Source organism: Culex quinquefasciatus, chromosome 2, assembly GCF_015732765.1.
Source record: "Culex quinquefasciatus strain JHB chromosome 2, VPISU_Cqui_1.0_pri_paternal, whole genome shotgun sequence".
Lineage (NCBI taxonomy): Eukaryota > Metazoa > Arthropoda > Insecta > Diptera > Culicidae > Culex > Culex quinquefasciatus.
Window position 1 is genome coordinate 15,988,841 of NC_051862.1, and position 72,089 is coordinate 16,060,929.

Genomic DNA, 72,089 nt, shown 5'->3' on the forward strand with positions numbered 1-72,089 from the left:
CCCAAAACGGTCCAAGTGGCTGCTTCCCAAGGTTTCTTCCCGTCGTCAGTCAGAGTGGCCAAACGCTATTTCTGGAACGCAACCGGGTTCTGCCCGGAGCCTCTCAATCCCAGGAAAATAATTTATTATTGATAAATGATTTGCTGTTTTTTTAGGGGTTCGTCTACACCAGGCAGGCCAGGTCGCCAGAGCTGGAACCAATCCAATTTCTTCTGCCTGCCTGCCTGCCATCAATTCTCCACACGCAATCACTCATTTGGCGATTGTAGTTGATCAAATTGATACCAATCTAGATTGATTTAGAGGAGTTCAATTTCGGGAGACCCCGACGCCGGAGCGCCAGATCGTGAGGAAGATCACGGCAGAGCGCTGCAACGTGTTGATGATCTTCGAACCAAGCCCCCGAGGGGATGGGTCTGGCCAGCGGGGTCTAATCAGGCCCGGGGATGATGGAATTCTGCCTTCCAGCGAGCGAACGAGTCGATCTTGGAACGAAATTAATAAATGAAATTTCGTTTCGGGGATGACATGGTGAGATGGGAGTTTCGGCGAGATTCTGGGACACGTGCAGGGAATCCACCTAGTTGGATGATGAAATTTTACAGTAGATTGACCTAAACTCAACTAGGACGTTGGAAGCATTACTTGGATGTCGGAGAGGCAAAGCTGGTTTAAATAACGATCGCAAAACATTTCCTCAATTTCAATAAATCCACCCAGTCCATTCCACGGTCCAGAATTCCCCAAACCAACCAATCAGCGACCTCACGTTAACGTCACTTCCAGTTAGTGGCCGCAGCTCGTCAAATCAGTCGGAATTTTCTGCGCGCCATTTCTCCCTGCGACGGTGGCCCAACTATGTAAATCATCCACGCAAAATTTCACCGAAAAATGAGCGATTGGAAACCGGAGATTTATGGCCTTCACCGTGAGTTTGACCACTTTTTGAAAATTTAGGTTAATAAACCAATAGAAATCGAAACCTGGCGTTGGCAGATGAATTGGCACTTTCAGTTCCAATCCTCGATGATGAGTCATTAGATATTGAACTCTTCTTGGCTGATACCAGTCCACTTTCGTTCAAATTTTGATGGCGCTATTAGTTCTCAAATCGATCTCTCCCCGTGTGAGACGTTCCATTTATGACTTTATTAATTTACGAGTTCGGAATGCATCCTTTGAATTATAACTTTTTTCTTAACGATTTTTCTGTCCCCCACCCATAAACACGTCCTTTTCCTGAAGGCGCGGGTCTCCCAGACAGGAACAAATTAAGTGAGGAGAGGTGAAAATCAAGAATTTTATGATAGAACTGTTGATTGGCTTTTATGCGCGCTCCATTTGGGCTGACTTTCGACGGTGGAGAGATTTTACGACGGTCCCGTCGCGATGACTCGATGATAGGTGAGTGATTCATTAGGGAACTTCTAATCGGTTCGATGATCTTTCCGATGTCTGGGAATAGTGCGTCGTAAAAAGGGAGGGCACATCATAACTCATTTCGGTAACCTAAGGCAATTAGTCTGTAAATGTACGATTTATAATGCTAGATTAATTTTAAAAATATCAAAAATGAGTCATTTCGACGTCGTCGTGCTATCTTGTCGCACCCGCCATTTTGACGTTCCGAGAAAAACGCGTTTTAATGTTTGACCTTGAATATACAACAACGAGAGCACGCAATGTAAACAATAACAAACACGTTTTGTTTGGCTGACCATTCTATGCATTTTCCCAAAGTTTGGTTGAAGTTGGTTGCTGGAGTCCCGAGTTATAATTACAAATGTTTACGGTAGTCTAGCTTGTACGTGCGACAAACGCATCCTGACTTTCCTGGCCTGAAATCCCTTTGGCCTTTTGTCGCACTTACATCAATTTTCATGGAGTGACAAGATAGCACGACAAGATTGAAACTACTTTCATATGTAAAGTGACAAAAATGCACGGAGTTTTTTCGGTTTTTGTTGAATATCTCAGGATTGAAATCGAATTTTGGGGATCTGTGAAGGTCAAAAGGTGAGGCATTGTGAGCTGCACAATATGGCGTTCTTAACTCAATTTGGCCTAAAATGCACGTACGACAAGTTAGCACGATGGCGACGATTTTCTGACATCAAATTGTTCTTGTTGCTTTAAAAATGTTTTTTTTTTGCATTTCCGTTGTGAAAAAAATATAGTACTGAAATAGTAGTTTATGCAACAAGTTGCAAAAAGAAGCTTTGTTCACGAGTCGTACACTCACCAACGAGGTTTAACAAGTTAGATAAATACGACAAGTGCTATCAAAATCTAGTTTTGCAATGCATTTTACACCAATTCAGTTTAGTTTTCAGAAAATAAGGTAAAATTTAACGAAAACTTGAAATTTTAACTAAAATTCAAATGATTTTTTTTAAATAACCCAAACTTGCTCAAAAATTATTCTTAACTCAGGGCAATGGATTTTAACTTGATTTCAATAGATTGCACTTAAATTTCAATTTAAATTTTGTAATGTTTAAAAAAAAAATTGTTTATTCTCTCTGATTTTACGAATTGAATTAAAAAGAGCGAGGAGGGGACATACACTTTGAAAAAAGTGGGTAACCACCCAGTTGTTTTTTTTTAAGTTTGTTTTTCAATTTGTATTTTTTGAATTCCGTTTTTTTATTAGTGAAATTAAATTGTTTACGAATTTTAAAATTTAAAAGCTGAGTTTTTATTTAGGTTACTTCCATTAACAATTCTATCAGAATTTAAGATTATCGAGTGCGAACTGTACTTATTTTTTTAATTCATTAAATATTAATTTAAAATTTTGGAATATTTGTTTATTTTTGAATTTTGAATTATAAAATACATTTTTTTAATTGAAGATTTAATATTTTAATTTTTTTAATACTTTTTTAATGTTTAAAGTTTTGTCTTTTTTTATTTATGCTTTGGTTATTTGATTAAATTTCCTGTTTCCATTTTTTTAATCTTATTTGAAATTCTTGTTTTTATTGTAATTGTTTTGAATAATTATTATTATGAATAAATTTTTATTTCAAAAGTTTAAATTATAGGAATATTTTGTATATTTTTTTTAATTCTTTATTTTTGAATTTCTAAATTTCTTTAGTATTTGATTTTTTAATATGCATATTTCCTAATAAAGAAATCTTAATTTCTAAAATTTTAAATTCCTTGGCTTAAAATATATGGATTTTTTTTCCGATATCTGTATTTTTTTATTCAATTTTTGTTTTGATTGTTGTAATTTTAAAATTATTTTTTTCAAAATATGAAATACTTTTTGATGTTTTTTTTGAGTTTTTGAAATTTTTGGATTTAAAACTATCACAGTTTATGCAAACATTTTTTTTTTTTAATTTTGAATTTCTTTAAGTTTTTTTTGTCTTCAATTTTTTTTAAATTTATAAATACTTGAAATACTTAATTTAGAATTTTCAAAAAAATATTACTTTGATTTTTGAATTTTTGATTTTTTAAATATTTGTATCTATCAGAAGGTCCATTAGCGTAAAAGAGGTTTTGAGTGACTCACCACACATAACCTTCGGACGCCTAGAAATGAGTAGAAACTTGCAACAGAGCCCACAAAAGACCCGGGGGTCGTTAAAGTGGATTGCTTTGCTTTTTATCTATCAGAAATTCTAATTATTGAGTACGAACTGTATTTACTTTCTTTGTCTCTGAAATTTGTATTTTAAATTTTGGAGTATTGATTTTTATTTTTTTAAGGCCGTTGCAATTATTTTTTGAAGTTTATGTCCCTTGACTCTGATCGGGGTCGAGGGGGTAGGCAAACAATAAAAAAATATAAAAATTTAAATTACAAGCTATGGTCTCAACATTTGAATGAAAAAAAGTGTATTAAGATGCATTTTACATCTGCCCAGTTGTTTTGCAATCATTAGTGTTTAAAATATGCATGTATTGAAGAGATTTTTTTTCGCAAAAAAAAAAAACTTTTTGCGGTGCTGTACATTGGATTTTCACAAAAAATGAAAATATTTTTTATCGATCCTAGACATGCTTAATATGATTTTGAATGCAGGAAAATGCATTTCTAATTGTTTTCAGTTGGTTGGACTACTACTTCCTTTGAAATTTTGAAGTTTTTTGAAAAAATATTTTTTTTGCCCCCTGATTTTTTGGACCGATTTTGAAGGGGGGGCGTTATAAACTTAGAAAAATATTTGCAACGGCCTAAATATGAATTTTAAATAATCAAATGAATCAATTCCTTCAGTTTTGAATTTAATTGTTTACTATCTGGATACTTTTTTTTAATTTTTATCAAAGTTTCATTGAAAATTATTATTTTAAGAACCAAAAGATTAAAAAAATTTGATAATTGAAATTACATGGTGGTTGCAACAACTTGATGAAAAAGGGCGAATCTACGATTGTAAACCAGCAGTCTATCCCCCTCTTACTTGACGTGAACTGTCGCTTGAGCAAAAGGGATAGACTGATTGTTTACAATCGCAGATTCGCCCTATTGAACTGTTGCTGCGGAGTTATCATAATCTGTAGGTATTTACAAAATGGAAAAATCTAGAAAAAAAAACTTTTTGAGTTTCTGTACTTTCGAATTTTACAAAAAATCCTAACATTTTTAAACGAGTAAAAACATGATTATCGTTGAAAATATATTTCTATTTTTTTTCAACGTATATTTCCTTTGAAATCTCGAAGTTTTTTTTGAAAATATTTTGTTTTGTCCCCTGATTTTTCGAGCCGATTTTGAAAGCTTTTAAAAATTTGATGAAAACGACTTCTTGAGATTTTATGAACAATTATCTACCAGGGAGAAGTGCAGTGCTTCTGGGGACGCGCAGTCCGGTTTTTTCGCGATAATTTTCGTCTCTTTTGTGTCGTTATCTGTGTGCATGGGGCGATTGGTCATAATAATTGAATAATGCCTTCAGAAGTGCAGTGCTTCTGGGGACGCGCAGTCCGGTTTTTTCGCGATAATTTTCGTCGTAAATGATCGTTAAAATTTATTCCAACTTTCAGTTTTAGTATTAACTCATCAAACTATCGATTTTATGAAGAGTAAAGCGTCATTTATTTACCATTTTTGAAATTTGCTCGCGTTATCTAAATTGTAAAAACAGTAAAATTATACTGATAAGTCCAGCCCATAGCACTACTGCTCGGCTGGCACGCGTTCGATAAAAATAAAACACTTTAAATAATCAATTATCTATCTTTCCGCAGCCGGCTGCCTAAGATTTAAAAATTTCAACCGATAAACAAAATGCTCATGGTCACATCACTGCCACTCGTGAATCCTGACCTCATACCCATCTACTAACCCCCTCAAAACTCATGTGATACTTTGTCGGAGAAGCAGTCGATTGGGCGGTCTCTATCACTCAAGTATCGGACTAACATTCCCATCCACTTCCCCGTGACTCTACCACTGGTCGTGGCCGGCGCCGGTATTGATCAGCATGATAGGGGCCTTTGAGAAGTTGCGAAGCGAGGAAAGATAGCACCCACTCATCTTCCACGGCTCGTGGATGTAACTTCTGGAGGTCCTGGTCAATAACGGAGTAGCAACTGCGGGTGGGCACCTATGCTTATGCTTATGCTTTTATGAACAACAAGCTTAACCCGGCAAACTTTGTTCTGCCTTTTTTCCATTTTTATTTGCTTTGTTTAACTTTTTTTATTTCCGTTTTTGGCTTGTTCCTTTCTTCATGTTTCTGCAAGTATTTTTTTTTCATTATTTTGTTTTTTTATATTTTTTATTTTACCTTGGCTTTCTTTCTGCTTCTTTCTTTTTTTTTCATTGTTTTGCTTCTCTCTTTAATTTTTCTGTAATTTTTTTGTCTTATAATTTTTTTAGTTTCCTTTTTTTTTGCACAATATTTACCTTTTCTTTCTTTTTTCTAATTTTTTCGTCTTTTTTTCATTTTTTCCTGGCCTTTATATTTGTGGTTTTTTTCTAACCATTTGTCAATTTTTTATGTACTTTTTACTTGTTAGTATAGGGCTATCCTTTGCACTATATATTATCTGTAATTTTTTTCTCTTAGGTTATTTTAGCTTCTTTTTTTTTGCATTATATTTACCTTTTCATTCGCCTTTTCTTTCTTATGTTTCGTCTTTTTCTTATTTGTTACTCTTTATTCCTTTTTCCATACTTTTTCAGGCTGAAATATATTAAGATTTATTTTTGTTTTTATTTACATTTTGGTAACAAACCGGGTTCGATTCCCGCCTTATCCACTGAGCTTTATCGGATGGTGAAGTAAAACGTCGGTCCCGGTTTCTCCTGTCTCGTCAGAGGCGCTGGAGCAGAAATCCCACGTTAGAGGAAGGCCATGCCCCGGGGGGCGTAGTGCCAATAGTTTCGTTTTTTTTTTCGGTAACAAACCATTTGTACATTTTTTAATGTACTTTTTACTTATTAGTATAGGGCTGTCCTATACACTATATTTTTTGTTTCGTTATTTGGCGCATAAATAAATAATGATTTTGGCTTTCCCACTCTTGAACATCCCACATATAGCTGTCCGTGGGAAAAGCAAGGGTACTCTAAATTTATTCCACATACATCCAAAGATTGTCCTTGCGATTTGTTTATTGTCATAGCGAATGCTAAGCGAACTGGAAACTGCATTCTTTTAAATTCAAATGGCATATCACTCGATATCAATGGTATTCTCGGTATTATAACATCCTCTTGTTTGAATTTTCCATTTAGGATTGTTGCCATTATTATATTTTGCTTCATTTGTTTGACTACCAACCTTGTCCCATTGCATAGTTTAGGTGTGTTTAGATTTCTAAGCATTATTATAACTGATCCTTCTTTCAGCTTTAGTTTATGTTTTGGTAATCCAGGCAAATCCAATGCATTCAGGAATTCTGTTGGATAATCCGTCGCTTCGTCAGGATTTGTTACGCTGTCTATGGACTTATAAGATTTTAGTTCTCCTGGTATTTTTTTTAATATTTCGTCATTCATTCCATCTACATCTGTGTTTTTTGCTGCCAATATTGCTCTTGCACTTAGCCAATCTTGGTTTTTGTAATTGCTTTCTATGTTTGGAAACACATTTTTAATTAGTTCCTCTTTCGTTCTTGACATATTACAAAAATTCTCTGGAAAGTTTATCATGCTTGTGGTTTTGTCTTCTATTACTTCTCCATTGCCTATTTTCAACAATTGTTTTGAAAATATCTCTGCTGATTGGTCATTTTGCATTGCTACGCGCATATTTGTTGTTAGCTTGAGTTTTTTAACATTTCTCCACAAATAAGAATATTTTAGGCATGCGTTCAATACGTCAGCGACTGTTGATCTTGGTATAACTGGTAATGTTTGTCTGAAATCTCCTGACAGTAGAATCAATGCTCCTCCAAATATTCTTTGGTTGTTTCTTAAATCTCGCATAGTTCGATCTAATGCTTCCAATGCTTTTTTGTTCGACATTGTACACTCATCCCATATTATTATTTCGCTTTTTTGCAACACTTTCGCCATTGCTGAATTTTTTGAAATATTGCATGTTGGTTCTTCTATTACTTGTAGATTCAATGGCAATTTAAATGCAGAGTGTGCTGTTCTTCCTCCTTCTAGTAATGTTGCTGCTATTCCTGACGATGCTACTGCTACTGCTATTTCTGATCTTGATCGAACTGTTGCTAGCAACAATGATATTAGAAAAGTTTTTCCTGTTCCTCCTGGAGCATCTAAAAAAGTACATTCCACCTTGCTTTTGTCGAATTGCATTCATCATTGTTTCGTATACGTTTTTTTTGTTGCATGTTTAACTTTGGTACGCTTTCTCTTACTGTTTGGCTTAATGTTTCAATATCATAATCTCTTTCTCTCTCCAATTCTCTATTGAATGCTTGGTGCATTTCTCTATCTGGGGAGTTCATGCCCAAATTGTTCAAAGTATTGCCACTTATTTGCATGCACATTTCTTCAATTAATATTAGTGCTTCATTTCGCATCTCTTCGCTTAATTCTAGTTCTATATTTAAATTTGCTCTCCTTGATCTATTCAAAATATCCTCTGACATTGCGTCTTTGTACTTTTGCCATAACTCTGTTGGGTTTGATGGAAAACATGTTGAAACGATTATTGCAAACAATGTTCGTACTTGATTTGGTGTTGCTGTTTCTATTGCTTCTTCCATGGTTGCATCCCAGTGATTATCGTTTTCTAACAATTTTAGTTTTGACATGCTTCTCGAAACGTTCTGCATACTTCCCCATCCACTGTTCGTAAGTTTTCAAATGATGTTGGTCCTCTTACATTTACCAATAATAGCCTTGCATAGAAACACTCTTCTTTGTTTGGATGTACTGTGTATATTCTCCCAAGTGCATCTGTAGAATATACTTCTGTGCTTCCTTCTACTACTTTCCCCTTCTTCCTCTGTTGAAATGTTTTAGTTGTTGCATTCCATGTATAATAGCGTGGCATTTCGAAGTATAAAAGCGTTCTGGCAAATTGATCAATCTTGCATATGTCAAAAAAACTTGTTAATGTTGTTGCTGGTGGACGCTCTGATCTTTGTACTGCGTTTTCTTCTGTAAAATATACTCGTTGTCCATTTTCCAAATGTACTGCTAAATGCACAACTGTTGGGTGCCGTTCGTGAATTGGGAATGACATTATTCTCCATATTGCTTCATTGCAGCTAATGTATCTACCCAACTGATATCTTGTCACTTCGTCATTAGCATCTGGTGCTGATACTCCAAATACTGCCATGTCACTTCCTTTGTTCACGTATTTGCACACGTACTTAATTGATTTGATTGAATTGCAGTATTCTACATTGCAATGCGTTTTGAATGTTTTTGAGAGTAATGGTGAATATGGAACTATCCAACTGTTATCGACTTCTACATCATTTCCTTTTACTTTCACTCTAAATGATTTACCGTGATCTTCTGGTGATCTGCGCCTGTACAACGGGTATCCATCGTTTCCAGTGATTGTTTCTGCTATCATTTGTCGTGGATATCTTTTTGTACACTTATTACCGGACATGCATGGTGATTCTTGGTTGTGTTGACCACATGGACCGTGTACCATATTTTTTGTTACTATTTCATACAGTTCTGCATCTCTTTCTTGATCTGGTATCTCTGCACTTATTATTTGATCTATTTGTTCCGGTCTTATTTTATCTGTTAGCCAAATTAATGTGTGTGAATGTGGTAGTCCTCGTTTCTGCCATTCAATTGAATACATCCAACATTTTACTTCTCCAAATACGTTTTTTTTTGTTATTATGTTTATCAGAGATTTTTGTTTTTGTCGAAATACCCTTGCTGTTATGTCGTGACGATCACTCGATGTTTGTCCATTTTTTAATTGATTTGTTAATTCTTTCCATTTTGGGTTGCATGTGAACGTTATGAATAAGTCTGGACGACCATAATTTCTCACATAGGTCATGGCATCTTGCGCATATTCATTCATGTGTCGAGGACTTCCGACATAAGACGATGGAAGTATTGTCATTCGCCCAATATTGTTAACATCACCTTCTGTTCTTATTGCATCTCTCATATGGATATACTCTTCTGACCTTAGTTTAGCTTGATTGAATCTGATATAGTTAAGACGTTCTGTCTCTATCTTCACATACATATCGACTACAAATTGTTGAAATAGTCTTCGGTATTGTAGCAAGTGGTTTTCTTCATTTTGCCTTATCATCAGTCGATATGCATAATAATTCATCGAGCTCACCTTTTTGTTTGTTTCTTCACCTGTTTATTTTATCTTTTTATTTTTTTGCATTGTTTCAATTCTATAACTTACCATTAATAGGGTTTATCATCTTAATTTGAATATGATAACCATCTTCTCCACGGCAAAACATAAGAGGGTACTGCAATGCGTCGTATGAGCGATGTGTCTCATTTACTCTTTGAAGTTGACCCTCGTTCCGTCTCCTCAATACAATATCTCTTGATTCTACATGCTCTCCTACTATAACTACCGCAATTTCATCGATGGTTGGTGCGTTATATTGTCTTTCATGACTTCCTGTTGGTCTTTTATCTGCTCTTATTACTATTTGGTGGTTATCTGTTGGCATATTTTCTAATGATGTTTTGAATATCCTTATCAATTCATTGTTTTGGTGAAGAAGTTCTTGCATTTCTCCAATTATCTGTCTTTTTACTGCTCGGTTTATTGCACAACGTTGATCAATCTCTGTATCTTCATTTCCCACAAAATATATTTGTAAGAATTTATGGTCATTGTTTTCTGCTGGCAACAATGATCCTGTTCTATGGTGTATCTGTCCTTGTATCTGGTTATTATATTTCAATTTTATTTTTATTTTTTTTAATTTTTTTTAATTTTTACCTTAAACGTTGGATTATATCCTCTTTCTTCAATTATATTTGCTCCAAAGGATGTCATCTGGAAACAGCTATTATATTTTTGTACATTTGTTAAGAAATGGTTTGATTCTGGCAATTCTCCGTAAAGTAGTGATCGTAGCGGTTCTGGTGGTGTATTTAATTCTGGCAATTTTATTTTTCCACTTGCACAACATAATCCTGGCGTTTCTGTTCTATATTTTAGCGCACTACAATATTGGCACACATTATCCATCTCTCCAATCGTGACGCTTGGCAGTTCGCTGTAGTCTATTGTGCAATCATATTGGAATGCTGCTTTTTTTAGTTGCACATTTCTTGTTCTCCGGTTGATTTGAATATAAATATATGGTTCCTCATTTTCAACATTTATTAATTGATTGTACGCATTAGTTTCTTCCATTACTATCTGATTTCGCCTTGCTCTACTCCGGGTCATCCTTTCTCTTTCTCTTTCATTTATTACAGCTCGTTCTTCTTGCACATGGCCTGTTCTAATATTTGATAATCTTTGGCTATTTCGGCTTCGTCTACCGAGTTGGGATCTTCTTATCTTTGGCATTTTTTCTCCTAAAAGATATTTATTTATTAACATGCTGTTTTGTCTTTGGCATTACCTTTTTTTCCTATCATTCCTACTTTTTAGTTTTTTTTGCTCTTTGGTTTTTTCACTTCCTTCTTTTTTGAATGTTTTGACGTTTTTCCTTTTTTTAATATACGGGTTGACTTGATCATATTTTAAAGATTTTGACTTTTCCTATTGCTTTTCTGAGTTCTCCGGTACCGGTTCCTGAGTGGCCAAAGTGTCTACTTATTAGCGTAAAAACCTTCCTTGGGCTTATACGAACCCAACGCAGCAAAGAGCGCTCCGATCCGACTTTCCGTTATCAACTGATGCGCGTTCGAACAAAACCGTCGAAATTTTTTATATATATAGATTATCTACCAGGCTCAGTATGGTTCCATTCCATTTCGTTTGTATTTCATCTGTATCTGTCCTATGGGGTTATTTTGGTCCCTGATCACGAATTCGAGAACTTTTTTTTCAATAACTCGTGACGGAGGGCATGACCCCTTTCATTTGCTAACATTCAAAGATATACATGTTTTTTTAATAACTTGCAGCCTGAAATGGTGATGATTTAGAAATTTGGTGCCATCCCCACCCAATTTTACTAGCCGACACCACTGGTACCAAACATCCAAAGGAAGCAGGAAACTCAATTCCACAGTATGTAACTCTCAGCTGCAAATCATACCGTTTCTTCCTACCAATGAATCCCTCCTTCATCTGATCCCATTCCCGTGATGATCGTCCAGGCAAGCCAAAGAAAGAAAGATTATCACACCGGTGAACTCAACCCGGCCCCATTCAGTCGGTCGACCACCACCGACCACGGCAAGGAATGATGAATTTGCACCGCCGATAGAGCCGTTCGTCGAAGCCATTGCTCGTTATCTTCACCTATCGCTTACTAATAGCTGAAAAATTGCACCGCCACGACTTGCAGTGAAACAAAGTACGCCGCCGCCATCTCGGAAAATTGTCGGCAAAACGGTAGCAAAAGTATTAATTATCTCCCGGTGCTGATAAGGGAGATTTTTTTCCAGTTCAAGGTGGACCATTTATTCCGGATAGAGAAGAAAGATGGCTGCAATTGGATGATTTTGCTGGGGCAGAGAGATGGAAAGATCATCTGGGCGATGATTTATTGCTGGTGATTGAGGCCGATAGAGCTGCACTACTCTGGGGAAGAAGTGCTGCATGGCTATCACCATTCCATGGTCCGTTGGGCAAAGTTGAGATCAGTATTCATTCGGTAGCTTCGCTGCGGCAGATGTCCCAAACCTTTCATAACTCATCCCTAACTACCGTTCATCGCGCTATGCATTTTGACAATTACTTCAACATCGTCACCATTCTGCCCCAAAATTCCACGATCATCGTTCCATAACAATTTGTAGACACTTTTCCGAGCCGGCCCTTATCACCCCGGCCCGATCAACAAAGGTGGCAACCAAATATGAAGAGCCATGTGGAAGGGGCAATTTACATCTTGTACCACTTTGGGTCAAACCGTCCGTTTCTTCCGGGGTTCACAACGCGCGAACCAGAACAATTGTTGTGCCCGGGCAGAGTAATTTATGATGTTGACGAGCGACCGGCGAGTGATACCTTTCGGTAGGGGACGTTGGGGCACATCGAGGAGAACTTCAAGTCACGCCGGAGTTCCACGCGAGGGAGAACCGTTTTACCTATCGGCAGCCGATCTCGATCTAGATTGTCGAACCGACTGTCCAAAAGCACAATACACCTTTGCCTTTGTTGGGTGGGAGGAAAGGGGGAACTTCTGCTGGAGAACCCTTCAAACAATTAGCTTTGGAACTGTATTTTTTTTTTCTTTTTTTTTCGGGTGAAAAACGAACTTCAGAAGTGTGTTTGTAAATCAAGATATAAATTCATAAATCTCGCACGTTGCACCATGATCTGGAAGGGGGTTAGGGGGTTTGACGTGGCAAGAATTTGAGGAATGATGAGATCGTCAAACTGGCCTATGGCATGTTGGGAAGTGTTTGAAGGCATCTGATTTGCTTGGTTAAGGTGAATGTTTACATGTTTCCAGTGAATAGAATAAGGTATGTTTTATATATTGTCAATCCTTATAACGCTATTAGAGAAACGCATGATTTATTAACAATTTATTGCAAACAATTGGTGCAAAGTCTTGCCGGTTTTTTGCCTATAGTTACGCACTGTTGAAAAATTATTACAGATTTTATCTGTGTTTTGAACAACAATGTTTTCGATTTTGAAACATTTACAGCGAAATAAATTTTGTTTTTGAAGATTTTGGAAAGATGTATTTGTTACCAGATTAGCTTTCAGGATTTCTATCCGTGAGGTTTCTTCAGACCATTCTCCATACGATTCTCGCAAGTCCATAGAATAGTGCTATAAAAAGGTTCGAAAACCTGTTTTTCGAGTAGGGATTTTCTGATCGATTTTAGGTCTTGGGAAAAATTTTAGTTTTTGATTGGGACTATTTAGTGAAAAAAGGTACATAAAAAAATCAATCCAATTCGGTTTAATTTTTATTTTAAGCTACAATGAGTCCATTAAGGAACATAAAAGAGTATTGGAGTTCCTTTCAGCTGTGTTTTACATCGTAATTCAATCGAAAGCAATAATACTTTTAAATATTGAATAGAAGACAAGAGTAAGAAAAAAAAATCTAAAAACTTACAAAAAGGAAATTAATTTTATAGATATATTTTTCAAACAAAACCTCGATTTTATCATATTTCTTTCAATCAAAAATCTTAAAATATATTTTACAAGGAGTTTAGAAAATTTCACACAGGTTTCACTTCTTAACATTGAAAGTCTGATAAATGGTTTTCAAGATAAAATCGATTCAAAATGAGGGTCAATTGGAATGAACTTGGAACATTTTTTTGAATTTTTCATTGTTTACAAGACCATTTCTTGGCAACCAAGAGTCGGATTTACAATGTTACAAAATGAAAATTGCAGAATATGTTAATATTAAAGATGGACAAGGTTGGACACTATTTTAAAAAATAAAAATAAAAACAATTTTCTTGAATTATTTACCCATAAAATGGCTATGACTTAAAAAATGTTTTCTTTATCAAAATTTCACAAATGCTTATCGATTAAGAATTAAAATTTACATCTAAAAATGTTTTTAATTATTTTTTGTTAGCATTCCCAATACTATCCAAAAACATTATTTTTTTATATCGAAACAAAAACTAAAAAAATAATCGAAGGGATTTAAATTTGTTGAAATCGAGTTTATGTAATTTGAAGTTTTTTTAAATAGCATTTTTTCAATAGTGTAACTATTTTCTTTTGCCGAAGATACCAAATCAATCCGAAAATTCATTTTTTAGATACAGACTTTCGAATGTTTTCACAGCCATTTTTTAATGGACGGCCCAAAATTTGAACAAAAGAACAAGAACATAATCATGCAAAAGTGCTGATTTGGACATAAGGAATCTATATACAAACTTTCGTTTAGGGCATCCAATTGTCCAAGTTTTTGAATTTCCCGGGAAACGAGAAAATATTTTTTCTGGGATATTTTCGGAATGGTCATAAAACCCAACCCCGCCATTAGACACGCTTCGATTTAAAAAATCGCCAAAAATCAATTTTTCAGCCAATTTTTGATCTTTAAGAAGTATTGGAAAGAAGAACTATTGAAATTTTAGAAAATGTAAGGGTTGGAAGTTTAACTTGTTTTAAGTGACTTTGCCAATGTTTTTAAAAAGGTAATTTTTTTAGGTGTCAACTTTGGGTGTGTTTTTTACTAACATTTCCTATATTTTAAGTAAAAAGAAGTATGCAGTAATTTTTTTAGTGTCCTAGACTATGCCTCTACGTATATATTTAAAATTTAAATGATAATGGTGCTATTTTATAGCAGAAAATGTGAAAAACAAGCAAAAAATTTAAAAAGTGGCTATAAAAACATGACAAAATTAGATAGGCAAAATGTAGTGATAGGAGGTGGTAGAATAGGCCAAATACTATCAAAAACAAACATAAACTAGACAAGATAAATGAAAATCAAAATACTGAAAATAAAACAAAAGAAGTAAAGTTTTTCGTAGAACATAAGTTGCTCAAAATGACCTCCTGAACAAGGGAAAAATAAAAAATTTCGAAAAAAAAATTGGGCACTAGAGGGTTAATTTTTGGAAACTTGAAGTCATAGAATAAGTTGATTTCCATGAACGGATGATAATCTTGACTACAATTTGAACAGGGACAGCCGATTTTAAGATAGCTAAAAAACATTGAAAATTAAAATATGTATTTTGCAGTGCTCAAAATTTAAAATTTACCACAGTTACTTTTTAATGTGATTCATGACCGAAAAAGGAAAACATACGGAAACTTTAAAATGACATTCAGTCAATGTAATATTATAATTTAGTTTAGAATTTGGTAAAATACCAAATATTTGAACAAATATTTTTCAAATTATCATTGCCGCCAACTGGGACAAATTGGGACTACCGTCTGAATAGAGATAGTATATTTCACAAGAATAAATTAGAAAATTGGACTTCTAATTTTTTTGAAAATATTTTTCAAAGTTTATGTCGCCCCCCCCCCCTTCAAAATTGCTCTGAAAAAATAGGGGGAAATTTTTTTTTTTTTCAAAAAACTTCAAAATTTCCATGAAAATAGAAGTCTAATCAACTGAAAACAACCTAAAATGCATTTTTCTGCATTGATAATCATATTTAGCATGTCTGGGCTTGTTTAAAAATGTTTTGAATTTTTATGAAATTCCAATGTACAGCACAGCAAAAAAATATTTTTCGCAAAAAATAAAATTTTCGTCAATACTTAGATATTTTGGAAACTAGTGATGGCAAAACAACTGGACAGGTGTATAATGCATTTTAAAACACTTTTTTCATTAAAATGTTGAAACCATGGCTCGTAATTTAAATTTTTATACATTTTTATTTTTTGCCCCCCCCCCCCCCCTCGACTTTGGTCAGAGTCGAGAAACATAAACTTCAAAAAATATTTGCAACGGCCTAGCTGAATTCCATAAAAAATATCATAACACTGTGCAAAAATTGTAGTTTCAACAGCTGTACTTATTCGTTACATTGGTCCTGATTCGTCAAAAATGTCGGTATCTAGGGAATAATGATAAAATATGAAAAGTTATTTCGGAATCAAATATATATTTCTAATAATATTTTATTTAACGTAAATAATATATATAAAGAGCAAATACACTAAAATATCAACAATATTCCTTAATAAACTAAATTTATAATTATATATGCTCATTATGGTGCCTAGAAAAAATGACCCCCTGCTCCATAAGCAAAAAACGAGCGAAATTACCCCATTGATACCCGATCCTAAAGATGATGAAAAAAATGTTTTTCGCACAAAAATGACTTTTTTAAATCGCTTATAACTTTTTAGGATCGAGTCTGACAGCTTTGGTATGGTATGCATTAAATTTTCAATAAGAATCTCACTTTTGAGAATATTTGGATGGAAGTAGCAGACCATGCCGCCCAAAATGTAAGAAAATTGGGTTTTTCAAACATTTTTTCGATTTTCCCATACAAACTCCACCTTTGAGTATCAATTAGTAAATGCTGGCCAATTTTGCTCAGAGTCATATCAGAATTTCCTGACCGAAATTGCATTATTTTTTTTTAATTTCGGTAAAACCGGGTCAAAATATTTAAAACAAATCCCGGTATTCAGGAATTCAGAGTTTCGGAAAAAATCCCAGTATTTTTACCTGAAAAATTTCTGGATAGACGCACTAGTTTCATACAAGTAAAAAAACAGTGAAAATTCGATTTGCGAAATACAAGAATTTGCACTTTTATTTCAATAGAATCATTGAAAATCAGTCCAATATCAGCATCAGAACGATTTGGATTTCATCAAATTAAAACCAAAAGATAAAACAGACATTCAGTAATAAGATTCCAGTATAATTCACTAAGCTGACGTCATTTCCAACTGAGAGGAAAGAAATACCAACGAGACGCTATTATATTAGCTTAATTCTTATCAGCAGCACTTTGTTGATGCGCGAGATATCCCGTAATCAGTGCAACACTTGTACTCCGTGAGTACGGAACAAAAGATTTCATCTCTTGAATCTGATTTTATCTGAGAAATATGTGGCAATTTTGGTTGATTACTGCGTTACAGATCGTATTGACGAGAGGCGAGGCCATCGACAGCGATTTAGTGCCACAAGGTGAGGACGAGTTGACATTGCGTAACAAATCTTGTTCAAGCTGATCTTGATTCCAGGTCCCGACATAATTCTCATCAACGGAACAAACCCCGTGGGACACTTCAAATGCTACTGGCCAAAGCACGTGAATCCCAACGTCAGCTGGAGCGATCACGACTTGCTGATTCAAACGGAGCAGCTGTACGCCACCCTCGGAGATCTTCCGTACGGAGTGTACAACCTTTGCCTGTTCTGCAGAACAGCAAAATGTCTCGGTGCGTTTCGGATGAAGCTTTCGGCTAGGGAGAGAGAAGTTCAGGAAAGTCGGATATCGTTTCTCGACGCGGACATCGGTTTGGACTGTCCGATGGTGGGTGCGGGGGAGTTTGGAGTTCAGTGGTTTACGCTTCACGTGTCCACGTTTCGTGCGCCGGACTTGAACACCTACATTCTGGCGGATAGATTTGTTAAGTTGGAGTCGGAACCACAATTTCCGGCGAGTATTCCCTTCGGGACCATCAACCAGGCGGACGGGACCTGGTCCATGTGTGGGTGGAAGGATTACCACGTTAGGTATTGCGAGACCATGTTTTTGAAGGTGTCGGTTGATTTGGAGAAGGATGAAAAGTTGGTTTTGGACGAGGTGATTCCGAGTGAGGACGAGCATTTGGGAGTGGAAATAGCAGTTATTGTTGGGATTGTTTTCGTAGCAATAGCAATTGTAATAACGATTTATAGGTGTAGGAAAGGGAATGAGACCATTTTAAAGAAGATGCTACGAACTACTACAACCATGTCATTCCCTGAGTCTGAGTGGGATATTGATCGTGAAAGACTAACCATGGAAGAACAGCTTGGGGAAGGTGCCTTTGGAAGGGTGTTTTCAGCTCAGGCTCAGGATTTGATACCTGGTGAATCAACCACCAAGGTGGCGGTGAAAATTCTCAAGGAGAACCACACGGGAAGCGATGTTAAGGATCTGCTGGACGAACTGGAGGTCATGAAGAAGGTTTGCCGTCATCCTAACATCATCAACCTGCTCGGTTGCTGCACCAAGGATGGACCTCTTTTCGTTATCGTGGAGTACGCGCGTTACGGAAATCTCAAGGATTTCCTTCGTGAGCATCGACCAAATGTGGGTGGCACCAAGCCGGAAGAATCGTACGTTCTCTCGAACGATCAACTGATCTCGTTTGCCCACCAAATCGCCCTCGGAATGGAGCATCTCTCGTCGGTGAAGTGTATCCATCGAGACTTGGCCGCTCGGAACGTTCTGGTGAGTGATGCGCTCACGATGAAGATCGCGGACTTTGGACTGGCTCGTAACAAGGACTACTACCGGAAGAGAACTTCGGGTAGGCTTCCGATCTGCTGGATGGCCCCGGAATCTCTGCAGGTTGGGTACTTTGACTCACGGAGTGACGTATGGTCTTTTGGAGTGGTGTTGTGGGAGATTATGACTATGGGAGCACACCCTTTCATGGCTATTGATACTTGGAAGCAGCTACTCGAGGATCTACAGCACGGTAAACGACTGGAACGACCTGGAGGTTGTTCGGACGACGTGTATAGGATCATGAAGGATTGCTGGGAACTTCAAGCTGAACTACGACCAACGTTCACCGATCTTGTGAAACAGTTGGATCACTTGCTGTACGGGAAAATAAACGAGATCTATGAAGGATCATTACATCCCGAACACATTATGAGTGTGGGTAATCTTAATTATCTGGAAATGATGTACAATGAAACGTTTGAAGAGTGAATAATAAAATAAATCAAAATTGTCAGTTCCAGCTAAGACTCCAAAACCCTTCAAACATAAAAAGAAAAACAAAACATGTTCCACGTTTCCCAGCCTTATCCCCCTCCGACGATATCTTTATTGGGGACGGATATTGTCACATAAACAACGCGTCACCGCGATTTCTCACGAGATTGTCCGGTCCAGACTTTGTCCGGCCGTCGAGTGTGCCACAGTTTTACGACTGTCCCGTCCCCCCCTTGTATCGGTCGTCATTGTCTCGGGCGTGTGACATCCGATCAATCGCCGATCAACGCACGACGACGACGATCGGATCGCGCAGATAAGAAATCTCTCACCGAGGCAGTAAAACACACAGTTTGATGTAGTGTTTATGACCGTTCTCTCTTTCCTTCAACTCTTTGTTCTTTCAAGACGATGGTGCTGCGTTCTCACTTCTCTCTTTTTATCAGCATGTAAAAAAAAAACGAGAAGAAGGGTAACGATCGAGAAATACCTCGTCAAATCGATAGCCTATCGCGCGAGCGCGACTTGATAATGATGATAGGTTTGGGGCCCTCCGATCATCGGTGGCGCGAGAATTATTGTGATTATCCGTAGTGTGTATTTCCTTCTCGTTCTGCCAGCTTGAGAGGGAGCGCAATCAGCGTGTGCGCAAAACTACGCTCTTCAAGAGCCGCCAAATAATCTCGCGCGCACACAGACACAAAACATCAACAATTTTAATGTGAATATAATTATCGTGTATTACGTGGAATGACTTCCCGAAAAAAAAAACGCATGGAGGAGAAGCTGTTTTGCGGTAGCTTTTTTCGGGAGCAGCGGGAGATGTACTGGACATTGCTTGGAGAACAGAACACACGCACACCCATACACTCGCTAAAACGGGATGATGATGAGACTGACGAGAGAGAGAGGCAGAGAGAGAACCCTGCTGATTTGAGCAATGTGATACCGTGTGGTTATGGGAGAAGAATACTGCTGACAAGAGTACCTAACTTGCGCCAAAGGGTTGGCGAAGACGGGCGACGATGATTGTCATTATTTTATTTATATGATTTGCTCAAGAGGGTCAATTTGGGGTGGACGTCTTGGGCAGTGACCACGATAGAAAGTGGAAAGTACTACTGAGGAGGTTCTAGCCAGGGAAGTTAAGAGGGATTTTTCCGATTACATTTTAACACCTTAACACCATAACATTTTAACATTTTAACATTTTAACATTTTAACATTTTAACATTTTAACATTTTAACATTTTAACATTTTAACATTTTAACATTTTAACATTTTAACATTTTAACATTTTAACATTTTAACATTTTAACATTTTAACATTTTAACATTTTAACATTTTAACATTTTAACATTTTAACATTTTAACATTTTAACATTTTAACATTTTAACATTTTAACATTTTAACATTTTAACATTTTAACATTTTAACATTTTAACATTTTAACATTTTAACATTTTAACATTTTAACATTTTAACATTTTAACATTTTAACATTTTAACATTTTAACATTTTAACATTTTAACATTTTAACATTTTAACATTTTAACATTTTAACATTTTAACATTTTAACATTTTAACATTTTAACATTTTAACATTTTAACATTTTAACATTTTAACATTTTAACATTTTAACATTTTAACATTTTAACATTTTAACATTTTAACATTTTAACATTTTAACATTTTAACATTTTAACATTTTAACATTTTAACATTTTAACATTTTAACATTTTAACATTTTAACATTTTAACATTTTAACATTTTAACATTTTAACATTTTAACATTTTAACATTTTAACATTTTAACATTTTAACATTTTAACATTTTAACATTTTAACATTTTAACATTTTAACATTTTAACATTTTAACATTTTAACATTTTAACATTTTGTCTTTTTGTCTTTTTGTCTTTTTGTCTTTTTGTCTTTTTGTCTTTTTGTCTTTTTGTCTTTTTGTCTTTTTGTCTTTTTGTCTTTTTGTCTTTTTGTCTTTTTGTCTTTTTGTCTTTTTGTCTTTTTGTCTTTTTGTCTTTTTGTCTTTTTGTCTTTTTGTCTTTTTGTCTTTTTGTCTTTTTGTCTTTTTGTCTTTTTGTCTTTTTGTCTTTTTGTCTTTTTGTCTTTTTGTCTTTTTGTCTTTTTGTCTTTTTGTCTTTTTGTCTTTTTGTCTTTTTGTCTTTTTGTCTTTTTGTCTTTTTGTCTTTTTGTCTTTTTGTCTTTTTGTCTTTTTGTCTTTTTGTCTTTTTGTCTTTTTGTCTTTTTGTCTTTTTGTCTTTTTGTCTTTTTGTCTTTTTGTCTTTTTGTCTTTTTGTCTTTTTGTCTTTTTGTCTTTGTTGTCTTTTTGTCTTTTTTGTCTTTTTTGTCTTTTTTGTCTTTGTTGTCTTTTTTGTCTTTTTTGTCTTTTTTGTCTTTTTTGTCTTTTTTGTCTTTGTTGTCTTTTTTGTCTTTTTTGTCTTTTTTGTCTTTTTTGTCTTTTTTGTCTTTTTTGTCTTTTTTGTCTTTTAGTTCTTAATTTTTAGTTTATTTTTGTTGTTTTTACTTAGTGGAGACAACATAAATTTTGAAAACACCTCTGTCATCTCTACTTGCTCTGAATAATAATAACAGCTCTGTTGCCTTGCTGCTCTACCTCCCAAAAGAATCAAAGTTCCACCGGGAAGCGTCACAATTACTAGCGAAATGTGCCTGCTGTGGAGTCAATGTTATCTTATAATTTTCCAACCTGGTGATAATTCGATAATTAAAGTTGTCGAGAGGCTCACACAACAGCACCAGGTTGCATGACGTGGAAATGATGTCCCATTTTTCAACTTCCTTCCCCTTAAGCAGTTTCGGAGTTTCGTGTTTCTTGCTTCTTTTTTCGGGGTGGGCACAATCAACCTGTTGCTGGCTGCGTTCTGGCCAGTTTGCGTTGTCATCGTGCTGGATGGAATCAATTTTTAAGGTCTCGCTTCGTGGACTCATGTTTACACAGGGTATTGTTGCAAATTACTTGGGAATGGTGTAATTATTCATTCTTGTGTCATTTTTCAAGTCATGATTTGGAGCACGTCGTCAAACACTTTTTTTTTGGAGAAAAACTCTGCAGCTTTTTCTGACCTTAATCCCGAAGGGCCATTTGGCCGGCACCCCCAGCCGTGAGCAGACTAATTTCCTCGGCCGTCGGATGCAACGGTTAAATATTGATTTATGCATCATCCAGTGCAGTGGCGTGGAGAAAGAAGCACAACACAACAACGCTTCATCTTTTTTTTTTCCGGGCCACGACGCAGACGTTTTTCGCGAAACCTTTCACTCTGCCTTAACCTTACGGGGAGGAGGGGTGTCGGGGCCGGAAGACGAGCCAACACAGTTTTCCCGCTGCTCCAGCCCTGATAAAAACATAAATCATGATGCACTTTTCACATATTCACATATGCGGGGTCTCTCTCTCGACGATTGCCTCGTCAAAGTGGCACACTTATGCTGGCTGGGCGAAGAGTCGGTTAAGGTTGAGGTTGTTGTAAAACTTTCTTCAAAAAGTTGGGACTATGCTGGGAAGGAGTTGATTATATTGTTACTGGTTTGGTGTTGAGGCTGAGTTGATGATCTTACGGAGCAGAACTTGATTTTTTTTTGTTTTTTTTTACTTTTGTCAAGTTGTAACAAATAATACCAACATCAGAGTCAATGCATCGTTTTACCAACAGTTTCAATGACCTCTTATGCTGCCAGGCCAGATTATGATTTATGGCGTGAATAACATATATTTTTAAATGAGAAATTGGCGCTTCACCAGCATCGTCATCATCACTTTTCCCCCGCAGCGCAGAGTGCAAAGTGAGAATATGCCATCCATGGGTCCATATGTTCCTCCTTGCACTGTTAATTGCAACCTTTTGAACCCATTCCGAGGAGGGGAGACCTCAACCAACAGAGTGGTCAGTTATCGCCGCTTCACTATCTTGTAGTAACAAAGAACCCAGGCCAGATAAGAGCACCAAATCGGCACTCCAAGCGTGAAACCACCTGGGCAAAAGTAGAAAAAAAAAGAACAAAAAATGCCTCACCATCTGCCGAAAGGCAATAAAAATTAATGAATAGTTCTATGGCTTACATTTTCGGGTAAAACCCACGTGCCACAATTTTGGCTCATTTTGGGCTCGGAAAAGGCACTCGCGCAAAACCCTCGAAAGAAAAAAAAAACAAACCAACAGAAAAGAACGATAAACCAACAAAAGTACACCTTATCCCATTAACAGTGAATTAATTCCGATATATCATTAGAAACAGGAAAATAAATAGACTAAATATTTCCGTTCACCCCTCCGAGCGCAGTTTAGAAAAAAAGCCGAGCACCCGCCAATCAAATCGAGCACTCTGGGAGGAATGAAAGCAGCAACGAAGAGTGCGAACTGGAGTTGGTCAAGATCAAAGTGAGGAAACCGACCACTGGACGCGCAATAGGGAGAACTGTAGAGTAGAGTGCTCTGAGAGAGAGCGAGCTGAGCGTTCTGCATGTGCGTCGGATGCAGTCGTCGCAGCGGCGGAAGTTTCCGAAATAGAGTCGCCACAAAGAGGCAGTGGCGTGCTTTGACGGAAGATTGTATGTTGAAGCAACTGAAATAACTGAAAAATGAAATTGAATTTATAGAAATGGTCATTTATTATTAAGGTTAGACAGCGTAAATTCATGAAATTTTAAAATTTCCGTGAAATCCCCCAAAATTTTAAAATTGTCGATAAAAAACCAGATAATTTTTATTTATTTATTAAACCAATCTACATTCAAGAAATATTTTACCCGCAAAGTTTTCTTGGGCAAATTATATTACTATTAATTTTAGAAGGGTTATAAGAAATAATGTTTTTAATTATATTTTTTTAATTTTGATTACAAATGAAGTGAAAGTTTACAGGATTTAGAATTAAATAATTTAAGTAAGCTTTCAAAAGGGACTGAATAAATCAATTTTGCATAATAATCCTATTTTGAATCTATGAATTTTGTAGGGTTCAAATTAAAAAAGATTTTTTTCTGTTATTTTCTTTTTTTATTTGATTTTTTTTTTTGATATTGGTACAGGTGGTGGTAATTTATCATGAGAGTTAGACAACGCGTTTCAAAATTTCCGTAAAAAAACCCGAAATATTTTATTTATTATAATAAATCAATCAACATTTAACAAATATTTTTTCGCAAAGTTTTCTAGTTTTAAAATTAAAAGGCTGGATATAATGTTCCTCAATATTTTTTTTAAATTGAAATAAAAAAATTGAATTGAAATGAAAGTTAACAGGATTTAGAATTAAATAATTTAATCAACATTTAACAAATATTTTATCCGCAATGCTTTCTTGTGTAAATTATATAAATTTTAAATTTTGAAGAGTTATAAGAAATAATGTTTTTCGATACTTTTTGTTTAAATTGAAATAACAAATTTGAATTGAAATGAAAGTTTACAGGATTTAGAATTAAATAATTTTAGTAAGCTTTCAAAAGGGACTGATAATCGCATTCAAGATTAAATCAATTTTGCATAATAATACTATTTTGGATCTATGAATTTTTAAGGGTTTAGAATATAAAAGATTTTTTCTGTTATTTTCTTCCTTTTATTTGATTTTTTGGATATTGGTACAGGTGGTGGTATTTTATCATTAGAGTTAGACAACGCGTTTAAAAATTTCCGTAAAAAAAACCCAAAATATTTAATTTATTATATTAAATCGATCAATATTTAACAAATATGTTTTCCGCAAAGTTTTCTTGTTTAAATTATATTAGTTTTAAAATTAAAAGGTTAGAAATAATGTTCCACAATAATTTTTTTTATTGGAATAACAAATTTAAATTGAAATGAAAGTTTACAGGATTAGGAATTAAATAATTTAAGTAAGCTTTGAAAAGGGACTGAAAATCCCATTTAAAATTAAATCACTGTTGCATAATAATACTATTTTGGATATAAGCATTATGAGGGCCATAGAATATATATATTTTTCTTCTTTTTTTATGATTTTATGGCTATTGGTAAAGGTTTTACATTTTCAATATGCTGTTTGCTGTTTTCCAATTTCCATGTTTGACAACTATGGTCCAGTTGAAAATTGAATTTTTTTTCAGGCAAGAAAAATCACTAAGCCTTTGGCTTCACCCATAAAGTACGTCACGCTAAAATTTGCCAAAATTAACCCCCCCCCCCTCCCCCCCTTTGTCACGCTTTTCCTATACTTATAACATGCAATGTCACACTTGCTCAGACCCCCTCCCCCTTGAGCGTGACATACTTTATGGATGACGCCTTTATATCTAGAGAATTATAAAAAATACAAAAAAATGTAACAAATATTAATAAAGTAAAACGAAAAATTATTGCAGCTAAAAAATATAGATACCTAATTCAAATAACTTCAAATGAACTGTACTTGAGCGTAAATATTATTATATAGAAACATTATTTATGAAATTAAATACAAAATATTAAATAATTAAATATAACAAACTATATTTTATTTTCAAGTTAAATATGTATATAAAATACATTGCAAAACATGAAAAAAGTGATTTCAGTAGAAGACATTTTTATTCAATTATGTCCAGATTTTTTTTCCGAAATTTGGGCAGAATGATGCTTTAAATACTTTGTTTTATAGTATAAGGCCATAACAAATATTTTTAACTGTTTATGCCACTCGTCCACCGCAACCCTTCAAAAATTCACTCAAAATATCATTAAGGAAAAACAAACATTTTCTCATTTAATTCAAAATGTTATTAAAAAAAGGTTAATAAATTTAACAAATTTAAAATGCATTTTACTGCGTTTATGGTCACTTTTTTCACTGAACACCTTAAACATATTTTTCAGCAAACACCTTAAACATATTTTTCAGCAAAAAAATAAAATAAAATAGCTTAATTCAGCAATTCCCCACGAAAACAGCATGATTCGAAAAAAAGTTCTCCGATCGGGCTCAAAATTTTTCTTGGGGTTCCTTGACCGAAATAATTAGACCCGTATTTTTTTGTTTGGCCATTAGGGTGACCTACGTCGTGTTAGGATGGTTCGAAAAATGACAATTTTCATCGATTTTCGCAAAAATCACTTTTTTCAAAAAATCTCCGCGCCATTTCATCTAATTTTAGCTGTCTTAGATGCAAAAGAAAGGTGATTGGTTTGGCTATTTGGGAAAAATAGTAAGAAGTTTCAAAAATCTAGCATAATATTTGAAAAGGTCGTATGAAAATTTAAAATGCTGTTTTGAAGGTCTCGGGACCAAAGGGTCTGAAAATATTTTTATCGGATTCCTCGGAAAATTTCACATAACATGTAAAAAAAAGGTGAAGTTATGTTTTCGATACTCTGAGATATGATTTTTTGAAAATAAAAACTGGGTTTTACGACGCGCCACGCGCAAAAATGGGAAAATGACGAATACGGGAAAAAATCGATCGAATTCACTAAAACTGCGATAACTTGGACATTTCAGCGATGACCTATACATGTTAGGGTACCAGGGTGGTCATCGCTGAAATTTTCAAGTTATCGCTAGAAAAAAAAAACAATATTTTTCAATTGTTTGCTCCCCCCTCGGCCGAGGGACATAAACTTCAAAAAATATTTGCAATGCCCTAAGGACTCCTCCTTAGTAAGGAGACATGTATTATAATTGATCATAGTTGTTTCAACAAAAAATAAATATTAATTTAAGGCTTGATATTTTGGATGATTCTGTAAAATTTTTACCACAGTTGGTAAAGACTTGTAAAAAATTACATATTAATGCAGTCTAAGAGCTAAAATCGCAGACATATAATATGATGATTCACCGTTAAAATTTTTGATGAGTTGAAAATTCAAATTTCAGTTTTTTTTATTTTTCCATTATATTGATTCTGGAATGAAGATTCTTCGATTTTTATTTCAAAAATTAGCTGATTCTGAAAAAATGTTGGCTGCATTTTTAATTCACTAGTCCTAATTGGCAACATGAATGTTGATTTTTTTTTCAATATCAAAATTAATATACATACATGTTAGAAAATTTCACTCAATTTTAATATTTAAAGACATTGAACATTTGAATCCTTAAAAAAACGCCGATAAAAAAAATAAGGAAAAGCTTTTAGGACCTGGTTTTACAATAAAAACATGGTTTAAACGAATACAATTTTGATCACATTTGACAGCGTTTCATATATGCATTCTGAACTTGTTTGAATAAACCAATAATTCAAAATCATTTTATATTCTTTATTTGAAAAGAAAATCATAAATAAACCTAACAATTTGTTTTAAATTTATGTTAGATTTTTTTATTAAGGCTAAAAAAACAGAACGTTATATATATATTTTTTGTTTTATTAAACAAACATATATGTAAAATAAAAATCTCTCCAATTTTCATCGTTGGTTCCGCCTATGGCATAATCTACGAAAAATCGACATTTTCATAAAAGCAAAATAAATAAATTCCCGCCTTTCCATCAACCTAGGGACTGTTGCTGCTTGCTATTTTGTTTTCTAGTCTCCGGAACTTCCCTCCTATACCTGAATCGCCCGACCTGGTGGCAACAACCCGAAAAGCCTGCCGATGACGACGGCGTTTGCCGGCCCAGATAGCAAATTACAATAATAAAACAATAAAACGGAAACCACGTCTTTGACGGGGAAAAGTAAACACTATCCGACCTGGTCACTTTGCGTGTTTCAAACTTTTTCCTTCAAAAGAAAATTTATGCAGCAAAAATTCTCTTTAATTAGAATAAAATATGGGCTCGGGATGCGGGTCGCCTCACGCTGATGAAGATGACCGGCCGCCGGCATTCCACGTTTGAAATTGAAATAGAATGTGCCAGGATTGTAAATTAGTCTCGCCGAGCCGCCGCTGATAAGGAGGAAGTCCGTCGTCGGCGACCAGAAGCTCGGAGGTTCGCGCCCCGTCAGCCGTGCGATGTTATTTATCTGTGTTTTTTCGTCTTCCCTACCGCTTACTGTCCAAACTGTCGTTACAAGCGGATTATCGGGTTTTAATCAAACTGTTGTTGCTTTTGGGCTTACAACGGGCTTTTGGGAGAGGGCGATGCGAAAGTCAGTTGATTGGAGAGTGGAATGTTGACGAAATAATTGATTTTGGTGAAGTTTCAAATTTAAAAAAAAAAATTGGGCAGTTTAACTTGACTTAATTTCAGGCAAATATACAGAAACAGAATACATTTTATATTTTTAACGCTTCAGTTCATGGAAAAAGTGCTACGCATGGCGTATCACATTGATTGCAAGGAAATGCATTACTGAATCATTAGGTAAATTTAATCTGAAAACAATCATGGTTGTTGACGTTAACGAGTGAACTCCAGCGTAAGTTGACCCCTTCAGTAGTTTCTCTACATTCAAACGAGTAAGATCAAAAGGAGCAGTATTAATTTGTTGTGTATTGTTGCAGCTAGATTTACTCCAATTTTATTTAAGGTTTTCTTGCAATGAAACCGTTAGCTATATTTTTGAAAGTGATAGTTATAAAAACCGTAATAGCCGAGCAAACAAGTTTATACGAAATTGTTGTTGGTACATCTGTTGAAAATAGTGATGACGATTCAGATTACTTAACAGCTTATGTAAATTTGCCTAAAGCAACGTCAGAGGTTGTTCTCAACCAAGATAATCAACTTTGGAATGTAACTAGGGTAATAGAACTCAACCCTAAACCAACAAATTACACATGGTTTAAAGATGACGTCTTGATAACTCGAAAAACCAAAGAAATAAGTTTGTACAATAATACAATATTTTTTACACCATTAAGTTTGTCCGATATTGGTATTTACACGGTTAGAGCCTGCAATGAATTGGAGTGTAAAAATGACAACTTCTTTCTGAAAGTTCTTCTTGAAATTGAAGAAAATACTATGCAGGATCAATCAGTGAGCGCACATTCAAATGTTCATTTTCGCTGTGAATTGAAGTATTACCCAAAAAATTATCCAACAGCTATTAAAGAAATAAACTTTTATCAGACAAAAGTAACAAATTCAACTGATTTCTCAAAATTACCCGAGGACCTTATCTCAGATCGAACACTGATAAATGTGACAGAAAAAGATGAAGGATGGTACTCATGCTTCTACGTTTACGAAATTTTCAATGAAACTTACACAGTGCTGGCACACAAAAGCGCCTATCTATACGTGAAGCCAGTGCTACAGATTACAGCTATTGTGGTTACCACCGTATTCCTAGTAGCTATAGCATTAGCAATTTTGATTTTATTTTTATATCGACAAACCAAGCTAAAGAGAAAATATTATGAACGATGGGTAAAGGTAGTTACAGTCACCAAAAATCAAGACACTACAGAATGTGTTCATATGCCAAAAGTAAGCATTCAAAAGCAGCGAATTAAGATGGTACAAAATAGCTATGATTCAGCATTGTTTTTAGAGTACGAATTTCCAGTAGATTTAGAATGGGAAATCAAACGTGATAGATTAATCTTGGGGAAGAAACTTGGAGAAGGAGCTTTTGGCCAAATAATGCTTGCAGAAACAATAGGACCGGAAGACGAAAACATCTTTCCAGTAGCAGTCAAAATGTTGAAGGACAACCATTCCGATGATGATGTGAAGGATCTGGTGAGTGAACTGGAGATCATGAAGATGATTGGAAGGCACCCAAACGTTATCAGTTTGCTTGGATGCTGCAGCAATGAGGGTCCTCTGTACGTCATCATGGAGTACGCAGCTCATGGCAACTTGAGGAATTTTATGCACGGTCATCGATTCGAAGAACACTATGAGCAGCGCGATAAGAAAGCTATTTCTACGCACCAGTTGATCACATTTGCAATCGAAATCGCTTCTGGCATGGAGTACCTTGCATCGATCAAGTGCATCCATCGAGACTTGGCAGCGCGAAACATCCTGGTCGCCGATGGGTACGTCATGAAGATTGCCGACTTTGGGCTTGCTCGGGATGTTCAGGATCATGAGTACTACCGGAAGATGACACCCGGGAAGGTCCCGATCCGTTGGATGGCACCGGAATCGTTGGAGCACCTTTTCTTCGATTCGCGGACGGATGTCTGGTCGTTTGGTGTGCTACTGTGGGAGATCATGACGCTCGGTCGTCAGCCGTACCTGAACGTCACCAGTTGGGAGTATCTGTTGGAGTACTTGAAGCAAGGGAATCGCCTGGAGAAGCCAGCCCAGTGTCCTGATGGTGTTTATGCTGTTATGAGGGGGTGCTGGCAGCTGACACCGACGCATCGCCCATCGTTTGGAGAAATTGTACAACACATGAAGCTGTGCTCCGATGCGATGGACACATAAATTAGAGATAGAATTGCAAAATTATTGAATTAAAAAGAGGACTTTTAATGTGCAAAACTACCTGTAAGTTTATTACAATATCACTTTCGTTTATTAGAGTCTTCGTGTAAGCAAATTTACGCAAGAATTCTTATCATATTTTACATAGAAAACAAGCCTTACCCTACAATCTTCGTTCGGTGTTTTTTTTTTCGTTTGTTGACGTTTTTTTTTTTTTGCTTATTCAGCCTCCTGTGATCAAAATATGATTTTACGTAGCTTTCTCCCTACAATTTGCCAATGCTCCGGAATCGGTTCCAGAGTGGCCAAAGTGTCAATTAGTTAGCGTAAGAACCTTCCTTGGACTTATACGAACCCAACGCAACAAAGAGCACCTCGATCCGAAGCTCCGTATTGAACTGATTCGCGTTCGAACAAAACCGTCGAATTTTTTTATATAGATAGATAAGATTACTTTTTAGCCATACTTATTCTTTAAGAATAACCTAGACCAAACAATGTTGCGGTTATTTGTGCACAGTAAGCAACTCTTTTGCTTGACAAGCAAAAGTATGGCTTTGCGTCACTTTAGAAGGGCAGGAAATATAAGCTGTTATCAACGGAATTTCAAAATAAACTTTTGCTTACAAAATAAAAACCTTGTTGACGCAAGAAATTCTATATTCAAGGTTACGGATTTTTATTAGGGTAATTCTCTACCAATTCACACGAAATCGGGAAAAGTTGCCCCGACCCCTCTTCGATTTGCGTGAAACTTTGTCCTAAGGGGTAACTTTTGTCCCTGATCACGAATCCGAGATCCGTTTTTTGATATCTCGTGACGGAGGGGCGGTACGACCCCTTCCATTTTTGAACATGCGAAAAAAGAGGTGTTTTTCAATAATTTGCAGCCTGAAACGGTGATGAGATAGAAATTTTGTGTCAAAGGGACTTTTATGTAAAATTAGACGCCCGATTTGATGGCGTACTCAGAATTCCGAAAAAAACGTATTTTTCATCGAAAAAAACACTCAAAAAGTTTTAAAAATTCTCCCATTTTCCGTTACTCGACTGTAAAAAATTTTGGAACATTTCATTTTATGGGAAATTTAATGTTCTTTTCGAATCTACATTGACCCAGAAGGGTCATTTTTTCATTTAGAACAAAAATTTTCATTTTAAAATTTCGTATTTTTTCTAACTTTGCAGGGTTATTTTTTAGAGTGTAACAATGTTCTACAATGTTGTAGAGCAGACAATTACAAAAATTTTGATATATAGACATAAGGGGTTTGCTTATAAACATCACGAGTTATCGCGATTTTACGAAAAAAAGTTTGAAAAAATTGGTCGTCATCGATCATGGCCGTTCATGGTCACCCGCGACAGACACGGACGACGAAACAAAGAGAAACGCAAAAAGTAACTTTTTCAAAACTTTTTTCGTAAAATCGCAATAACTCGTGATGTTTATAAGCAAACCCCTTATGTCTATATATCAAAATTTTTGTAATTGTCTGCTCTACAACATTGTAGAACATTGTTACACTCTAAAAAATAACCCTGCAAAGTTACAAAAAACACGAAATTTTAAAATGAAAATTTTTGTTCTAAATGAAAAAATGACCCTTCTGGGTCAATATAGATTCGAAAAGTACATTAAATTTCCCATAAAATGACATGTTCCAATTTTTTTTACAGTCGAGTAACGGAAAATGGGAGAATTTTTAAAACTTTTTTGGTGTTTTTTTCGATGAAAAATACGTTTTTTCGGAATTCTGAGTACGCCATTAAATCGGGCGTCTAATTTTACACAAAAGTCCCTTTGACACCAAATTTCTATCTCATCACCGTTTCAGGCTGCAAATTATTGAAAAACACCTCTTTTTTCGCATGTTCAAAATTTGAAGGGGTCGTACCGCCCCTCCGTCATGAGATATCAAAAAACGGACCTCGGATTCGTGATCAGGGACAAAAGTTACCCCTTAGGACAAAGTTTCACGCAAATCCAAGAGGGGTCGGGGCAACTGCTGTGTGAGTTGGCGGAGAATTACCCATATAATTAGTTATTTATAAAAATGTCTTGATTTTGGGTTCAAGCAATACGTTTGTTTCTTGGGTTTGCAACTTAAATTTATATTATCAAAAGGATTGCTGTTTTAGAACCTAAAAAAATCGACCATTTCTTTTCTTTTAGTTCATGTTGCCAAAATCAGGACCTTTTGAAATATAAACTTGTTCTTGACAACTGTTTCGAAGTTTTAATCCTCAAAACACTCAATTTCTCGCCGGAAGGTGTTTGTCATTTGCTGCGAGTTGTTAAAATCATTATCACCCATGATTTTCAAAAATAAAAATATAATTGGATTACATAATTCTATTCAACACTATTCAACTTATGATCTTGTTAGAAAATTACAATTTGTAAATTATATTATTTTATTTTACTGCTTTAATCTAAAATAGAAAAAATAAACGTTTATTTTTTTAGTCAAATATTATATCAAAGAGAATTATACAAACAAACAGAAGCCAAGGATTTATTTAGTTCTAAGAATCAAAGCTACGCATGTGTACTGCTTAGATTGCAGGAAAATACATGCTCAAACATTAGGTGAATTAAATCTAATACAATTATAGTTTGTGGCGTTTATCAACTCCAGCGCAAGGTGACTTCGCAGTAGTTTCCATACCTTCGAATGAAGTAGTTCTACCTCCTCGAATACAATCAGTATAGTTTCAAAATTGTAGGATTTATTTTTGAAATGAAGTCGTTGGTTATTTTTCTATTGGTAATCGAAATAAATCTCTTGATAGCTAAGCATTTAAATGATGATGACATTATTATAGACAGAATTGTGGAAAGCATTGATTATGCCGATCCAGATTATGAAACACAATACATTAAACTGCCCGAACGAGTGTTAGAGGTTGTGCTTGTGGAAGATGATCAACGTTGGGTTCACACTAGTGCAATTGATTTGAACCCTACGCCAATAAATTTTACGTGGTTTAAGGATAAAGTTGTTATGATTCCAAAAGATAAGAGAGTTGTGGTGAAGAATAACACTGTTATATTTTCAACACTACAACTTGCTGATATTGGAAATTATACGTGTAGAGCATGTAATGAATTGAAGTGTAAAAATGACACATTTTGGCTTAAAATAAATCTTGAAATTGAAGAAAAAAGCATGGAGAATCAAACTGTGAATGCCCACTCAACTGTAAATTTTGCTTGTAAACTAAAGTATGTACCGGTAGGTACGCTTTCAGTTATGTATTATAGAATAAACGTAACAAAATCGACAAATTTCGAAAGTTTATCAGATGAGCTGTTAACAAATCCGCCTCTTCTAGATGTATCAGTCAATGATGTAGGATGGTATTCATGTATATATGGTTATGAAGTCTATAAGGATACATACGCCGTTGTGTCACACAAAAGTGCCTTTCTCCACGTGAAGCCAGTGCTACCGATAACAGCTATTGTGGTTTCTACCGTATATGTAGTAACAATAGCATTAGTAATTACGATTATATTTTTATATCGACAAACCAAGCTAAAAAAGAAATACTATGAACGATGGGTAAAGGTAGTTACGGTCACCAAAAATCAAGAAAGTACTGAATATGTTAACATGCCTATACTGCCCATGTTCGCATAAATGTCCCATATGCAAAAACAGCAAGCTGAGAAAAACGCATTTGAAGTTTGTCCCATACATAAGGCTACGTGTTAAGTTTTCGCGTAAAAACTGAACCCGCATAAAAAAGTACCATATAAAAACTTTTTTTCATATGGTAATTGAACTTTAAACTATATTGTTACTACCATTTCCAAAAATGTTTGACTACTATTTTAAAAATGGTATTTATATGGTTGGCATGAATTTTTACTATCTCACAAATGGTTTAACCATCTGGCATAAGGGTGGTTAGCAATGGTAACCTTAAAAAACTCAGTACTATTTTCGTCAAAAAACTGTTTGTTGTATGGTAAATAAATGGTTTAAGTACTATTTGACAAAAAGTAACCTTAAATCAAACAATTCACAAATAGTTTAATATAGTTAAATTTTAATTTTGGGAAATTGAAAAACGATTTCACAAATAGTTACCATTTCTCAAAGTGTCATTGTATGATCCAATATGGTAATCAAATGGTAATTTTTTATCCGGGAATTTTCTCCTGATTTCAAGAACAAAGTGCTGGATGTTATAGGCTTTTCTGAAAGAGCACACGATTCTGAACAAAACTGCATCATTATCTCAAAAACGATGAAAATGCATATGGGACATTTATGCGATCATGGGCAGTATAGTAAGCATTCAAAAGCAGCGAATTAAGATGGTCGAAAACAGCTGTTATGGTTCCGCACTATTTTTAGAGTACGAATATCCAGTAGATTTAGAATGGGAAATCAAACGTGATCGATTAATCTTGGGGAAGAAACTTGGAGAAGGAGCTTTTGGTCAAATAATGCTTGCAGAAAAAATAGGACCGGAAGGAGAAAACATCTTTCCAGTAGCAGTCAAAATGATGAAGGACAACCATTCCGATGACGATGTGAAGGATCTGGTGAGTGAACTGGAGATCATGAAGATGATTGGAAGGCATCCAAATGTAATCAGTTTGCTTGGATGCTGCAGCAACGAGGGACCTCTGTACGTCATCATCGAGTACGCAGCTCATGGCAACTTGAAGAACTTTCTACACTGTCATCGATTCGAAGAAAACTATGAGCAGCGTAACCAGAAAGTAATTTCTAAACACCAGTTGATCACATTTGCAATCCAAATTGCCTCTGGCATGCAGTACCTTTCATCGATCAAGTGCATCCATCGAGACTTGGCTGCGCGGAACATCCTGGTTGCCGAAGGTTACGTCATGAAGGTTGCCGACTTTGGGCTTGCTCGGGATGTTCAGGATCATGAGTACTACCGGAAGATGACACCCGGGAAGGTCCCGATCCGTTGGATGGCACCGGAATCGTTGGAGCACCTTTTCTTCGATTCGCGGACGGATGTCTGGTCGTTTGGTGTGCTACTGTGGGAGATCATGACGCTCGGTCGTCAGCCGTACCTGAACGTCACCAGTTGGGAGTATCTGTTGGAGTACTTGAAGCAAGGGAATCGCCTGGAGAAGCCAGCCGAGTGTCCTGATGGTGTTTATGCTGTTATGAGGGGGTGCTGGCAGCTGACACCGCAGCAACGCCCATCGTTTGGAGAAGTTGTGGATCACATGAAGCTGTGCTTGGATGCGATGGATACGTGAGTCAGTTTTGAAATTTTGAGGTTAGTTATTTGGCCAGATAAACAAAACTTTTATAAGCAGAATTACCTTGAAACTTATTTCAATATCACTTCCCTCTATCGAGTTATTTTTTATGGGGAAGTAAGAATTCTTATCATGTTTTACATTGAAAGTTTTATTTTATCAGCAATAACTAAAACTTTCAAGTTTAGCATGACTTACTCATGCAGCAGTTTCTATTGTACAGCACAATTAATGGATTTATTGTTATTGAAACCTTAATTTCAGAGACAGGTTGATTTGTTTGGTGGTTAATAAAAAAAAATAATTTGAATAAATGTTTTGACTTTGTTTAACTTTCATATTAAAAAAACATTCAAACAAAATTGATTAATTGTTTCCAGTTTCTTGAAAAAATATTCGCAACGAAATAGAAAGATTGCGCAGCAACTACGATCTTCAATCTTCAGGCGAACTGGAGAAAAAACATTGTACAGTTCTTGTGACTATATTCAGCTCTGCTGTAACCTTCATCGAGGTAGCTTCAAAAGTTCTCCAAGTTGTCAATAAACTCATGTGATCGACTATTGTTGCTTATTTTTAGAAAAATGACTAACCAGCTGCTGTATACAACAGTGTTACTACTGATTTGGACAACAGTTTTGGCCAATTTAACAGCTGCTAGTAAGGACCGAGTTAAACCTCAGGATAAACCATACGTCACCAAGGGTGAAACAACCGTGATAGTTACGCTCGGGTATGATGAACAACAAGCTGTTTTGCCCTGTGAAGTGGGCGGAAATCCGACCGATTACACTTGGTTCAAGAATGGAGAAAAGATTATTCGTAGTCGTTACAGATTCAACGTCACTTGCTTACAATCGATTTGTTGATCTTTCTTGATAGTGGTGAATACACGTGTAGTGCATGTAACTCTGCCGGGTGTGTAAACAGTACAGTTAAACTCGAGGTCAAAGTGGAAGTTGACGACACAATTCTAACCAACAGAACCGCAACAGTTGGATCTTTCGTTACTTTTGTGTGTTCACTACGTTTTACATACTACTCCAGAAATCCTAGTATTGATTATCAATATTTCAAATCAGTCGGAGATAGATTGGAGCTCAAGTCTTCGCAGAATATTTTGAAATTTGAAAACGTATATTTCAGTGATGCAGGTTGGTACATTTGCAAAGCATTTTACTACGAAAAAGAACTGTACATTGAGGTAGCCAACAGAAGCGTGTTTCTGCAAGTGGTCGTTAAGTCATCGGAAGTCCCTCTGTACGCTATTCTCGTACCCGTAATGCTGCTGATACTAGCAATACTGGTGGGGTTCGTCATCTACTTCTATCGTCAAACGCAGCTCAAGAAGACGTACTATGAGCGGTTGATAAAGGTGGTAACCGTATCGCGGAATCCAGCTCAAGGCAGTTCCGAGGGCTTCCAAATGCCGGTTGTGAAAATTGAGAAGCATCGGACGGTTATGGTTCAAAATGACGCGTACGATTCGGTTCCAGATTTGGAGTATGAATTCCCCGTTGATTTGCGGTGGGAAATGTCACGACAGAGAATCGTGTTGGGGAAGATACTTGGAGCTTTTGGTAGAGTTGTGCAGGGGAAAGCTTCCGGATTATCGGAGGGAGTGAACAGTATACCGGTTGCTGTGAAAATGTTGCGCGAAAATCACACCGATGAAGAAGTGAAGGATTTGGTGTGCGAACTGGAGATCATGAAGATGTTTGGGAAGCATCCAAATGTTATCAGTTTGGTTGGATGTTGCAGCAACGAGGGTTCGCTGTACGTCATCACCGAGTACGCAACTTACGGCAATTTGAAGAACTTTCTTCGTGGGTTTCGATTCGAGGGAAGTTTGGACAAGCTTGATAAGCAAGCTATTTCTGTGCAGCGGTTGGTAACATTTGCACTGCAAATTGCTACTGGCATGGAGTATTTATCATCAATCAAGTGCATTCATCGAGACTTGGCCGCACAGAACATTCTGGTCAGCGAAGGTTACGTCATGAAGGTTGCCGACTTTGGACTTGTTCGAGATGTTCAGGACCATTAGTACTACCGGAAGATGACCGCCGGGAAGGTTCCAATCCGTTGGATGGCACCGGAATCGTTGGAGAACTTTTTCTTCGACTCGCGAACGGATGTCTGGTCGTTTGGTGTGCTTCTGTGGGAGATCATGACTCTTGGTGCTCAACCGTACCAACACATATCAGCTTGGGAGCATTTGTTGCAGCACTTGAAGGAAGGCAATCGATTGAAGGAGCCAACTCAGTGTCCTTGGAAGGTTTATTCTGTTATGAAGGAGTGCTGGCAAATTACACCCGAGCAACGTCCATCATTTGAGGGAATCGTAGAAAGATTGAAGCTTTAGTCATTGAATAAATGAAATAAAATTCCAGTTTTCTTCAACAATTTCTATTAATATCACAAAATCCCAAAAACGCATCCAGCCTCCCTATTTCACCCCCTAAACCCAAAAGGAACAAAAAAAAACTGCAAATCCCCAACCAAAAGCTCATAAATCAAGATTAATTACAAATCATACGAGTGGACAAGAGCCGCCGCCGCCGCCACTCACTCTGGAGAGCGCAGGCTCACACCACATATTTTCACTTACTGCCGGCCAGGTTCGTCGCTTCTCCCGGAGGCTGACACCGAGGCGTTATGGGAATCATCGCCTCCTCCTCCGGCAGCAGAAAACACACACCGACAAGCTCTCCTCGCCTAGACAAGCTGATTAACTTCTTCCCCCGTCGGCCAGAGATATTCAACGCCGCACCTGGACGGAAGTGGCGTGGTGGGGACTTTCAAACATCTCTATTTTGTGATGCTGCCGAAGGTCTTGGGAATTGGCCGCGGCAAAAAAAAAAACAAGAGCGCAACCAGATACAATAATAATCGAGCGTGTCCAAATAAATCCTATCATCAATCATCGACCGAAAATTTTTCTGGAGCTCCTTGCCAGCGAACTCTTACTGACAGTACGGTCGAGCTTGGACAGAGGGAAGGAATGTTTTTGAACTCTCGAGAGTGGAGCATTTTTTTCGGGGGGGAACGCTGCTGCCGAAAAGTAGAAAGCATGTTGATTCTGCTGATGTTATCGGTTTGAGTAGGGGAGGAAAGGGGGTGGGGGGGGGGGAGTCGAGTGCTCGTGAGTAGCTAACCTCAACTTGTTGCAAACTGTGAAAGTTTGAAGCTTGGGGTTGAGTTCGGAAGAACTCGGCAGTGACAGTTGTTGCATTTTTGGGATATCTACTTGAGGAGAACAGATTTAGTGATAGGGGATTAGCAATTTTAAAGTTTGATAATAACTCTGATTTTGTTTAAAGCTTGTTAAAGGACAAAACGAATTTTGATTTAATCCCAGTTAATCCTGTTCTGATCATTCATAAATTTGATCTGGAATCCCCTGATAATTTCATTTCCATAATTCCAAAACTGTAGGTTTTTCATGCCATTTTTGAGTGGTTTGTTTCTTGAACCAAAGACACTCATTTCAAGCTAAATTCATGAGATTTTTACCAGTAGAATTACAAAATTCTTTACAAATTATCACAGAACAAAAATATTTTTTCTAACCTTCTACTTTTTTTTCGATCTGTGAATGTCCAACTCGGTAAAAAATACAAACTATCGGATTTTATAATATTTTAAGCTATATTTTTTTTTTATTGAATGAGGAATTAAGGACAACAAATTTTTAAACGATTATGCTTTCCCATATGGTAAAAGTAATTTTATAGACTATGTGTTTTATCCTAATTTAAAGCACTTTTGATAACCACAAAAACGGTTTTTGGCATTTTTGGAAAAATAATTGAGATCACCTTGTAGGTTTCTGCGATGTTTTTCATTACAAGAATGTTTGGGTTGATTTCCATAAATTTTTAATGTAACAGAAACTTTCTGCAATCGCTGTTTTAGCAAGATTAGAAGATTTTTCAAACTTGTTTTCAAACAAATGATTAGCCACTTTCGGCCATTTTTATTTAATTATTTTTATTTGGCTTAAACTTTATGAGGGCCTTCCCTATGACCAAAGCAGCTATTTTGTGTTATTGGTTCACCTATACAAGTTTCTATACAATTTTGGCAGCTGTCCATACAAAAATGGAACGTAAATATTCAGAAATCCAAACTTTTGAATGAATTTTCTGATCATTCAGTCTTCGGCAAAGTTGTAGGTAATGTTGAGGAATATCCAGATAAAAGGTACTGCCGATTTCTTAATTATATTGTTTTGAAAATCTCAATTTCCCAAAATACGTAGTTTTTGATTTTTGAATTTTTTTGTTTTTTTTTTTTATTTTTAAATTAGGGGACCAAATCCCGCAACTTTTGAGCCATCAAGAAGTATGGTCAAAAATTTGGCTGCTGAGTTATAAATTTTAAAAAATGTAGCGGTTTCTGGAAAAAAATTACATACATAAAATTGAAAGTTTGATATCAGCGAAATATTTGCAGTTTTTCAATTTTTAAAAATAATGACCATGAGTGAACATTTCTGATTTTTTTTTTTGAAAAGTTAAGAAAATTTGTTATAAAATTGTCTAAGAGACAGTGAAGATTGGATCTCTGGTTGCTGAGATACAACGACTTAGAGAAAGAGAAACAGAAAAATTGAAGTTTTCTAAGTCTCACCCACACAGAAAAAAAAGTTGAATTTTGGAATGTTGAAAATTTGGTAGGTTGAATATTACCTCTTTTTTTGAGTAATATTATATAAAAAATGTTGAAAAATGTGAACCTGATAAATATTCATCAAAAACTGATGAAAATTCATCATTTTCTGGGGTAAAATCTTGGGAAAAATTAATCATTTTTTTTTTGACACAAAATCTGTCACCTTTTCTTGATGAATATTACCATCATTTTTTTCTGTGCAAAAAACTCTCTATATTCTAACATGTCGATTGTCTGATGGTCTGATTTGCAATGGTAATATAAACAATATTTTGATTTTTTTTAGTTAAGACTAACATTTTAAAAGGGCCCAACATTCAATTTTACGCCCTTTTGAAATGTCAGTCTTGATTTAAAAAAAAACAAAATATTGTTTTAGAAAAGATCGGTAAATTTCACGAATGTTTCATATACTAACACTGAAAATCGAACCATTAGTTGCTGAGATATCGACATTAGAAAATGAAGGGTATTTTCAGAGATTGTCACTCATGGTCACTATCGAAAAATACGTATTTTGGGAAATTGAGTTTTTGCGTAAAAAAGTCCTCATCTATACGTACAACTTTGTCGAAGACACTAAAATGATCAGAAAATTCATTCATTTCTGTATGGACAACTGCAAAAATAGTATGGGTGAACCAATGACACCAAATATCTTCTTTGGTTATAGGGAAGGCTCCAACAAAGTTTTAGCTAAATAAAACAAAGTACAAAAATACAATTGATTTCCGGTTTTGGTAGAGAATTGCTCAAGTGATGTTTAGAAAACTTTTGAGTTGCTATCGCTTCAGTTAAAGTTTATTTATTTTTTACTTTTGTACCTTTCTAGCTCCGGATGATTAAAATTAAAAATAACATATTTTCAGCATTTTTATTTAAATAAAGATATTGCTTGAACGATTAAAACATTGATTTTCTTTAGATTAGCAATGTTAAGTTTTTTATTTTTTAGTATTTGGACGACGATTAGTCCCTTATTTCTTTTGATCAAGTAATCATTACTTTTGCAATGTATTAAAATTATAACAAAAAAAATAAAAATTGGAACTACAAGCCTTGGTTTCAACATTTGGATGTGCAAAGTGTTTTAAAATGTATTTTACACACGTCCAGTAGCTTTCAAATCATTAGTTTCCAAAATATCGATGTATTGACGATTTTTTTTTCCGCGAAAAAAAAACTTGACTGTACATTGGTTTCTTATGAATTTTTTTTCATAAAATTTATAAAGTTTAAAAAAAAGTTTTTTTTTGCCCCCTGATTATTCAGGCCGACTTTGAAGGGGGAGGGGCGACATAAGCTTTGAATAATATTTGCAACGGCTTAAATAATCATTATTTTTTAAAAACATAAGATTTTTAATTTTTTTTTTTTCACGCAGATCATAAAAAGTTGCTTAAAACATTAAGGGGTGATTTTAGTTTCTGATCACGGATCCGAGATCCATTTTGAGACATCTCGTTACGGAGGGGCGGTAGGACCCCTTTTTTATTTTTGTACACGCGAAAAATACTAGTTTTCAATAATGTGATACTTAAAGTGAAGATGATTTGGAGATCCTGTAATAATTTTATGTAATCTGACGGCGTACCTATTCAAAATTAAAAAAGGAATTTTTAAACTTAAATAATTCGAAAACAGCTTTAAAATCTCTGCCGTTTCCGTTACTCAACTGTAGAAACTGTAACTTTGCTTGATTTTTTTTCCGAAACACAGCTTCTCCCAAAAGAGCCCTTAAGAGACGACAACTCATTCGAAAAAAAAAACGAAAAATATCACACTCAACAAGGTCGCAGAATGTTTCAATAAAGAACGAAACAATTTACACTCTGATTCGACGTGGTAATTTAAGTCACTGGAGAGAAAATAAATATATTTACACGTTGGCAGAACTCGAGAACGGCGGGGACCAGAATCGGTGATAATGAGAAATATTTCGGCACGACCCTGACCGTGGAGGACTCCCCCCTCTAAAACATGCAAGAAGGGGAAAGAGGGGAAAGTTTGTGTGTTTCGATAAATAGAGTGGGTGTTAATTGAATTGATACCATGCTGGTGAGTCCGAACCCCAGCAGGACGTTTGGCTTCCCAGAAGGGTTGTCTCTGGTTTGCGTGTGCAGGACCCGGGGACCAAGACTAATGAACTCCTCATCGATTTTTGTAGGACTTGTAAAGTTTCCAAAACGAATGCCGTCTCGTGCGCTGAAGGAGGAGCAGCACCTGTCTTTAAATTAACGCTTAATGAGGCCTGCATGTGAATAAATTTGGCGCTCGAATGGCATTTTAAGTGTTTTTCGAAAATTCGTTTTTGGAAGTTTTTCGCTTGCGGTTCTTCGTTAGGACTTTTTTTTTCGGATCTCCTTATTTTGTCACACTTTGGGATGGGAGCGACACGATGACCAGGGCACTCGTAAAATGCTGGAATGTATTGGCAGTTTGGTTGAAGTTTGTGTGACAGTCTGATGAGCAAAATCTGGAAGAACTTTTCAAGAACTTAGTCTGTATGAAATTATTTTGCTTTTTTTGTAAAAGTCTGTGAAGACCCGCGCCACGAAAAAATTCTCCCAACAAAAAAGAAAAAAAAACTACCGCGAAACACGATTTCGTCGCAATTGGTCTCAGTCTCACGCACATCGCTAGTACAACAAACTCGCACGCTGAACTCTGCCCATTGAGGTGGCCGTCGGTAGATCCGTGAAACATTCGTAAATAGTAAATTTTCCGCTCGAAAAATCCACTCCAACCCTCTTGTTGTGGGGTGGGGATCACCCGGGGGGCTTTGGACTCTAGACCGAAATTTGGACCTGGGGCTCCCCTTAAAAATGACCGTTGCAAATCGCTAATGAGACTTTTGAACACACTCACTAACAGAAGAAAAAATCCGAGGTTTGTCTGGTTTCAATCGGAGAATTGGTTTGGCTGCATTCGCTCGAGACATTGTTGAGAAACAACACCTGAAGATGACTGAAAATTGTTCCAAACGAAGGCCACACCAAACAGCCGTTAATTAATTTTTCCACTAAATAAATAATAATCGAAAATCAATCAAACCTTGAGCCGCGCCGCAGCACCGGGTCGTGGCTTAGAGCGGAATTCATTGCGCAGAAGCGTTGAGCGCGCTTCTTGAATTCCAAGAAATCGGTCAGTGGAATTCCGAGGTGATCCAAATTCCAGGTTCGAACAAGACTAATCGCTGACCGATAGAGATTTGTGATCCCCAAAAAATAAAAAAAATGGAAAGAAGAGACACACAGCCTCACATAATTAACAGTTATGTTTCCGAAATCAGCTAACCAGATCTCGCATAACGACGACGACGACCACTCTCACTGACCGCCGAAAAGGTAGCCAAGGTCTTGGCGCGGCGCACGGTTTTGTAGGGCCAAGCGGATCAAGCGAAATCATCGGGCTTGGAAGAAAGGTAACAACAAGTGAAACTGGTTCGGCGCGCAATCGATTAAAGTCATCGCGAGCGTGTGCGCATGTGCGCGTTTAGGGCAGACTTGGCTAGCTCCAGGGTTTAGTCTGGACTTAGGCAGGGGTGCTCAAGCAGAGTAACTGAAGTTCACAACAAAAAAAAACGGAACAACAGAACAACAGAACAAACGGAACAAACGAAACAACAGAACAAACGGAACAAACGGAACAACAGAACAACAGAACAAACGGAACAAACGGAACAACAGAACAACAGAACAACAGAACAACAGAACAACAGAACAACAGAACAACAGAACAACAGAACAACAGAACAACAGAACAACAGAACAACAGAACAACAGAACAACAGAACAACAGAACAACAGAACAACAGAACAACAGAACAACAGAACAACAGAACAATAGAACAACAGAACAACAGAACAACATAACCATAGAACAACAGAACAATCGAGCTCAAAACAAGAACAACAGAACAAAGCTAAGACTTCCCGGTGGAGAACCCCTGCACATCCCTCGATGATCCAAGATTTAAAAGGAGTTCGAAAGCGCGCGCGGCCATCGCCGTGGAAAGACTCTTGTCATCACCAATTGGGCTTTGAATAATTGCGCCAAACGCTGCTGCCTGCCTGCCTGGTGATGGCCTCGCAGCCGACCATTTCTCCGGCAGCAGTCCAATTTTAGAGAGACAGAGAGACGCAGCAGCAAAACTGGACCATCGGCGATCGAGCCGGGCGTTCGGACTACCGGATAAGGCCGCATCGCAAAACTGGAACCGGACACTGCGCTGGAGGCACTTTTCGAAAGAGAGAGAGAGCGGCTGTTTTGGGCATGCCAAGTGGCGTGGAGATGAATTGTGTACCGCGATTGGGGTTCGAGGGCCTGGTGGAGAGAAATGATGCTTAATGGGGAGCGACCTCCAAGAGAGGAGAAGTTTTTGAAAGAAGATTGGAGGTTGGTCGGGCATAATTTGTGACCCAGTTTTGGGGGGGCGCGTGTGTGTGACCATGGAATCGCATTAAAGTGATGAAGGTATTTGTTTAAATCACGGTAATTGTTGGGATTGAAAACAATGTTGAAATTAGGAGTTAATTCTAAGCTACTTATTCATGAAAATAAAGTTCAACTGAAATAGTGTTTATATAATGAAATCTTAAAATCAAGTTACTTTAATTCCAAGAACAGAGAACTAACCATTACTCCATTACGTTAACACAGTTTAAAGGTTAAAAAGCGCCCTTGCCCCCCGCACACGTGAGAACAATCAACCTTCCGTCATCACCATTTCACACCACACTTAATTCTCATTACCCAATGAAACCACCACCCGTGTTAATCTTCGCGTTGCAGCCCTTTCAAAAGACCCTAGCCACTCCACCTTCCTTCGGGAACAAACCACCGGAAAATCCAAACTGTCAAGTTTGCGCCCGGTGGCCTGCGTCAGATGCTATCATCGGCCCATCACTTCTCACTCACTCAGTTGCACTTCCTCGGTTTCGCTTCTCCCTTCGTTTGCTGGAGTTGTGAACTGGAGGAGTTCCAACACCCGGTCAAAAACGCGCCAAAACTTAATCACGGAGGCGATCTCGCCTTCGCACGTTTGCAATCACACACACTTGAATACGAATTACAATTATTTCATTGCGGGTCCGAAAATGCGGCGCGGTACAAAACTGCTCCTGCTTTAATCTGGGTTGTCTTGGGGTTCACACTATTGCGTCTTTGGGTGTTGCGCTGCACACAGCAGGGAAGAGTTTTTGAAGCTTGAGTTGGGTAAAACTGCAAGTTTTAACCCTCAACGATAATTTTCGGCCTAAATTCAAATTTTATTTTACGAGATTTTGAGATATCGTCAGTGAGTCATAAAGATCATTTCCAACAATTTTAATGTTACACAGCAAAAAATCCGATGGTAAAATCGCATGCAAAAGCATGCACATCACCTTCGTCAAAATAAACACTTAATATTACACACTGCATGTACATTTTTTGCAAACACAAAAAAAAGTTGCAACCGACGGGATTCAAACCCAGCACCAACAGTAAGGACTGGCGCCTTAGCCCACTCGGCCATAAGACCGATGAAAAGCTGCAAGGATAATCGCATATATGAGCTTGACATTTCGGTCAAGTAGGTTTCCCATACAGATGGGCTACATATTTCAACGTGTAATATTACATAAAATTGCATAAAATAATGCAATATTTATTTTACACCCAGGCCTTTTACACGCAGCTGGATTACTTCTTTTTTAGCTGTGTATGTCAATTTCACATTTGGGTAATTCTCCACTAACTCTAATCAACCCATCTTCGATTTTCCTCTTTTTTAGTCCCTTATCTCAAATCTTAGGATTTGTGAAGGGATACAAATTTGGTGTTATAGGGATTTTTTCGAAAAGTTGTACGCCAATTTTGATAAAGTACTTGGGTAATTCTCCGCCAACTCACACAGCAGTTGCCCCGACCCCTCTTCGATTTGCGTGAAACTTTGTCCTAAGGGGTAACTTTTGTCCCTGATCACGAATCCGAGGTCCGTTTTTTGATATCTCGTGACGGAGGGGCGGTACGACCCCTTCCATTTTTGAACATGTGAATAAAGAGGTGTTTTTCAATAATTTGCAGCCTGAAACGGTGATGAGATAGAAATTTGGTGTCAAAGGGACTTTTGTGTAAAATTAGACGCCCGATTTGATGGCGTACTCAGAATTCCGAAAAAACGTATTTTTCATCGAAAAAAACTTTAAAAAAGTTTTAAAAATTCTCCCATTTTCCGTTACTCGACTGTAAAAATTTTTGGAATATGTCATTTTATGGGAAATTTAATGTACTTTTCGAATCTACATTGACCCAGAAGGGTCATTTTTTCATTTAGAACAAAATTTTTCATTTTAAAATTTCGTGTTTTTTCTAACTTTGCAGGGTTATTTTTTAGAGTGTAACAATGTTCTACAAAGTTGTAGAGCAGACAATTACAAAAATTTGGATATATAGACATAAGGGGTTTGCTTATAAACATCACGAGTTATCGCGATTTTACGAAAAAAAGTTTTGAAAAAGTTGGTCGTCATCGATCATGGCCGTTCATGGTCACCCGCGACAGACACGGACGACGAAACAAAGAGAAACGCAAAAAGTAACCTTTTCTAAACTTTTTTTTCGTAAAATTGCGATAACTCGTGATGTTTATAAGCAAACCTCTTATGTCTATATATCAAAATTTTTGTAATTGTCTGCTCTACAACTTTGTAGAACATTGTTACACTCTAAAAAATAACCCTGCAAAGTTAGAAAAAACACGAAATTTTAAAATGAAAAATTTTGTTCTAAATGAAAAAATGACCCTTCTGGGTCAATGTAGATTCGAAAAGTACATTAAATTTCCCATAAAATGACATGTTCCAAAATTTATTACAGTCGAGTAACGGAAAATGGGAGAATTTTTAAAACTTTTTTAGTGTTTTTTTCGATGAAAAATACGTTTTTTCGGAATTCTGAGTACGCCATCAAATCGGGCGTCTAATTTTACATAAAAGTCCCTTTGACACCAAACTTCTATCTCATCACCGTTTTAGGCTGCAAATTATTGAAAAACACCTCTTTTTTCGCATGTTCAAAAATGGAAGGGGTCGTACCGCCCCTCCGTCACGAGATATCAAAAAACGGACCTCGGATTCGTGATCAGGGACAAATATTACCCCTTAGGACAAAGTTTCACGCAAATCGAAGAGGGGTCGGGGCAACTTTTCCCGATTTCGTGTGAGTTGGTAGAGAATTACCCACTTTAAATTCCGAAAAAAGTGCAGTCTTATGGTAAATTGGAGGAGCTCTCCGCTAAAAATATTTTCAAGACTGAGAAAAAATCTCAAATACAGGAATAGCCAAAAACGACACAAATGGCCAAAATCCATGTCTTTAAACATTTCTATTTATAATTTATTAATCTATTTTTATGTTAAATCAAAATTGTCTGTAGTATCGATTCCCGTTATTGGATTTTGAAAATTTATGCGTTCTGACCACATTTCAAAGAGCAGTTTTGTTGTAAATGATAAATGTACCCCATTCTGTATTTTTGATAGGCTTTTTGATACATCTTGGACTTTTTGTTACAACAATTTTGATAGAATAATCGTGGCCTCACTTTCAAATTTGACTTTTAAGCGTAAAAATCCTCCCATATTCCTACCCTATTTGAAATAGAAATGCTTAAAATTGAAAAAAGAAACCTTTTGGTTTGTTGTAGATTCGAATTTCCCATGAAATGACATTTTTCTCGATATTTTTAACAGTTGAAAACTGGGAAATGAAAGCAATTTATTAATAATTTTCGTACTTTTTTCGATAAAAAATAGGTTAGAGCGGGCAAAGGTGTGCACCTAATGACTAGCCTTAGTGTTTTTTCACGCCCAAAAATTGCAATTTTCACGGGACCCTTATAAATACCTTAAAAAATAAACAAATTTCACGGAAATTTCACGAAACGTTTTTTTTTTTCAAATAACCTAAAATTGCATGTTAAAATTAAAGAATGAATTTACTATACATTTTTTCATATTATTCTTCAATCAACTATACATTTCCTTCTATAATTTTAACGCAAAACTAGGTAATAGGACATCTTTTCTTTTCTTTTTGTTTCCTTTTAGTTATTTCAGACTGTTTTTAACGTGACATTTTCTACAAAAAAAAATATGCAAGGAATGGAGTGAGTTTTGTAGAACTGATATCTGAAATGCATTACACAAATAGTTAATTTGTTTCTTTTTATTTTATCTCTTCACAAAATATTCCTGTTTAAAAGCTTTATACATTTCTCTGATTCACTTCTTTTTATTTCTATTATTATTTGAATTAAAAATCAAACAAGATTTAACAGCCTCGTCCTATAATCTGTATAAAAATCTTCAAAATTATATTTATACAGCTTAAAAATGAATCAGAAAACAATATTGAATAAATGCAGTAAAATATAAAAAAAAAAAAACATAGATAATATTGCTGGTAACTTTTTCCATACACATAATGGAAATTATGAGGCTCAGTGAATTTAAATGAATAATTGAATAATTCAAAATAATTCTTGATGATTCCAAAGTTTTCTCTGATCATGATTGCTATTTACTCAACTTAGGTATTCATATAATTATCATTAGTTAATGTGGACTATTTTTAAATGTTTTTTTGTCTTAAAATTATTTTATGAATATAACACTTTCAATTTAAATATTTAGTAAATATTGTTAATTTAAAGCATATCTTTGAGAAATTGTCACATTTCACGGGATTTCGCGGAAAATTCCAAATTTCAAGAATTTCATGATGTCCCCGAAATCGTGAAAATTCACTAACCCTACTAATGAGTGCAAAGGTACGCACTACGTGTGGTTAAGTGATTATTTAGTTATTTAAGCGTATTAACTTATTATTATCTTGTTTTCAATGTAATGTTATTTTTTACCCAAAATAAGGACGAATGTATTTTTTGCTTTTTTCTGGTGTCATCTAGTATCCTTGGAAACGAGCTTGATTTTCAAAAAATGTGAATCGAAGATTTTTTTAACTTTTATTTTTTAAAGGGGTAAAATGGATCAAAATAAACATTTTTATGTATAATTCCCCCGAGCAAAAATTTACAACCAAAAATTTCACTAAAAGTAAAAGTGTCTTTTTAATATGTTAAATTGCCTTACCCAAAGCGTTCTTAGTCTCAGATGGTAGTCCCAGATGTCTCCTACAAGCTGCAGGTCGACCCGAGTTGATATCTGGATGGAACACTTTTTTATTTGAGTTTGAAAATTATGCTATTTTTTCACAAAAACGCCAATAACTCCCTTTAGATTTAACCAGTTGGGATGCTCTACCCTGCATTTTGTTGCATTTTTTGAGCCCTTTCAGATGCATTTTGAAGTTTGAAATTTAATTGAATGTTGCCAAAGTTATAGCCTTTTTAAGATTTTTGACGTTTTTAAACCTTTAAACTTTGTGTCCCGATTTGCCCCATATTTTGGCCAGATGCTAGTTTTATATGTACAAACAACCCCTGAAAATTTCAGGCAGATTGGTGAGGTCCAAACGAGGTCCCATACAAAGGGGTATGCCCTGTTCGTGGACTCGCTCTTAAATTTTGTTATTTAATTAAGTTTTTACTCATAGAACTTAAGTTTCATTTTTACTTATTTTGAAGAAAAAAAATAGTTCGAGCTCAAATATAATTAAATTGTGATTTTGATTTAAGGGTGCACAGCAACAAAGGAAGTTGTTGTTTTCTTATTCCAAAATTGTCAAACTTACAAACACAATCCTGCAACAAAGAAATTGTGAAATAAGTCAAACTTTGTTGTAAATGACTTCGTTAACAGTACTTAAGCGGATGAAAAAAAAATATTTCGATGGTACCCGTAGTTTTTAAGATACTAAAATAATAAAAGGGGGATCTGAGATTTAAAAAAAGTGTCCACGTGGTTTATGGCTGGTCTCTATCACAAAATGCATTATGCGTTGTTACTGCTAAGCTGAACCAAAAATTTGCAAAAAAAAAAATCAATTAATTTATGATATTTTTGTTCCTAAGGTTTTATTTCTTTTATCGATCTGTGGCCCCAAAATCAAAATTTGCAATAGGATCAATTGTTCAAGTGCTTTTTAAATATTACATTGGCCTAGTAATATTTAAAAACCTTTAAAAAAATCATATAAAAATTCAAGCATATGAAACATTTCACAAAAATTTGTGATCCAGAGATCAATAATTTTAAACTTTAAGGCACTTGAGGGTCAACAGTAAACACCCAAAAAGAACTAAAATAAAGAATAAAAAAACGAGGGTGCGTGTTTGGATGCATAAATTAAATTCATGTTTGTTTTATGCATTTGAAGAGCGCACACTCACACCGCATCATTATTCAGATCCCCAGACTTGCGGGAGAAGCTCCAAGGGAATGGTCGAAAAATGGTCGATTTGAAGAGCGAGTGTTGAAATTCTTCCTCCAAGTGCGCCCGCGACGTGGTAATGGAATGTTAAAGTTCTTTTTAATTTTTTTCTCGTTTCGCTGCTCGTTTAGCAGAGGTCCGAAAAATGACCTCAGAACACTTTGAAGTCAGGGGAGGGGAGGAGAAAGATCGCTAACGCTGCAAAGAGAGGTACGTAAAGTACAAACCATCTAGCAACTGTCAGTTTGCACTGATCGGTCAGAGACTACGGCGGCAGGGGATGAAGGTTCTCCGGGATTAATCGTTTTCAAACGCCAACTTGGGAGGGATTCTTCGGGTTAAATGGGTGGTATTAACAATTTAACACTTGCACATGTTAACATGTTTGCACTTTGAACACTTTTTATTTTTTAAACTTGATCTCAATGCACTTTTAAGCAACAAAATTTAATACCAATTTATTGAAATATCTAGCTCTACCCCAACTCCCACGATCCCCCGAGATACCTCAACACGGTAAGGTTTTTGGCCACTCATGAAGTGGTCAGTCGGCAGCGGGGGCAATAAAAGATCTGCTTTGAATGAAAAAAAGGTCCGAAATAAAAAAAAAAGAGTGTAGAGTCTCGGGAGCGAAGCGGGAAGAAATGTTAAATACAGTGAATGAATAATTAATGATTTTATGAAAAGTGATTTTGATCTTCTTGAAGCAGCCCAAACTCTCTCGAGCGCGCGATGTTTGTTTAGCCTTTTTTGAATTGCCCGAGCAAAAAGCTAGGTGGTGGGTTTAAGGTAAGTCTGGCTGTGTGTGGGGAAATGAATCGACCCGATGGAAATCACACAAAAAAAGCTTCCACTTTCAAGAGGAAAGCTTCAAGAGGTGAAAAAAATTCAAATAGAGAGCGAAACACGCTGGAATAAAAAAACTATGGTCCATGGTATGTAATTGAATTAATTTTAAATTACATTTTTAATCCAATTTCAACAATTGCTATTTCTGCTGGAGGAGTTTAGTTCACTTCCAATTCGAGTTTTTATTTTACTTTATTTTTGTTTCTCAATGGGTGAACCAAGTCGAGTGGCTCCACGGCCCATGAAAGCTTCTGAATTGAACCTAGTGTTTTCTTTGATTTTGATTGTGGGATTGTTTACCTTCGGGCTGGGCGTCGAGTGTGTTGATTCAACCATTGTGAATTAATTGTTGCCGTGAATCATTCGTGGACGTTTTGTGTGAACTTTTGGAAGGCAAAGATGCGGGAGTGGTGCCGATTGAATTACTGCAAATTTATTCCTAAATCGTTGTTTGTTTAAGTTGGATTGGGGAGGGTTTACGATGGAAATTATTCAGTTGAGATTTGAGCCAGAGTTTCAATTGAAGTGTCTTAGGCTGAAATAACCTCAAATTAAATCGATTTATTTTGTAAAACTATTAACTATTGCAAAATTCCTGTGAAATCAAACAAGAGAATTATTTTTCCAACCTTCCATATTTTTGCCAAAATTGATGAAAATGATATTTTAAGGACCACCCTAACACGTCGTAGGTCAACCTAATGGCAAAAAATGGGTCAAATGATTTCGGAAAAGTAACCTCCACTCCAATGTTGGGCCCAATCGGACAACTTTTTTTTCGAATCATGCTGTTTTCGTAGGGAATTGCTGAATTTGATTTGAAAAATAGTCCAATTCCGCCTATACATAAGCTTCAATCTTTAAAAAAAATCGTAAAAACCATTTTGGAACCGTTTTATATATCTTCAAAAGTATTGGCCTTTTTCAACATCAAGAAATTGACTTGTTTTATACTAGTTTTATAATTAGTTAAAAAAAAATCATATTCTATAATAGAAAAGCAACACTTTGATTTTTTTGTACATATTTGGAATGAATCTTTGTACATTTCCTTTTTTTTAAAGGACATGTGAGTATTCGAAAATCTGCATCTTGAAAAGGGATTTCCTGATCGATTTCCTGTCTTCGGCAAAAAAAATTGTATTTGACTTTTTATCATTAAGGCCGTTGCAAATATTTTTTGAAGTTTATGTCCCTCGACTCTGGTTGTGGTCGAGGGGGGGGGGGGGGCAATAATATGAAAAAAATATAAAAATTGAAATTACAAGCCATGGTCTCAACATTTGAATGAAAAAAGTGTTTTAAAATGCATTTTACACCTTCCCAGTTGTTTTGCAATCATTAGTGTTCAAAATATGAAAGTTTTGAAGAGATTTTTTTTTCGCCGAAAAATATTTTTTTTTTGCGGTGCTGTACATTGGATTTTCACAAAAATTGAAAATATTTTGGATCGATCCCAGACATGCTAAATATGATTTTGAATGCAGGAAAATGCATTTCTAATTGTTTTCAGTTAATTAGAGTTCTATTTCCTTGAAATTTTGAAGTTTTTTGAAAAAAAAAAAATTTTTTGCCCCCTGATTTTTCGGACCGATTTTGAAGGGGGGCGACATAAACTTTGAAAAATATTTGTAACGGCCTAAAAGTTTAATTACCAAAAAAGAAACCTACTAATAAATTTTCTTAAAAAAGGTATGTTTTAGAGGACTAAAACGACAACTTTGCGCTAGAGTTTAGAAGTGCAAACTCTGATTTCAGATGCCTATAAATATGAATCAATACAATGAGAATTTTAGAAAAAAAAAATCTAAAATACCTTCAAACAAAATGTCTTTCCAAACGAAAATGATTTTACACATTATTTAAGTTATAGTTTTCAAGTTAAAGGCATTCAACAGGGATTTTTTCAAAAATAATATATTTTTTGCAATTTAAATATACTTCATAAAGAAAAACTAACTTAATCCACCTATGTGGTTGGTGCCTTCCTCACTCTTTTCCAAAAATAGGTGATATGAAATATGAAGGGTTTAGACACAAATTTCGTCTAATTTCGTTAAGTTCCGGAATACAAAAAACACACATATCACTCAAGGGCTCATAAGTGGCATCATAAGTGCACCCAAAGGAAAAATATATCTCAAAATCTGCAACAGTGGATTTGCTGCAGAAAATGTCATATTTTATAACATTTTTTGCAGCAAGTCCCTAGATCATTTTTGCCCGCGTGTAAACATTTCAGCGTTCTGCAGTCCTCACCAATACATATAACGCTGGCCCGTCCCCGAGCAACACTCCAGAAAGAAAGATATGTTGGTGCTCTTTCACTCACTTTTCATCAAGCGTCCATGGCGCGGTGGTAGCGTGTCGGATCAATAACTAAGAAGTTAGTGGTTCAATCCTCATTCTGTTAAGGGTTTTTTTTTGTGAAATACAACCAAAAAGCCGTCGGTAATGTCGATAATTGTCGGTAACGGGCAAAAATGTCATACCCCTATATCGCAAAAAATGCATGAGGACAGTTTTCATGCAGATTCTGATATACTTTCATGCCGCCATGCATCACAATCATGCGACCGTCGTTTGGGTGTGGTCATAGCTTGAGACAGGTTTGCCAGATCTTCAATGTTTTAGACTCGTTGGAAAGGTCTTTCGATTACCTAACCAACGATGGGTCGGATGATGGATCCGGACATTGTTTACATACATTTAAGTGAGATCCGGCTACAAAAAAGTACATAAATATCACTAAAGTGGTTAGAACTCGAGACAGGGTTGCCAGATCTTCAATGTTTTAGACTCGTTGGAAAGGTCTTTCAATTACCTAACCAACGATGGGTCGGATGATGGATCCGGACATTGTATACATACATTTAAGTGAGATCTGACTACAAAAAAGTACATAAATATCACTAAAGTGGTCAGAACTCGAGACAGGGTTGCCAGAACTTCAATGTTTTAGACTCGTAGAAAAGGTCTTTCGATTATCTAACCAACGATGGGTCGGATGATGGATCCGGACATTGTTTACATACATTTAAGTGAGATCCGGCTATAAAAAAGTACATAAATATCACTAAAGTGGTTAGAACTCGAGACAGGGTTGCCAGATCTTCAATGTTTTAGACTCGTTGGAAAGGTCTTTCGATTATCTAACCAACGATGGGTCGGATGATGGATCCGGACATTGTTTACATACATTTAAGTGAGATCCGGCTACAAAAAAGTACATAAATATCACTAAAGTGGTCAGAACTCGAGACAGGGTTGCCAGATTATCAATGTTTTGGACTAGTTGGAAAGGTCTTTCGATTACCTAACCAACGATGGGTCGGATGATGGATCCGGACATTGTTTACATGCATTTAAGTGAGATCCGGCTACAAAAAAGTACATAAATATCACTAAAGTGGTTAGAACTCGAGACAGGGTTGCCAGATCTTCAATGTTTTAGACTCGTTGGAAAGGTCTTTCAATTACCTAACCAACGATGGGTCGGTTGATGGATCCGGATATTGTTTACATACATTTAAGTGAGATCCGGCTTCAAAAAAAGTACATAAATATCACTAAAGTGGTTAGAACTCGAGACAGGGTTGCCAGATCTTCAATGTTTTAGACTCGTTGGAAAGGTCTTTCAATTACCTAACCAACGATGGGTCGGATGATGGATCCGGACATTGTATACATACATTTAAGTGAGATCTGACTACAAAAAAGTACATAAATATCACTTAAGTGGTTATAACTCGAGACAGGGTTGCCAGATTATCAATGTTTTGGACTCGTTGGAAAGGTCTTTCAATTACCTAACTAACGATGTATAACATGATGATGTTTGGTTCAGTTTACTGCCATTTATTCAACTTCCAAAAATATGCGAAAACACATTTTTATACATAACTTTTGAACTACTTATCGAAACTTCAAACAATTCAATAGCACCGTATGGGACCCTAAACCAAGTTGAATGCAACTGGTTTGGTCAAAATCGGTTCAGCCAGTGCTGAGAAAACTGCGTGACATTATTGGTCACATACACACACACATACACACACACATACACACACACATACACACACACATACACACACACATACACACACACATACACACAGACATTTGTTCAGTTTTCGATTCTGAGTCGATATGTATACATCATGATGGGTTTTCGAGCTTTAAATAAAAAGTTCAATTTTAGAGCAGGATTATAGCCTTACCTCAGTGAGGAAGGCAAAAAAGCATCCTAAAAGCTGTGAAAATTTACTCTTTTTGATTTTGTTTTCTAAACTGCTGGTTACAGACACAGCCTTTAAAGATTAAAAATTTGTGAAAAATGCATTTTTCTCAGTGTTATGTCGCATTTTCTTGGAAACTGTTTGTTCTATATTTCATTTGAAAAAAATCATGCTTTGTTCTATAAAAAACAATTAGAAATTTAAATAAAAAACTTTCGTTTGGACAATTTCAAATGATGGGCTTGATTTTTTAATTTTTATGTTAAAAAGTTGTGCTGATTAGATGACACTGAGAAAAACTCATTTTTCACAAAATGTATTCCCTAAGAGACTGCATCACAGCAACCAGCAGTCCGATCAACAAATTAAAAAGAGAAATTTGTAGAAATTCCAAAAAATGCTTTTTGAAAATATGAATTTCAGCGATGCTTTCCCTTCATATAATGTTTTTAAATTGCGAAAAAAAAACTGAACACTCTTTCAAAATTTGAGTTCAAAAGATGCATTTGCAGTCCTCTAAAGTTATAAAAAAATCTATTATTATAAAAATAGTATTTTGGTATCCCAACGTTTAGAGATTAACTGTCAAATGAAATAATTTTGAATTTAAAAAAAACATCAAGTGTTTTGACAATACATGCCTGATAACATTAACCAGTTCAAGATAATATTTTGATTATGAAAATCAAGATATACTTTAAATTTAAACTTACAATTGAGTTTCTTTCCTACATTGAACCAAAATGTCATTCTAAGGTCGTTTAAACCAAGACCACCTTGCACTTCGACTCGATGCACTAGAAAGAAACAAGACATGGATCTTGTCCTCCCTAGTAATGGGTATCATCTGGTCAGCAAAAAAATAAAGTCGACAAAACGACACAAACTTGACCACATTCTCCGTAGAGTATCGTACGTTCAGTATACTCACACTATAAAATTATAAATTTGATTTATAAATTTCAATAAGTGTTAGATAGTTAAATTAAAAAAAAAATACTCTAAATGGCAACATATTCAAAAAAACATATTAGTAAATTTCTGATTTTTTGAACTGTGCAAATTCAGTTTGTTCCCATGTTCTTCACGATAGCGCAAAAAACGAGCACAAAAACGGCCAATGAGAACGTAAACATTGGAAAGGCTCGTTCCTTGTGTGCCCTTTTTTTTGCTGGTGAGTCAAACACACACACACACGTGACCATCGAGTGCCATGTGGTTACGGAGAACCTGTACCGTTGCGTTCCAGCTAGCTGAGGGGGCAGGGGGGGAAGGCGCAAAAAAAAAACGACACAAGACGACGACGCAAGAAACACGACGAGTGCATGATAAAGAAAAACTGTAACAAGTATGAAAATAATAACCATTAATAAAGAAGGGGGGTTTATCAGCAGTGGCGAACGAGACCGGGACCGAGATGACGTTGAAGTTGGTGACGACGACTACAAGCAAATTAAGGGGAACTGTTGAGAAGTATTTTGGTAGTTTCCATAGTTACAGATTTAAAAATTAGAAAAATTGAAGGTTTTGAAGATTTGAAGATTTGAAGATTTGAAGATTTGAAGATTTGAAGATTTGAAGATTTGAAGATTTGAAGATTTGAAGATTTGAAGATTTGAAGATTTGAAGATTTGAAGATTTGAAGATTTGAAGATTTGAAGATTTGAAGATTTGAAGATTTGAAGATTTGAAGATTTGAAGATTTGAAGATTTGAAGATTTGAAGATTTGAAGATTTGAAGATTTGAAGATTTGAAGATTTGAAGATTTGAAGATTTGAAGATTTGAAGATTTGAAGATTTGAAGATTTGAAGATTTGAAGATTTGAAGATTTGAAGATTTGAAGATTTGAAGATTTGAAGATTTGAAGATTTGAAGATTTGAAGATTTGAAGATTTGAAGATTTGAAGATTTGAAGATTTGAAGATTTGAAGATTTGAAGATTTGAAGATTTGAAGATTTGAAGATTTGAAGATTTGAAGATTTGAAGATTTGAAGATTTGAAGATTTGAAGATTTGAAGATTTGAAGATTTGAAGATTTGAAGATTTGAAGATTTGAAGATTTGAAGATTTGAAGATTTGAAGATTTGAAGATTTGAAGATTTGAAGATTTGAAGATTTGAAGATTTGAAGATTTGAAGATTTGAAGATTTGAAGATTTGAAGATTTGAAGATTTGAAGATTTTAAGATTTGAAGATTTGAAGATTTGAAGATTTGAAGATTTGAAGATTTGAAGATTTGAAGATTTGAAGATTTGAAGATTTGAAGATTTGAAGATTTGAAGATTTGAAGATTTGAAGATTTGAAGATTTGAAGATTTGAAGATTTGAAGATTTGAAGATTTGAAGATTTGAAGATTTGAAGATTTGAAGATTTGAAGATTTGAAGATTTGAAGATTTGAAGATTTGAAGATTTGAAGATTTGAAGATTTGAAGATTTGAAGATTTGAAGATTTGAAGATTTGAAGATTTGAAGATTTGAAGATTTGAAGATTTGAAGATTTGAAGATTTGAAGATTTGAAGATTTGAAGATTTTAAGGTTTTGAAGATTTGAAGATTTGAAGATTTGAAGATTTGAAGATTTGAAGATTTGAAGATTTGAAGATTTGAAGATTTGAAGATTTGAAGATTTGAAGATTTGAAGATTTGAAGATTTGAAGATTTGAAGATTTGAAGATTTGAAGATTTGAAGATTTGAAGATTTGAAGATTTGAAGATTTGAAAATTTGAAAATGTGAAAATTTGAAAATTTGAAAATTTGAAGATTTGAAGATTTTTAAGATCAACAAAATGGCACCAGGAAGAAACTTTTACTTTCACAGGTCTGATATGCATATTATACCATTTTTTTCTCTCTAACCAAATCACAACAAATCGATAAATTTCAACAATCGCAACAAACCAAAATCCATATCAAATTGGCATCGAATAATGAAAACGCAAGTTTCCTCCCAACAAAAAAAAGAAACCATTCACAAACAGTATTCAAATAATTCGTTTTTGCTCCCGCGATAGAAAAGCACCTCTTCTCGCATTTAGGCGCACATGCCAAAAGCTCGTTCAACAAAGTGAAAAACGAAAATAAAACTCCGAAAAAAAATTGAATACTAAAAGAGTGCAAAGAAAATCGATCACATTGAACTCACCGAAACCGGCGCTGCCGCCACAGACTAGTAATTTGTTTAAAGCTCTCTATCCCACCATTATGCCATTTCCTATCGCTTTTTCTTTACCACCCTGCCCTCTCCTCCCCTTAGAGCTGCCATTGATTGGTGCTTTTATGGAGGGGGCTCCATGATTTTGAGCCGGTCAGTCAGATCCACTTTCGATTCGCACCCCCGCCCCTCTCAACGCTGCTCAACACACGGCTTTTCACGGAATCGGAATCGATTACGCCGTTTTCAATCTGGACCGATTTGCGTTTCGTTCTTGTTAATGGGTTCCCCCCAACTCCAACCCAACATGAGGTTTAGTTTTTTTTTAGTTTTTGACTGTGTATTTGAGAACTTGGAATCAATCGATGCTGACGTTAGAGTTGAAGAGTTCAGTTTTTTTAAATTTAATTTGATCGAAAAGACATTTTTTTAAAATATTTCTAGCATTTCAACCTTTTTCTTATTTCTAACTTCAACAAATACAATTTTGAAATATCAGAGGAATTGATTTGATTAAAACAAAATTATTGTAGATATAATTTAAAATCAATTTCTCAGATATTTCCTAATTCCAGTTTTGAAAACATAAAAGTCAACTTCTGCAACTTTAATAAAGTTTCTTACCAAAACCGGCCAGATTCTGTGCTAACTTTGCCCCCATTTAGCACAGTAAAACACACAAAAAAAATATCCCACCAAAAATCAAGTCAACAGTGCACTTTCACACCGTCTGCCCTCAGTTCAAACCACTCGCACAGTTCGCACTTTTTTGGCGCAATAAAAAAAAACGCCGCGAACCCAAAAAGCACATTACAATGAGAGCGAACGAGCGGGCGCAAAATTAATTTAAAAAACGTGTTGAAGCACTTTCCACCGAACGCTGCTCGGCAAACGATTATAAACTTTAATGTTTTGGGAAGCGAAGTAAATTGCATTCTCGGCCTTCGAAGCGTAGGGCAGATTTGGTCAACTGCTCTGGATTTAAAGCCGAGTTGAGTTTTGGGCTGAAGCTTTCCAGTTTTCTCCTCATTATGCCTTCTCGCTGAAAAGTTACAGAAACTGGGGAGGTAAAGTGTTATAAATATTCACACTTATTTATTCATAACACACTTTGGAAGCAACTTCTCGAAAAGGAACAACAAGTTAAGAAAGAATCGCTGAAGAAGTTGGTCGATACGCCAGTTTAAAATGTTAACTCCGAATCGGCCTTTTCGCAAGATTTGCAAAACAAGCTTTATTTTCTCCCTCAGAAGATACCTTTCGAAACTCAATGACCACAAATCATCGGGAACGCATTAACCGTGAGCCGTAATTTATGCTCGACATTTCCTCCAATTTCCCAACCCGAAACTCTCCAATTGAAGCTTGGGTCAGGTTATGTTTTTGTTTTGGCTCATTCTTCAAAAAAATCCTCCCCGAAACCGCTTCCGGATTCCTCATTAGGTTGGCTGCTTTCGCTGACTAGGGGTTAAATCAAAAATCAATCCGAATGGAATTTAAATTGGGCAAATTAGAGCCACTTCAGGTGTGCGTATGTGTGCGTTGAGAATCGAAATCATTAGGGAGGATCATCGCTCGCAGGGTTGAGCACTGGGAAATCAGTGGTATTGTTTAGGGAAGTACCTTCGAATGGGTTTGAAGCCGAAAAAGCTCTTTGAACTTGGCACAAGGATGAACTTCGGAAAGTTACAAAAGATTTAAATCCGCAGGAGGTGGTTAGGCTGGTGGAATATTTCTTCAATTTTAGTAAAAACCTGATGAGTCATAAATTATAGAATAGAAAAGAGAAATCAACAACATCTACAAAATCAACAAAATCAACAACATCAACAACATCAACAACATCAACAACATCAACAACATCAACAACATCAACAACATCAACAACATCAACAACATCAACAACATCAACAACATCAACAACATCAACAACATCAACAACATCAACAACATCAACAACATCAACAACATCAACAACATCAACAACATCAACAACATCAACAACATCAACAACATCAACAACATCAACAACATCAACAACATCAACAACATCAACAACATCAACAACATCAACAACATCAACAACATCAACAACATCAACAACATCAACAACATCAACAACATCAACAACATCAACAACATCAACAACATCAACAACATCAACAACATCAACAACATCAACAACATCAACAACATCAACAACATCAACAACATCAACAACATCAACAACATCAACAAAATCAACAACATCGACAACATCAACAACATCAACAACATCAACAATATCAACAAAATCAACAAAATCAACAAAATCAACAAAATCAACAAAATCAACAAAATCAACAAAATCAACAAAATCAACAAAATCAACAAAATCCACAACATCAACAAAATCAACAAAATCAGCAAAATCAACAAAATCAGCAAAATCAACAATATCAACAAAATCAACAAAATCAACAAAATCAACAAACTCAACAAAATCAACAAAATCAACAAATTAACAGATTTTTTTTTAATTTGTTGATTTTGTTGATTTTGTTGAATTTGTTGAATTTGTTGATTTTGTTGATTTTGTTGATTTTGTTGATTTTGTTGATTTTGTCGATTTTGTTGATTTGGTTGATTTTGTTGATTTTGTTGATTTTGTTGATTTTGTTGATTTTGTTGATTTTGTTGATTTTGTTGATTTTGTTGATTTTGTTGATTTTGTTGATTTTGTTGATTTTGTTGATTTTGTTGATTTTGTTGATTTTGTTGATTTTGTTGATTTTGTTGATTTTGTTGATTTTGTTGATTTTGTTGATTTTGTTGATTTTGTTGATTTTGTTGATTTTGTTGATTTTGTTGATTTTGTTGATTTTGTTGATTTTGTTGATTTTGTTGATTTTGTTGATTTTGTTGATTTTGTTGATTTTGTTGATTTTGTTGATTTTGTTGATTTTGTTGATTTTGTTGATTTTGTTGATTTTGTTGATTTTGTTGATTTTGTTGATTTTGTTGATTTTGTTGATTTTGTTGATTTTGTTGATTTTGTTGATTTTGTTCAACAAAATCAACACTAAAAAGTGAACAATAAGCATTGAGCAGTGAACATTGAACATTGAACATTGAACATTGAACATTGAACATTGAAGATTGAACATTGAACATTGAACATTGAACATTGAACATTGAACATTGAACATTGAATATTGAACATTGAACATTGAACATTGAACATTGAACATTGAACATTGAACATTGAACATTCTGGAGCAACACGAGAAAAGGGCGGATAAGCATTATGACAGCTGGATTTTTTTTGCAAATTCCGAGCCAACAAGTAACTTTTTCACAAAACTCGAAAAGTTAAACAACAGTTGGCCTTCTCAGCTACCTTTTAACACTGCGAGTTTTGCCAAATAGTTACTTGTTGGCTCGGAATTTGCAAAATAGTTCTGGCTGTCAAAATGCTTATGCGCCCTTTTCAAATGTTGCTCCAGCATTGAACATTGAACATTGAACATTGAACATTGAACATTGAACATTGAACATTGAACATTGAACATTGAACATTGAACATTGAACATTGAACATTGAACATTGAACATTGAACATTGAACATTGAACATCGAACATTGAACATCAACAACAATCATCGCTCAAATTTTCCCGTCCTACCTCTAACTAGTGCAACCAAAAACCTTCAGTTCTGCACCCGAAAGTAGCTGCTGATTGATCCTGACCTTTAATTCAATTTAATGATGATAATAGTTCTATTGAATAATTTTTCATGCCCATGCTTCTCCGACTTCTACAACCGGTCCGTCAGTAAGTCAGCGCGCGCGCTGTTCTGAACCAACCTCTCCAACTCCACGGTGTGCGCCCTTTTGTTCTCCGCGTGTACTCCTCCGTGCACTCTTCCCAGCAGGGTCCGCAGCATCCCCGGCCGCAGATCATAATCATCTTCAACATTTTGGGCTGTTTGGTTTGGTTCGGTTGCGCACGGGAATTAATGACTGTTCTACCCGCCGCCTGCCCGTGAGTCTTGGGCCTAGGACGCACGGGGTCTGTCTGTTGATATTGACCGGGGATCGGCGCGCAACTCTTCATCAAAAATTTGTTTCGGAGCTTCTTCAGCAGAGATCAGACACAATGGAACTTCTCGTTCGATGATCGATCTCCACGCCGAGGGTACGCCGAGGCGAGCTTCGGAATCTGGCCGGGCCAACAGGAGGTGGGACGAGCCACGGCTTCCGTTATATATTTAAATGGAACTCTTCTTTCTTCTTCACACAAATTTGAAGATGTTTTGAAGAGTGTGTGTGTGTGTGTGTGTTTTCTGAATGAAGGCCGATGCATGCGCTTTTCGGTGGCAGGAAGTTGGAACGCTTCTTGGCATAGTTCTAGTTTTAGCTCGCTGGCCGTTGATGGCCGCTGGTGTGTGGCACACCACGCACGATTTCGTCGGTGATTAGTGGGGCTGAAGTCCGGTCGGGAGCAATCAGCAGATCGTTTCAGATTTTGAGATGGTGATCGACATGTTGAATGGTTGAGCGATGTCTAGGAGTTTCGAGCTACAGCGTTGGAATAGCTGACCTGTAGATTGTCGAATGTTCATGTTTCAATGGGTCTTAAGAATCTCTCAAAAACAGAATCTCTTGAATATCTTGAATCTATCAATACTATTGATAAATAAATCTTGATTTTCCTAAATTTCTAAAATTTCTTGTATTTCTTGAATTTCTTAAATTTCTTGAATTTCTTGAATTTCTTGAATTTCTTGAATTTCTTGAATTTCTTGAATTTCTTGAATTTCTTAAATATCTTGAATTTCTTGAATTTCTTAAATTTCTTGAATTTCTTGAATTTCTTGAATTTCTTGAATTTCTTGAATTTCTTAAATTTCTTGAATTTCTTGAATTTCTTGAATTTCTTGAATTTCTTGAATTTCTTGAATTTCTTGAATTTCATGAATTTCTTGAATTTCTTGAATTTCTTGAATTTCTTGAATTTCTTGAATTTCTTGAATTTCTTGAATTTCTTGAATTTCTTGAATTTCTTGAATTTCTTGAATTTCTTGAATTTCTTGAATTTCTTGAATTTCTTGAATTTCTTGAATTTCTTGAATTTCTTGAATTTTCTTGAATTTTCTTGAATTTCTTGAATTTCTTGAATTTCTTGAATTTCTTGAATTTCTTGAATTTCATGAATTTCTTGAATTTCTTGAATTTCTTGAATTTCTTGAATTTCTTGAATTTCTTGAATTTCTTGAATTTCTTGAATTTCTTGAATTTCTTAAATTTCTTGAATTTCTTGAATTTCTTCAATTTCTTGAATTTCTTGAATTTCTTGAATTTCTTGAATTTCTTGAATTTCTTGAATTTCTTGAATTTCTTGAATTTCTTGAATTTCTTAAATTTCTTGAATTTCTTGAATTTCTTGAATTTCTTGAATTTCTTGAATTTCTTGAATTTCTTGAATTTCTTGAATTTCTTGAATTTCTTGAATTTCTTGAATTTCTTGAATTTCTTGAATTTCTTGAATTTCTTAAATTTCTTGAATTTCTTGAATTTCTTCAATTTCTTGAATTTCTTGAATTTCTTGAATTTCTTGAATTTCTTGAATTTCTTGAATTTCTTGAATTTCTTGAATTTCTTAAATTTCTTGAATTTCTTGAATTTCTTCAATTTCTTGAATTTCTTGAATTTCTTGAATTTCTTGAATTTCTTGAATTTCTTGAATTTCTTGAATTTCTTGAATTTCTTAAATTTCTTAAATTTCTTGAATTTCTTGAATTTCTTGAATTTCTTGAATTTCTTGAATTTCTTGAATTTCTTGAATTTCTTGAATTTCTTGAATTTCTTGAATTTCTTGAATTTCTTGAATTTCTTGAATTTCTTGAATTTCTTGAATTTCTTGAATTTCTTGAATTTCTTGAATTTCTTGAATTTCTTGAATTTCTTGAATTTCTTGAATTTCTTGAATTTCTTGAATTTCTTGAATTTCTTGAATTTCTTGAATTTCTTGAATTTCTTGAATTTCTTGAATTTCTTGAATTTCTTGAATTTCTTGAATTTCTTGAATTTCTTGAATTTCTTGAATTTCTTGAATTTCTTGAATTTCTTGAATTTCTTGAATTTCTTGAATTTCTTGAATTTCTTGAATTTCTTGAATTTCTTGAATTTCTTGAATTTCTTGAATTTCTTGAATTTCTTGAATTTCTTGAATTTCTTGAATTTCTTGAATTTCTTGAATTTCTTGAATTTCTTAAATATCTTGAATTTCTTGAATTTCTTAAATTTCTTGAATTTCTTGAATTTCTTGAATTTCTTGAATTTCTTGAATTTCTTGAATTTCTTGAATTTCTTGAATTTCTTGAATTTCTTGAATTTCTTGAATTTCTTGAATTTCTTGAATTTCTTAAATTTCTTGAATTTCTTGAATTTCTTGAATTTCTTGAATTTCTTGAATTTCTTAAATTTCTTGAATTTCTTAAATTTCTTGAATTTCTTGAATTTTGTGAATTTCATTAGTTTTAATATATTTCTTCAGCAGAGAAATAGAACATGCTAGCTGACTCAACTGCCCAGAACTTCCACCAGCCATTCCCACCCATTGACCGATCCCAAACCCATCCCATCCTCTATTACGGTTGACTTTTAATTGTTCCGATTTAAATGAGCTGCTAATGCGGTAACGAGTTTGCTGACCTTTCTGTGCCCATTCTGTGGGACCTCCGATTCTGTGCATCACCTCTCATGACCAATCCCGTGGTCCCTCCTCACTCAACGACGACGACGATTTGCATTTCTATGGAATGATATTGCTATTAAAGTGGCTCTTTATTGCGTTCTTCCCTTTAGCCAAATCTCGATGTAGCTTCCCCTTAAAGTACGCGCTCGCGCTAGTTTTTATTTTAGGTTTTCTTTTATTTTTGTAGTCTTTTCAAGAACGCAGTCTGGAAATCGGAATTCGAGCTCCAACCTGAGCGAGGTGGTACTTAATTAATTTTACTTTAATTTTTTATTTAATTAATGTTAATGTGTTTAATTTCGTATTAATTGGGTACTTAAATTTATATACACACTTGCTCTCGCGCGAAGGTCCGAGTTCGTTGACTATGGGAGAAGAGAAGGCCTTTGTGTGTCACAACAGGAAAAGTATTGTTTTTTCAAATGAGAAAATTGGGTGCTTGAAGAAAAAATAAAACTTCATTGAAAATGTATTAACTTTTTAACGTTTTTTTAAAGAACCGTCATCAGGGGTGACATTGGGTCTGGGGGGTGAGATTGGATCATACCAATTTCAGCATTTTTTATGACCCAATCTCATTCCCCAGACCCAATGTCACCCCTGATAACGGTATTTCAAGCACAAGTTATAAAGATATTTCAATACCAGCTCAAAATATTGTTTGCAGACTAATGTGGAGAAAATCATTCAGTAAAATTACTTAATTTGACAAAAAACATGTTATATAAACTTTGAAAACTTATTTTGATTAAAAGCAATTGGGAAATTTCTTTAGAGTCTTACAAATATAATGATCAATTGAAAGAAATTATGAATATGTCTCATAATTTGACCAAGAATGGAATAAAATGCCAAATCAAACAACCAGATCAAAAAAATAAATAAATACAAAACAACACAAAGACTACAAATGATCATAAGAAATTGCAAGAAACTACAGGAAATTCGGCTCAAAAAGCACCTGCGACAAGATTGCACGACAAGGATGAAATGACAGCAAATAACAGAAAATTACAAGAAATTTTAAGTTATAAAAAAACAAGAAAATAGAAAAAAATTCAAATGCTGCAAGAATTTACAAGTATAAACAACGATTTGCAAGATTTAACAAGAATTTTAAGGAATTTACAAGAATTTACAAGAAATTACAAAATTTACAAGAATTTACAAGAATTTACAAAAATTTACAAGAATTTACAAGAATTTACAAGAATTTACAAGAATTTACAAGAATTTACAAGAATTTACAAGAATTTACAAGAATTTACAAGAATTTACAAGAACTTACAAGAGTTTACTAGAATTAACAAGAATTTACAAAAAATTACAAGAATTTACAAGAATTTACAAGAATATACAAGAATTTAAATTAATTTACAATAATTAGGCCGTTGCAAATATTTTTTGAAGTTTATGTCCCTCGACTCTGACCAAAGTCGAGGGGGGGGGGGGGGGCAAAAATAAAAAAAAAGTATAAAAATTGAAATTACGAGCCATGGTTTCAACATTTTAATGAAAAAAGTGTTTTAAAATGTATTATACACCTGTCCAGTTGTTTTGCCATCATTAGTTACCAATATTTCTAAGTATTCACGAAAAAAATATTTTTTGCGAAAAATAAAATTTTTGCGGTGCTGTACATTGGAATTTCATAATAATTCAAAACATTTTTAAACAAGCCCAAACATGCTGAATATGATTATCAATGCAGAAAAATGCAATTTAGTTTGCTTTCAGTTGATTAGACTTCTATTTTCATGGAAATTTTGAAGTTTTGTGGAAAAATATTTTTTTTGCCCCCTGATTTTTCAGACCAATTTTGAAGGGGGGGCGACATAAACTTTGAAAAATATTTGCAACAGCCTAAATAAGAATTTACAAGAATTTTCAAAAATTTACAAGAATATAAAAGAATTTAAAAGAATTTACAAGAATTTAAAAGAGTTCAATAGAATTTACAAGAATTTACGAGAATTTACAAGAATTTACAAGAATTTAAAAGAATTTACATAAATTTACAAGAATTTACAAGAATTTACAAGAATTTACAATAATTTACAAGAATTTACAAGAATTTACAAGAATTTACAAGAATTTACAAGAATTTACAAGAATTTACAAGAATTTACAAGAATTTACAAGAATTTACAAGAATTTACAAGAATTTACAAGAATTTACAAGAATTTACAAGAATTTACAAGAATTTACAAGAATTTACAAGAATTTACAAGAATTTACAAGAATTTACAAGAATTTAGAAGAACTTACAAGAATTTACAAGAATTTACAAAAATTTACAAGAATTTACAAGAATTTACAAGAATTTACAAGAACTTTCAAGAAATTACGAGGAATAACAAGAAATTACAAAAAAAAAAACAATAAATTACAAGAGTTTACAAGAAACAAGGTTTTTAGTCGTATTTTTTATCGTTGTACATAAAAATTGACATAGGGCTTTAGGACCCTACAAGAAATGAAAAAAATTAAATGAAATTAAACAAAAATTTAAGAAATTGCATGAAATGGAAAAATAACTAGAAAATTACATAAAATCACAAAAAAATCAAAGACAGCAAAAACCATCAACAAATTGAAAAAAATCATTGAATTACTTAAAATGTAACAAAAAAAACGAAAATATATAAAAGAAATTAAAAAAACAAAAAAGGAATAAATATTAACAAAAACTTATAACAATAAAAAAACAAATTATAGAAATTAAAAGAATTTAGAAAAAAAATCTAGAAACAAGAAGAAATAAAAAGAAGTTCACTGAATTTAGAAAAAAAAAATCCAGGAAATTAAAAGCAGAGTTTTTTTTATGTTTCTATAAGCTATTGTGTTTTATATATTTATAGGACCTTTTCAATAAAAACTCTAGAAATAAAGTTAAAAGAAAATAAAAGAAATTAAAAGGGAATACAATATAAGGAGAAAAAATTTAAAAAAATTAAAACAAATCAAAAGAAATATAAAAACAGAAACAGATCAACAAATTAAAATCATAACAGAAATAAAAAAATACTAAAAATTCAAAAAAATTAAAAAAATTAAAGAAATTAAAGAAATTCAAAAGAAATGAAAAGAAATGAAAAGAAATGAAAAGAAATGAAAAGAAATGAAAAGAAATGAAAAGAAATGAAAAGAAATGAAAAGAAATGAAAAGAAATGAAAAGAAATGAAAAGAAATGAAAAGAAATGAAAAGAAATGAAAAGAAATGAAAAGAAATGAAAAGAAATGAAAAGAAATGAAAAGAAATGAAAAGAAATGAAAAGAAATGAAAAGAAATGAAAAGAAATGAAAAGAAATGAAAAGAAATGAAAAGAAATGAAAAGAAATGAAAAGAAATGAAAAGAAATGAAAAAAAATGAAAAGAAATGAAAAGAAATGAAAAGAAATGAAAAGAAATGAAAAAAAATTAAAAGAAATGAAAAAAAATAAAATAAAAAAAACGAAATGAATTGAAAATATTTCCAAAATAAATTTAACTTAAAAGTGATTTCAAAAAAAGTAAAATGGCAACTATTACAGGATTGTCAGTAGAAAACCTTCGTAAACACTGAAAGGTGACTCGAATCGACATTTTATTGCGTGTTCGCACAGAGCCAAACACTCGAAGGTATTCCTAAATGCTTCTCAAACTCTTGAAACCGTTGTTCCTCCATCCCAAGGAGGAGCAGAAGGTGCTCAAAAACCTGCCAGCGCTGCGCAAAGCCAGGTAGCAACTCACTAAAAGAAGAGCAAATAGACAAACACCATACGCAACTCACGTGGAAAAAGAACCCGGGGAATGCTCGAAACGATTCCCACTTCTCCCACAAGGAGAGATCATAAAGCAGCACTCGGAAAGGGAAGGAAGAACCTCACCTTAACAGGTCGAAATGCATTCGAATAAAGAAAAAAAGACTCAAGAGGTGTGAACCCTTCGAGTGAGGCGAACCGCAACCAAGTCGATTATCGAATTGACCGAATCGCGCGGCCCGTTACAATGTGACTTTAATTATTTTCCACAACGGTTTTTGGGACACCACCAAAATCGGACAGACAGTTTGCGGTTTCGATTGATCGACAGGTGTGCCACAGTCACCTACAGAAGAAGACCTACAAAGGCCCGATCAGTCGGGATTGGCGAGGCTACCGGGTTGTGGACACAAAGACCGCGGGTTTGTGGCTTGCAGCGGCGGTGCAGTCTCTGTCTCTGTTGCGTTGATGGATGTGTGATCGGTCGGTCATTTGTCCGACGGGATTATTTGGAACAAAAGTATGCAACTTGAAGAAGCCGGCCACGTTGCACAGGTTTGGTTTTGAAGGTTCGGGATGATTAATGAGTTTTGGGGCAGGCTTTTACGCAGCGCAGCTACCGTGGGCACTTGTGGGCTGAACAATGTTATTCTTCGGGTTTTTTTTGTTCAAAGTTCTGTAATTGACCTTTTTGAGTGGAAGACAATTATTGATGTTGCTTTTCGAACAGTTCAAGAGAACGATTTGGGTCACGTTGAAACATTGCTTCAAAAATCCAAAACATTTTTTTTATATCGTTTATAGTTTTGGACAGAATACATTTTTTTGATTTTTTGTTTATTTTCTAGCTATACTTAATTTATTTTGAACTGCTTCACACATTTCACACCGTTCCGCTCCAAATCAGTTCGTTCCTCCCACAGAAGTTCGTTTTACTTTCTTCCGACTTGTTCCAATTCCTGACTTTCCTCACCATCGCGGATCGATCTTTTCCGAACACGAAATTCACTTAAGAGCCAGGTTCTTCGACAATGACTCGGCTGGTGCCGCCGCCGCACGATGCACACTTGACACCGATCGCGCGATCTTTTCAAATTTGCATCTTTCTTTCTCTCACTTGCGTTGGAAATTCGCCTCACTTTGACTCATGACTCATCATCCCGATCGGTTTTCTTCGCCAGGTTTGACGAACATCAATTTGAGCACTCTCTCTTTCGCGCTCTATTTTCACAGCAAAAATATAAATTTATTAAATTTGTATTGAATATTGTAATAAATAATCTCATTTGGAATGTAAAACTTTGATTTTGGAATGACTTTTTTCAAAAATATTTTAACTGTGCACATTACGATGCATTTTTGTCCGATTCGAATCGCAACGCGAAAAGCAATAAAAAGTAGCAGCGATTGTTGCCTTTGTTGCACCTTAACAGTTGCAGTGGCTGCAATTATTTTATGTACCTGTCACATTGGCAAGCGATCCCGTTCGGTCGGTCAGTCTTCGCCCGTAGCCCAGCGCTCTGACAGGTCTTTTGTTCGAATCTCGCTCGGAAGCACTGAGGAATCTGACCCAGATTGTTGTCGCTTCGCTGCAGGAGGATGGTAGAAAAAAAAAAAGAGACGAACCCGGCAGAAATATTTTGATTCATATCACGACCGTAACCGTTTTGGGTGGATTCGGTGGAACCGGTGAGGAGGGAGCATTTTCATAGAAATTCTCGATAAAAGTGGTCATTAATTTATCACCACGGTATTAGCTTTCGATGGATGACTAATTTGACGATGGGTGACGGTCACGGGCGTTTAGAGACGTTTACCCTCTACTACACAAATTCAGGGGGTCGATATGAGCAACTATAGCTTTCAAAAATAGAATGCTTCCCTTGTTTTGATCATTCTTCTTAATAAATTTTTTTTTCAGGCTGGCGTTTCCGAACAAAAATTTATTATAACCATGATTAAAATGCCCAAATCGCTGCTATTAATAACAATAAAAATCATAATGATTTTTTTAAAATCCTCCTCAACTTTTCCTCTTGATTCCATTTTTTTTTTGCAGTCTTCAGGAAAATGTTCCCTGCATTATTTCCCATAAGAATAAACATGATAAAATCAAAAATATCATTTTAAAGTTAACTGAAATTCAGCTGAAAATTTATAATTTTCCTCAATTGCATCAAAAAGTAATACTTTTCAATATTGTTTCGTTTTGAACGAAAAAATGACAAAATAAATGACTTAAAATTTTATTTTTGCAATTCCGTCGTGAAACTATTTACTTTTCCTGTCATTCTTGAACGACGATATAGCCTACTTTTCTGTACCAGAAATAACAGAATCAAATAGCAACACTTTTCAAAATAAATGCTGAAAAGTAACACTTTTCAGCACTGAAATGGGTGCTGAAAAGTTGAACTTTTCAGCACTTTTTTCGAAAAGTAACACTTTTCAACATTTTTTTGATTTAAAGGTTTTATTGACAAAATACATGAAAATTTGACTCAAAATTTCACTCAATGGGTGTTTTTCGGAATTGCAAAAAATGTTGTATGGAACTCGTTGCAAAACTTGATTTTTTCAGCACTCTTCGTATTTATCCAACTCGGTGAACCTCGTTGGATAAATGTACGACTCGTGCTGAAAAAATCCTCTTTTTGCAACTTGTTGCATAAACTACTATTATAGGGTGTTTTGGGAATTGCAAAAAATGCTGTATAATCTTTAAGCTCTCGTCGAATTCATCCAATCGGCAACTCGTGAAAATAAACGACCCCTACTCCACATCGATCTAAAAACGTGTGCAAAAAAAATTAC

The 72,089-nt window shown here is 35.0% G+C and overlaps 3 protein-coding genes across 3 annotated transcripts; all 3 read left to right on the forward strand.

Annotated features, from left to right (window-relative positions):
- Positions 1-17,495: 17,495 nt before the first annotated feature.
- Positions 17,496-30,233, forward strand: LOC6053787 (tyrosine protein-kinase src-2). Its single transcript, XM_038257511.1, has 2 exons — positions 17,496-18,844; positions 29,409-30,233. Exons 1-2 carry the CDS (start codon positions 17,501-17,503, stop codon positions 30,231-30,233), a joined length of 2,169 nt encoding a protein of 722 aa, XP_038113439.1. The 5' UTR covers positions 17,496-17,500.
- Positions 30,234-34,995: 4,762 nt separating this feature from the next.
- LOC119767848 (fibroblast growth factor receptor homolog 1-like) lies at positions 34,996-35,490 on the forward strand. Its single transcript, XM_038257518.1, has one exon. It carries the CDS (start codon positions 35,026-35,028, stop codon positions 35,488-35,490), a length of 465 nt encoding a protein of 154 aa, XP_038113446.1. The 5' UTR covers positions 34,996-35,025.
- A 1,285-nt stretch (positions 35,491-36,775) lies between these two features.
- On the forward strand, positions 36,776-37,858 carry LOC6053788 (fibroblast growth factor receptor homolog 1). The gene is given in 1 exon segment (XM_001869779.2): positions 36,776-37,858. A coding segment is annotated over 1 exon segment (1,083 nt).
- Positions 37,859-72,089: the final 34,231 nt, after the last annotated feature.

Excerpts from the sequence above, each read along its gene's own strand:
- LOC119767848 (XM_038257518.1), top strand. The coding sequence starts at position 35,026 with ATGCAGTACCTTTCATCGATCAAGTGCATCCATCGAGACTTGGCTGCG.
- LOC6053787 (XM_038257511.1), top strand. The coding sequence starts at position 17,501 with ATGGTGGGTGCGGGGGAGTTTGGAGTTCAGTGGTTTACGCTTCACGTG. Across the intron at positions 18,845-29,408 it reads ATCCCGAACACATTATGAGT|AAACTTGGAGAAGGAGCTTT; the intron begins GTGGGTAATCTT and ends ATCTTGGGGAAG.